General features: G+C 49.9%; 1 pseudogene and 2 gene segments (V, D, J or C); all 3 read left to right on the top strand.

The window, feature by feature from the left end:
* The window catches only part of LOC122436830, a 21,656-nt gene extending 14,661 nt beyond the window's left edge, over positions 1–6,995 (top strand). The window contains 3 exon segments of the V gene segment in view: positions 2,464–2,760; positions 3,231–3,236; positions 6,964–6,995. Coding sequence covers positions 2,464–2,760; positions 3,231–3,236; positions 6,964–6,995 — 335 coding nt within the window.
* Positions 6,996–19,784: 12,789 nt separating this feature from the next.
* LOC122432586 lies at positions 19,785–20,305 on the top strand (annotated as a pseudogene).
* Positions 20,306–29,765: 9,460 nt separating this feature from the next.
* On the top strand, positions 29,766–41,491 carry LOC122420469. The segment is given in 3 exon segments: positions 29,766–29,909; positions 30,018–30,311; positions 41,459–41,491. Coding segments are annotated over 3 exon segments (360 nt in total).
* The last annotated feature ends 30,245 nt before the right edge of the window (positions 41,492–71,736 follow it).

Below are 71,736 nucleotides of genomic sequence, written 5' to 3'. Positions count from 1 at the left end.
AAATACAAAAACTCTTGGGTCCAAAGGAAAAGGATATTAATGAATGGGGAAAAAAGGAATCATGAGAACAAGCTTGTCGGAATAACCTGACAATACAATGTGTGAAAATAAAAAAGTTCTCTGTATAGTATCAAAGACATGTAATATTTATAATTTAATTCATTTATTTCTTCATTGGTAACGTATTTGGTGACTGGAAAAAAGGCTGCCCCTCCTTCCTCACAAGGCTTCCTAGGTGTCACTAGTGGTAAGGAACCCGCCTACCAATGCAAAAGACATAACAGATGTGGGTTCTATCCCTGGGTTGGGAAGATCCTCTGGAGCAAGGAACGGTAACCCAATTCAGTGTTCTTGCCTGGAGAATCCCATGGACAGACGAGCCTGGTGGGAGACAGTCCATGGGGTCCCAAGAGTCAGACAGGATTGAGAACCAACAACTGAGCAGCACCTCGCTCACACTTTCAACACCATGAACGTTCCAGAGTTCGTCACCAGGGGGCGCTGTTTATCAGCTCAGAACTGGCAAAACCTCAACACACCCACGTGGTCCTTTGACCTGGCCCTGCACCGGGCTCAGTGGCCTGAGTTGGGGGTGACAGCAGGTGCTTCTTCTCAGGAGACAAACTCTGAGCCGCGGCCCCCAGCCCTCCTCCTGGGAGTGATGCTGCACATGGAGACGAGCACCCAGAATTGGAGGGTGAAGGGGTGAGGTGGTCATCAGCCCCCACCCTCTTCTCAGAAACAGAGGAGGGGAGGAGCCCCCAGAGCCCACCCCCTACACCCCTCCAGCTCTCCTCAGCCGGCTCCTGCTCCTCCCCATCTCTTTGCTAAGGGTTTCCCCTCCCGCTCCCCTCATTCATGACTTTCCTCCTGATCCTGGGCCTCTCTCTTTCTACAGACCTACAGTGTTGACCTCCATGGTGATGACCCAGTTCACTCTATCAGAAGATCATGGACATGTTTCCAGATCTTCCTGAACTTTACACTCACTTCCTCGGCCCCTCCTTGAACCTCTCTCACCCTTCCTTCCCGAGAAGCCTCAGGGCTCTGGCTCTCAGGTGTGACCCCAGCTTTCCCCTCCGTGCTCCTCCCCAGGTTCCCCTTGAGTCCCAGGGGATTTTGAATCCCTCGTGTGGCTGATTTATCCCCTGAAACCTCACACTCTGTCCTGTGTGCCATCGAGTGAGGAATCAGGTGGGGAGAGAAACCCTGGTCCTGAGACCTGGGAAATGATTCCTGGCTGAGGAGTGCCTGTGCTCAGCTGCTGTGGGATTGATTTTATGCACAGTGAGCAGAGACGCTGTTGGGGCCCTCGGCTGGGAAAGCAGAGGCTCTCCTGGGGCTCGCCCCCGGGGCGACCACTGCTGCTCCTACTGGACCATGTCTAAGTCAGCTTTGCTCTCTATGGTCACCTCTGAGTGTCCTCAGAACAACGACCTGCCGTGTCGTGTCCTGTCCCTCATCTCAGATCTGAGACCCACCCATGGCTCTGATAACTCAGTCTGCCCTGTTTTCACAGATAGAATGTCCTGCTGCGCCGTAAAAGTCCCTCGGTGGAGATGCCATACATGTCAGAAAGTCTTTACAATTATCTTGTTTAAAGAACACAGGCTACAAGGAAAATTATGTTTTAGAAATAGTACCATGGCAATGCAAAGTTAAAACAGAGCCAGAGTTGCAGACAACTTAGTGATTTAACAACAACATCTTCTTCAGTTAAATTTAGGCATCTATTTTAAGTGATGACCTTAGACTTTTATTAACCCATGAAGACATTTCGGTTCATTTGAAATCTCAAAGTCACACATCCACTGTGTAACACTCATGCACTACAGGGTAAAGTACAGTTGGCTGTTGTTTCCAATCCAGACACAGCCTGAAGGGTGCAATTTCAAAACCACTTTGGGAAAAGTTGCCTCTTAAGAGCTCTGATCCCCAGGTCAGGATCTGTGTTTGTGCCAGGACACCAGGGGGCGATCGGAGGCCGTTGCTGAGTGTCTGGACCTGTGAGAGCAGAGACCAGTCCCCTGGTCCTTCCTGGTGCTTTCTGCTCAGGGTTCCTCCTGTGACCTCCCACCCCCAAGCCCCACACAACCCCACGTCTGACCACAACTGGCCTCCCTCAGGCACAGGACGCTGACCCAGGTCCCAGAGGTCACCAGAGCCTTGTGGGAGTTGAGGGGGAGGACGGTCATTTGCATGAAAGGCCCCTCCCCCTCTCAGAGTATGAAGAGGGGAAGGAGCGGTGTGGGGACGCTCTGCTCAGCTGTGGGGCCACAGAAGGCAGGACGCCCTGACCGTGTCCACCATGGCCTGGTGCCCTCTTCTCCTCACCCTGGTCGCTCTCTGCACAGGTGACTGGATGGGGGGACAGGGCAAGGGTCTTGGGAAGACTCACGGGCCCTGCTCCCTGCTCTCGTGCCTGGACCCCCGAGTCACCATCTCTGTCTCTCTCCCTTCCAGGATCCTGGGCGCAGGCTGTGCTGACTCAGCCGTCCTCCGTGTCCGGGTCCCCGGGCCAGAGGGTCAGCATCTCCTGCACTGGAAGCAGCAGCAACATCGGTGGTGGTTATTATGTGGGCTGGTACCAACAATTCCCAGGATCGGCCCCCAAAACCCTCATCTATCGTACTAGCAGTCGAGCCTCGGGGGTCCCCGACAGATTCTCCGGCTCCAGTTCTGGGAACACAGCCACGCTGACCATCAGTTCGCTGCAGGCTGAGGACGAGGGCGATTATTACTGTTTATCTGCTGACAGTAGTAGTTATCATGGCACAGTGCTCCAGGCCAGGGGGGAAGTGAGACAAAAACCTGCTCTCCTCCAGACATGGTCCTCCCGGGGCTGAAACATCTCTGTCAAAGGAGACATTGTAGCAGCAGCTCTGAAATGGACATAAGTCGTGTTTCATTTCACACGGTGGGACCACGAATGTTTGGCCGTACTTGACAGCTTACTGCCAAGGTTTTCACCCCAGTGTCCTAGACTGCTCTTCGCAGTCCTTCTTTTTTTTTTTTAATTTTTTTATTAGTTGGAGGCTAATTGCTTCACAACATTTCAGTGGGTTTTGTCATACATTGATATGAATCAGCCATAGATTTACACTTATTCCCCATCCCGATCCCCCCTCCCACCTCCCTCTCCACCCGATTCCTCTGGGTCTTCCCAGTGCACCAGGCCCGAGCACTTGTCTCATGCATCCCACCTGGGCTGGTGATCTGTTTCACCATAGATAGTATACATGCTGTTCTTTTGAAACATCCCACCCTCACCTTCTCCCACAGAGTTCAAAAGTCTGTTCTGTATTTCTGTGTCTCTTTTTCTGTTTTGCATATAGGGTTATCGTTACCATCTTTCTAAATTCCATATATATGTGTTAGTATGCTGTAATGTTCTTTATCTTTCTGGCTTACTTCACTCTGTATAAGGGGCTCCAGTTTCATCCATCTCATTAGAACTGGTTCAAATGAATTCTTTTTAACGGCTGAGTAATATTCCATGGTGTATATGTACCACAGCTTCCTTATCCATTCATCTGCTGATGGGCATCTAGGTTGCTTCCATGTCCTGGCTATTATAAACAGTGCTGCGATGAACATTGGGGTGCACGTGTCTCTTTCAGATCTGGTTTCCTCAGTGTGTATGCCCAGAAGTGGGATTGCTGGGTCATATGGCAGTTCTATTTCCAGTTTTTTAAGGAATCTCCACACTGTTTTCCATAGTGGCTGTACTAGTTTGCATTCCCACCAACAGTGTAAGAGGGTTCCCTTTTCTCCACACCCTCTCCAGCATTTATTGCTTGTAGACTTTTGGATAGCAGCCATCCTGACTGGTGTGTAATGGTACCTCATTGTGGTTTTGATTTGCATTTCTCTAATAATGAGTGATGTTGAGCACCTTTTCATGTGTTTGTTAGCCATCTGTATGTCTTCTTTGGAGAAATGTCTGTTTAGTTCTTTGGCCCATTTTTTGATTGGGTCATTTATTTTTCTGGAATTGAGCTGCAGGAGTTGCTTGTATATTTTTGAGATTAATCCTTTGTCTGTTTCTTCATTTGCTATTATTTTCTCCCAATCTGAGGGCTGTCTTTTCACCTTACTTATAGTTTCCTTTGTAGTGCAAAAGCTTTTAAGTTTCATTAGGTCCCATTTGTTTAGTTTTGCTTTTATTTCCAATATTCTGGGAGGTGGGTCATAGAGGATCTTGCTGTGATTTATGTCGGAGAGTGTTTTCCTTATGTTCTCCTCTAGGAGTTTTATAGTTTCTGGTCTTACATTTAGATCTTTAATCCATTTTGAGTTTATTTTTGTGTATGGTGTTAGAAAGTGTTCTAGTTTCATTCTTTTACAAGTGGTTGACCAGTTTTCCCAGCACCACTTGTTAAAGAGGTTGTCTTTTTTCCATTGTATATCCTTGCCTCCTTTGTCAAAGATAAGGTGTCCATAGGTTCGTGGATTTATCTCTGGGCTTTCTATTCTGTTCCATTGATCTATATTTCTGTCTTTGTGCCAGTACCACACTGTCTTGATGACTGTGGCTTTGTAGTAGAGTCTGAAGTCAGGCAGGTTGATTCCTCCAGTTCCATTCTTCTTTCTCAAGATTGCTTTGGCTATTCGAGGTTTTTTGTATTTCCATACAAATTGTGAAATTCTTTGGTCTAGTTCTGTGAAAAATACCGTTGGTAGCTTGATAGGGATTGCATTGAATCTATAGATTGCTTTGGGTAGAATAGCCATTTTGACAATATTGATTCTTCCAATCCATGAACACGGTATGTTTCTCCATCTGTTTGTGTCCTCTTTGATTTCTTTCATCAGTGTTTTATAGTTTTCTATGTATAGGTCTTTTGTTTCTTTAGGTAGATATACTCCTAAGTATTTTATTCTTTTTGTTGCAATGGTGAATGGTATTGTTTCCTTAATTTCTCTTTCTGTTTCATTGTTAGTATATAGGAATGCAAGGGATTTCTGTGTGTTAATTTTATATCCTGCAACTTTACTATATTCATTGATTAGTTCTAGTAATTTTCTGGTAGAGTCTTTAGGGTTTTCTATATAGAGGATCATGTCATCTGCAAACAGTGAGAGTTTCACTTCTTCTTTTCCTATCTGGATTCCTTTTACTTCTTTTTCCTTCGCAGTCCTTCTAATCCACATAAGACCATTTAATGGAAAGCAAGTTTGTTCAAACCACCATGTTCAAACACTATCATTTTAATTTCTGATCTTGAGTAGTGTGTTTTCCTATTATTTTCAAATGATAATTTAGCAGAATCTCAACTTAATGGCTGTATTGTTAGCTGTCGTCTATAAGGTTGCAGGTATATGAATTCTATCCCTGGTTATCCTTGGTTTCTCTCACACAGGATAGCTAAGCCCCTAGAGCTGGTTGGTGTGGGTGTCCACACCACAGCCCTGATGCCCTGGACTGTTGAGACCGTCAGTGGTGTCACGGCCCATGTGTGGGGAGACCCCAGTCCCCCCCAGACCACAGGTGACGCTGTGGCTCCCTGCACCCTGAGCAGGGACATCCCTGTTGCTGCTGTGCTCTATACTGGGACCAGCAGAAGCCAGCGAGGCCTCCTCAGTCCTCCTGTCCTACCACTCAGACTCCAGGAAGAACCAGGCTCCGGGGTCCCCGCACGTTTTCGGGATCCAAAGGTTCCTCGGACAATGCAGGGCTCCTGCTCGTCTCTGTGCTAGAGCCTGAGGACGAGCCTGACTCTGACCGTGCAGGCTGGTACAACAGGGCTTCTCACAGAGACACAGGCAGATGGAAACCGGGACGAGAACCTCAGCCTGTCAGGGGCTTGTTCTCAGAGAACTGTCAAATTTTAAATAAATTCCCCAGAATCAATGAATTCCTGGGGCATGTTCTGGTTCATAATAAGTCTACTCCCAATTTCACAGTCAGTTTTGCTGAAGTCTCAGAAAATGTAAACAGATTCTGACACCACTGAAGTGCACCCCGATCATCCATGTGAACAAGAGAGCCGTGGAGCTGAGCTCCCTTCCCTGAGATCAGGAGCAGGAGGCTTTCCCAGATGTGCCTTCAGCAGAGTCTGTGGACCATCCCAGCAGGCGGATTGTACCCCAGGGCGTGACCTGTGCCCCTGAAAGGTCAGAGGAGTGACCCTGAGGAGTGAGGGGCACCAGTGATACATCGAAGGATGCAGGGAACCCCGGGAGTGGTTCTCCTGACCCACACCTGCTCACTGTGTCCTGCCCTCCCCTCCTCTCCTCTCCACCCCATCGGAGCATTTCCGACTTCAGAGTTGGGGTGGTCTGTGGACTGTCAGGAGCAATATATGCCACAATATATGCCCACGTCCCTCTGCTTATGATGACCTTGATGAGCCCAGATCTGAGAGCACCATCTCCTGCAGAGGCACCAGCAGGGGCACGGGGATCCCCATTGCAATGATGACCAGGGATTCCAGGCAAAGCCCTGCCTTTGTGACCCAGGACAGAGGTGAGGGACACTGAGAGGTTCAGCCCTGCTCTCTGGCTCCTGGTTGGTCCCCCGCCCTCCTGGATCACTTTGGACCCCATCCTGATGAGGAGACTGGTCATCAGTGTCACACAGCCCATCACTAAGCACAGCCACAAGGAATTCCCGTGTGATGGGGATGTCTGATGGAAGTTTGCCCTTTACTCCAGGGTGGGACCCATCCCTGCCCTGAGCCTGACAGTGACATCAGCAGGGCTGGGTTAGGTCTCTGCTGCCACTTGTGCTGTTAAATCCAGGCAGTCTCACCTACTCATCCTGGTCCATCTTTATGGGGTCCATGAAATTGTCTCCCTTTCTCTCTGGTCTCCAAATCCAAGCAGAATACCCATGTGCCCAGACACACAGGGTTCCTCACAGGTCCTGAGCAGGATGCTGAGGAAGCAGAAGTCCAGCATCTGCGCCCTGGAGCCCCAGGGGGCCTCTCCCATCCCCCCCCCATTCCTCTCCTGCTCCAGGCTTTGTGCTCTGCCTCAACCCTGACCCTTAGGGAAGCTGGGTCCTTCCTTTACCTGGGGATTGCTCCCCTCCTCTCCAGGTACTGGGAGACCCTCCCCAGTAGGACGCGCCTCTCACACTCCTCATTTGCCCATATCTCGTCTTTTGCCTCATGGTCTCTCCCAATTTTCCCTCCCTGGTCCCTTGTTTGAGATAATATTGGATAAATGTCACTATTTTGGACGCAGACCTTATAAACCCACCTCCATTAAATCTCCATGGATTCTAACAATTGAAGGTTAGAAGGTTAGACTTCACCATGTCCAGTGAAGATCAGGTAATGGTCATAAGGGTTTCTCAACCAGAGATGAAACAAGAGCCCAGACAAAGATGAGATTCCCATTTATAGGCATAATCTTTTATACCAAACATTTAATATAGAAAGATTACAAAATTAGACTAAAAACATCTTTAAATATCTGAGTCAAAAAGAAGTACTCTGAGGACCATGATCAAGGGTAAATGAGAACCCCTGGAAGGGATCAAGAAGAGATTTGTTGTACCTGAGAGCCTCCTATTCTCTTTGCAAAGAGAGAGATAAAAACACAGCCATTCAGTGTGGGCTGGGAAGGTCCCGGGAGGCCCTGCAAATTCAGCCTTGACTACATATCAACCTGGGAAGGAAACTCAGACAGAATCATGACCAGGCACAACCCACGGGCACGCCGGGTGTTTGAATCCTGGGACTTGGTTCAGGTGGTTGTGTTCTGGTAGTGAACCCACGAACTAGGCAGAGGAAACTCAGACATCAGGGAATCCTGAAATTCATTGGTTTATCAGCATACCATTCAGGGGTCTGAGGTCATTAGGACCTGGAGAAATCAATGACCAAGCCCAAACTCGATGAAGAAGATTCATTCTACTGCCCTGGGAGGTGACATCAGGAAGACCCTCCTGCAAGTGTGAGAAAGCCCTTCCAGGAGGCTGTGGTGTGAAGTGGGGGAGAAGGCGGTCTGAGTCCAGCAAGGGGCGCTGTGGGCCTGGTTCTGAGAGCTCAGGGTCTTGGCCAGGCAGGCTGGCACCTCCTCCCCTGGCTCTTGCCCACGTGGGCAGCAGGTTCCTCACTGGAGGGTGACGTTCCTGCACCTAGGACCCCAGAGGACACGACAGCTCTCAGCTCAGAGCCACAGGCTTGCCTCTCAGTTCCTGCTCGACTCTCATGGGATCAGTACCCAGACCTGACATCCAACCAAAGACAGAGGGACGGTCATACAACAAAAATGAACTCCCTGCAGTAACCTCGACCTCCAGGGATATATGGACAGGGGATGAGAGACCCCTGCAGAGGGGCTGCCCCATTGCCGACAGAACACCTGGTGTTCACAGTGGAAGAGGGATGCAGGCAAGGACCCTTTGTCACCATCTATGTCATTTGAAATTATCCTTCTTGTGTTATTTGGCAGATTCAACATTTTATAGTGAACGATGGAAACTGATATTGTTTCAGTTTTTGTGGCTCCCTTACTCGTTCCTTTCCGTTATGTTAATACTTTATATTCACACTTGTAACATGAAATATATGAAATCACAAGTTCCACCAAACTGTCATCAATATGTTCACATAATAAGAAAAAAATGAAGTAGGAATATATATGTTTCACCTCTATGAGTTGAGGTTCTCAAACACCTGTGACAAAAATCATGTGAATTTTAATAAACAGCTATTTTAGAAGCAAATCCAATACGAACACAAAATTTGAATAGTATTTACATTTTTATTTCAAAGAAACAAGAGATGAACAAGACTTTTCCCGTCTCTTCCACACATGTTAACACTTGAGATGTCTGAGCTCTTTCTCATCCCCATTTCCCCCACATCCCTCCTCCCTTCCAAGTCCAAGGGCTCCACAGCCGAACCACCTGGGAAGGGAGTTTTACTGTGTCCATGATGCTCACCCCACCTACCTGTTCACACAGGGTGTTCTTTTCTATTTCCGATAATGAGACATGTATGCCAGCTTTGTTGGAACTGAACTTGCCAGCTATCATAATTGCATGATGACATGGTGATCTTTACCCCTAAAATCCACAGTTCTATTGAAGTTACTCCCCATATTCGTGGCTTTTCACAGCACAGGAGGCTGTCACTGCAAGCCTGGCCGTGTGTCTCTACATGTCTCTCCCCACCTCCCGTCCTGGTCCCCCCACCGCTGGGACTAGAGACAGTTTAAAAGATTGCATTCTAGGGCCACCCATTACCCTTCACACCAGACACAGGTTCTGGATACTCTACTGGGCTCAGGGTCGGTGGAGGAGGACAGATGACATCACACAGGCGGGACACAGGGGTCCCTGAGAAAGACAGACAACATTCTAAAGATGGTCTCAGGTTTGGGAAAGGCTAGATTATTGGGGCAAGAGAGGAAGACTTAGGATAAAGGAATGGCAACCCACCCCAGTATTCTTGCCTAGAGAATCCCCTGGACAGAGGAGCCTGTCCGTGGGATCGCACAGAGTCGGGCACGACTGAAGCGACTGAGCATGCATGCGAGCACACATTGGAGAAGGAAATGGCAACCCACTCCAATGTTCTTGCCTGGAGAGCCCCAGGGACGGAGGAGCCTGCTGTCTGTGTGGTTGCACAGAGTCGGACACGACTGAAGCGACTTAGCAACAGCAGAGGTAGACTTGCAACTCCCCCTTCAGGCTGAGAATCTCCAGAGATGGGATAGAGGACCGAGGTCACCAAGGTCACGGGAGCACGTTTGCTGAAACACATCGCCCCATCATTCAGGGGCTCCTTCTGGTTGTGTCCCCGCTCTGTGTGAGGTCCAGCATCTGCCTCCTTCAAGTCCCCCGACCCAAGGGGACCTCAGGTGACCTGGGCAGGGAGAGGAGGAAGTGATTTGCGTAAGGCCCCTCCTCCTGACGAGCTGGAGTCATGGAAAGGCCCAGGACCCCACCTTAGCCTGCCGTGTCATGTCCTGTCCTTCATCTCAGATCTGAGACAGACCTGTGGCTCTATAACACAGTCTGCCCTGTTTTCACAGATAGAACGTCCCGCTGCGACGTAAAAATCCCTCAGTGGAGATGCCATACATGTCAGAAAGTCTTTACAATTATCTTGTTTAAAGAACACAGGCTACAAGGAAAATTATGTTTTAGAAATAGTACCATGGCAATGCAAAATTAAAACAAAGCCAGAGTTGGACACAACTTAGTGATTTAACAACAACATCTTCTTCAGTTAAATTTAGGCATCTATTTTAAGTGATGACCTTAGACTTTTACTAATCCATGAACACATTTTGGTTCATTTAAAATCTCCAAGTCACACATCCACTGTGTAACACTCACATGCACTACATGGTAAGGTACAGTTGGCTGTTGTTTCCCATCCAGACACAGCCTGAAGGGTGTAATTTCAAAACCACTTTGGGGAAAGTTGACTCTTGTTTTTCATTTATTTTTATTAGTTGGAGGCTAATTACTTTACAACATTGTAGTGGTTTTTGCCATACAGTGACACGAATCAGCCATGGATTTACATGTGTTCCCCATCCTGATCCACCCCTCCCACCTCCCTCCCTATCCCATCCCTCTGGGTCATCCCAGTGCACCAGCCCCAAGCACTTGTCTCATACATGCAATCTGGACTGGCAATCTGTTTCACAGTTGATAATATACATGATTCAATGCTGTTCTCTCAGATCATCCCACCCTCGCCTTCTCCCATAGAGTCCAAAAGTCTGTTCTATACATCTGTGTCTCTTTTTCTGTCTTGCATATAGGGTTACCGTTACCATCTTTCTAAATTCCATATATATGTGTTAGTATACTGTATTGGTCTTTATCTTTCTGGCTTACTTCACTCTGTATAATGGGCTCCAGTTTTATCCATCTCATTAGAACTGATTCAAATGTATTCTTTTTAATGGCCGAGTAATATTCCATTGTGTCTATGTACCATAGTTTCTTATTCATTCATCTGCTTGGGCATCTAGGTTGCTTCCATGTCTTGGCTATTATAAACAGTGCTGTGGTGAACATTGGGGTACACGTAACTCTTTCAGTTCTGGCTTCCTTGGTGTGTATGCCCAGGAGTGGGACTGCTGGGTCATATGGCAGTTCTCTTTCCAGTTTTTTAAGGAATCTCCATGCCGTTCTCCATAGTGGCTGTACTAGTTTGCATTCCCACCAACACTGTAAGAGGGTTCCCTTTTTTCCACATCGTCTCCAGCATTTATTGCTTGTAGACTTTTGGATAGCAGCCATTCTGACTGGCGTGTAATGGTGCCTAATTGTGGTTTTGATTTGCATTTCTCTGATAATGAGTGATGTTGAGCATCTTTTCATGTGTTTGTTAGCCATCTGTATGTCATCTTTGGAGAAATGTCTATTTAGATCTTTGGCCCATTTTTGATTGGGTCATTTATTTTTCTGGAATTGTGCTGCAGCAGTTGTTTGTATATTTTGAGATTAATCTTTTGTCTGTTTCTTCGTTTGCTATTATTTTCTCCCATTCTGAAGGCTGTCTTTTCACCTTGCTTATAGTTTCCTATGTTGTGCAAAAGCTTTTAAGTTTAATTAGGTCCAATTTATTTATTTTTGCTTTTATTTCCAATATTCTAGGAGGTGGGTCATAGATGATCTTGCCGTGATTTATGTCGGAGAGTGTTTTGCCTCTGTTCTCCTCTAGGAACTTTATAGTTTCTGGTCTTACATTTAGACCTTTAATCCATTTTGAGTTTGTTTTTGTTTATGGTGTTAGAAAGTGTTCTCATTTCATTCTTTTACAAGTGGTTGACCAGTTTTCCCAGCACCACTTGTTAAAGAGGTTGTGATTTTTCCATTGTATAGTCTTGCCTCCTTTGTCGAAGATAAAGTCTCCATAGGTACGTGGGTTTATCTCTGGGCTTTCTATTTTGTTCCACTGATCTATAGTTCTGTCTTTGTGCCAGTACCGTACTGTCTTGATGACTGTGGCTTTGTAGTAGAGCCTGAAGTGAGGCAGGATGATTCCTCCAGTTCCATTCTTCTTTCTCAAGATTGCTTTTGCTATTCGAGGTTTTTTGTATTTATACAAATTGTGAAATTATTTGTTCTAGTTCTGTGAAGAATACCGTTGGTAGCTTGATAGGGATTGCATTGAATCTATAGATTGTTTTGGGTAGTATACTCATTTTCACAATATTGACTCTTCCAATCCATGAACACGGTATATTTCTCCATCTATTTGTGTTCTCTTTGATTTCTTTCATCAGTGTTTTATAGTTTTCTATGTATAGGTGTTTTGTTTCTTTAGGTAGATATACTCCTAAGTATTTTATTCTTTTTGTTGCAATGGTGAATGGTATTGTTTCCTTCATTTCTCTTTCTGTTTTTTCATCGTTAGTGTATAGGGATGCAAGGGATTTCTGTGTGTTAATTTTATATCCTGCAACTTTACTATATTCATTGATTAGCTCTAGTAATTTTCTGGTAGAGTCTTTAGGGTTTTCTATGTAGAGGATCAGACTCTTAAGAACTCTGATCACCAGGTTAGGATGTGTGTTTGTGCCAGGACACCAGGGGGCGATCGGAGGCCTTTCTCGGGTGTCTGGATCTGTGAGAGCAGAGACCAGTCCCCTGGTACTTCTAGTGCTTTCTGCTCACGGTTCCCAGCTGTGACTTCCCACCCCCAACCCCACGCAACCCCACGTCTGACTACAACTGGCCTCTCTCAGGCACAGGACACTGACCCATGTCCCAGAGGTCATCAGAGCATTGTGGGAGTTGGGGGGGAGGATCATCATTTGCATGAAAGGACCCTCCCCCTCTCAGAGTATGAAGAGGGGAAGGAGCGGTGTGGGGACCTCTGCTCAGGTTTGGGGCCACAGAAGGGAGGATGCCCTGACCATATCCACCATGGCCTGGTCCCCTCTGCTCCTCACTGTGGTCTCTTTCTGCACAGGTGACTGGATGGGGGGACAGGGGAAGGGTCTTGGGAAGACTCACGGGCCCTGCTCCCTGAGCTCATTCTTGGACTCCAGAGTCACCATCTCTGTCTCTCTCCCTTCCAGGATCCTGGGCTCAGCCTATACTGACCCAGCCGTCCTCCGTGTCCAGGTCTCCAGGCCAGAGGGTCACCATCACCTGCTCTGGAAGCAGCAGCAAAGTTGGTTGCGGTAATAATGTGGACTGGTACCTACAGCTCCCAGGATCAGCCCCCAGAACCCTCATCTACCATGCTAGCAGTCGTGCCTCGGGGGTCCCCGTCCGATTCTCCGGCTCCAAGTCTGGGAACACAGCCACCCTGACCATCAGTTCGCTGCAGGCCGAGGACGAGGCTAATTATTACTGTGCATCTTATGACAGTAGTAGTTATGGTGGTACAGTGCTCCAGGCCAGGGGGGAAGTGAAACAAAAACCTGCTCTCCTCCAGACATGGGCCTCCTGGGGCTGAACCATCCTCTGCCAAAGCAGCCACTTCTGTTGTCTGTTTTATTTAAAACTGGGGTCTGAGCCCCACACCAGAAACTTTGTCCCAGAAATCCTTTCAGATCTTCTTCATTCTTCCTCATTCCCAAGCCTTTTCTTTGGCAACCACATATTATATGATTATCTAAAATTGAGTAGAAGGCCCTAAATGCCAGAGGCGGGTCCTGGCAGACAGAGTCCCTGAGAGTCAGGTCAGAACCAGAGAGATATAGTACAGGTGAGTGTGATTCAGGACACTTTGGCTTCTTGGCCATCCCTGGGCTGAGCTGAGACCCAGGCTGCTGCTCCTGCCTTTCCTGTGACCACCTCTCAGACTCCCCCAGAGCTCCAGGCCTGCGAAACTAGACCAGGTTCCTCTCCCACTGGGGGCGCTGGGGCTGCCCAGGGGCTTCCTGCTCAGCTTCTCCTGGACCTTGTGCTGCTGCTGCTCCACCCTGGGTCCAGGTCATCGGGGGCGCTGCCTGTGCATGGAGGCTCCTCCTCTCCCCTCTGTCCTCAGAGTCCCTCCAGCAGCCCATTCCCAGGAGAGGGTCTCAAAGGAAACAGAAAATCTGTGTCCCCATCACTGGGGACACAGGGTCTGTCCTAATCTCAGGGTCCGAGGTGGGAGATCCATCTGACATCATCTCAGGCCCGGGAGGCCCCCACTGCCCTCTGCCCTGTCTCTTGCACAGGGAGCAGGTCCTGCTCTTAGCCTCCTCTGTCCCTCGTGGTGTCCGGGGCTCAGGCAGGGTGGACTCAGCCAGGTTCGGTGACTCTGTGGACACTCAGCCACACTCACCTGCCTGGAATTAGCAACACTGTTGGCACCAAAGGGGAAAGTTGCCTGCCGTCTCACTCATACTGAGTCCCGAACTCCTGACCACAGGAGTCATAACCAGCCCTCAGGGGCTCAGTGAGTCTGTCTGGCTCTGGGTCGGGTGGGGTCCCCTGACCATCTCTGGGCTCCAGCCCAAGGACACGGCTGATTGTTTCTGCTCAGCTGGGACTCAGAGCTTCTGCTCACCGCAGGCCTCAGGCCAGGAGGAAGTGACCACGAACCCTGAGCTCCCGGGCTCACCCCCAGGTGGGGTCACAGAGCACAGGTCTTGACGCCTGTTCCTGCTCCCTGTCACTGTCCTTTCACACGTGCATGCAGGGTCTGCACAGTTGACTGGGCTGGGCTGTGGGCCACAGTTAACAGTGATGTATTTTGGAATGAGTGGGATCATTCCTTCTAATTCTCCCTTTTCCCTTAAGCCTTAAATTTGCCTTATCCTCAATTTTCAAACACACTAAATAACATATTATCTACTGTATCAGAGGATCTTTGCTTATTAGGCTCCAAATCGCACAATGTAGATCTTTGGCTGGTAGAATCGGGCCTCAGACACAGACACACAATTACCGCACATTGTGGGAAGCAGACACTACAGAAGCCGCTCAGAAGTGGACACATAATCGTATTTTGTTTCACACGGTGATAATAAGAATGTTGTGGCTGTATATCACAACTTACTGCCAAGGTTTTCCCCCTACAATGCCTCAGCTGCTCTTCTCAGTCCTTCTGCTCCTTGTAAGATCATTTAGAGAAAAGGGAATTTAGAATACTCCACGACAATCACCCCATCTTGTTCAGACACATGATCATTTTCCGATCCACTCGTGAGTCATGAGTCTTTCTGTTATTTTCATTTGGTATTGTTGGAGAATCTTAATTTCATAGTTGTATTGTTAACTTATGTTGTAAGTATATGGAGTCCACCCTCGTTTATTGATGCTTTCTCTCACCACAGAGTAGCTGATCCCCTGGTACTGGTGTGGGTGTCAACATTGGATCAGCAGCCCTGAACCATGGACTGTTGTGACCGGTAATGCTCTCATGGGCTGTGTGTGGGGAGACCCCTGACCCCCCAGACCACAGGTGTCACTGTGGCTCCCTGCACCCTGAGCAGGGACATCCCTGTCGCCTTTGTGCTCTATATTGGGACCGGCAGAAGCCAGCGAGCCATCCTCAGTCCTCCTGTCCTACCACTCAGACTCCAGGAAGAACCAGGCTCTGGGGTCCCCCGCGGGTTTTCTGGATCCAAATGTTCCTCAGAACACGCAGGGCTCCTGCTTGTCTCTATGCTGGAGCCTGAGGCTGAGGCTGACTCTGACCGTGCAGGCTGGTACAACAGGGCTTCTCACAGTTACACAGGTAGATGGGAAACGGGGACAAGAACCTCAGCCTGTCAGGGGCTTATTCTCAGAGAACTGTCAAATTTAAAATAAATCCCCCAGAATCAATGAATTCCTGAGATACGTTCTGGTTCATAATAAGTTTACTCCCAATTTCACAGTCAGTTTTGTTGAAGTCTCAGAAAATGTAAACAGATTCTGACACCACTGAAGTGCACCCCGATCATCCGTGTGATCAAGAGAGCCGTGGATCTGAGCTCCCTCAGCTGAGATCAGGAGCAGGAGGCTTTCCCAGATGCGTCTTCAGCAGAGTCTGTGGACCATCCCAGCAGGAACACCATCCCCCAGGGTGTGAATGTCGCTCCTGAAGGGTCAGAGCAGAGACCTTGAGGAGTGAGGGGCACCAGTGATACATCGCAGGATGCAGGGAACCCCGGGAGTGGTTCTACTACAGACAGGTGCTGGCTCTGTCCTCCCCTCCCCTCCTCTCGTTTCCACCCCATTGGTGCATTTCCTACTTCAGGATTAGGATGTTCTGTGGACTGTCAGGAGCAGGGACTCCCCAAGATGTGCCTGTGTCCCTCTGCTTGTGATGTGCCCGATGAGGCCAGATCCGAGGGCCCCATGTCCTGAAGAAGGAGGGAACCCGGGGATACCCATGGCAATGATGACAAGGGATTCAGGCAAAGCCCTGCCTTTTTGACCCAGGACAGAGGTGAGGGACACTGAGGGATTCAGCCCTGCTCTGTGGCTCCTGGTTGGTCCACATGCCCTCCTTGATCACTTTGGACCCGATCCTGATGAGGAGACTGGTCGTCAGTGTCACACAGCCCATCACTAAGCACAGCCACAAGGAATTCCCGTGTGATGGGGATGTCTGATGGAAGTTTGCCCTCTACTCCAGGGTGGGACCCATCCCTGCCCTGAGCCTGACAGTGACTTCAGCAGTGCTGGGTTAGGTCTCTGCTGTCACTTGTGCTGTTAAATCCAGGCCGTCTCACCTCCTCAACCAGGTCCATCTTTATGGGGTCCATGAAATTGTCTCCCTTTCTCTCTGGGCTCCAAATACAAGCAGAATGCCCATGTGCCCAGACACACAGGGTCCCTCACAGGTACTGAGCAGGATGATGAGGAAGGAGAAGTCCAGCATCTGTGCCCTGGAGCCCCAGGGGGCCTCTCCCGTCCCCCACACTTCCCTGTCCTGCTCCAGGCTTTGTGCTCTGCCTGAACCCTGACTCTTATGGAAGCTGGGTCCTCCCTTTCCCCAGGGATTGTTGCCTGAGGAGCCCTTCTCTCTGGGTACTTGGAGACCCTCCCCATTAGATCGCAGTTCTCAGACTCCTCACTTGCTTATTTCTTCCATTTGACTCATTATCTCTCCCCCTTTTCCCTCCCTGGTCCCTTGTTTGAGATGATATTGGATGAATGTTACTATTTTGGACACAGACCTTATGAACTCACCTTCATTAAATCTATGTATTCTAATAATTGAAGCTTAGAAGGTTAGACTTCACCATGTCCAGTGAAGATTAGGTACCTGGTCATAAGGATTTCTCAACCAGCAATGAAACAGGAGCCCAGACAAGGATGAGATTCCCATTTATAGGCATAATCTTTTATACCAAACATTTAATATAGAAAGATTACAAAATTAGACCAAAAACATCTTTAAATACCTGAGTCAAAAAGAAGTACTCTGAGGACCATGAACAAGGGTAAATGAGAACCCCTGGATGAGATCAAGAAGAGATTTGTTGTACCTGAGAGCCTCCTATTCTCTTTGCAAAGAGAGAAAGAAGAACACAGCCATGCAGTCTGGGCTGGGAAGGTCCCGGGAGGCCCTGCAAATTCAGCCTTGACTACATATCAACCTGGGAAGGAAACTCAGACAGAATCATGACCAGGCACAACCCACGGGCACGCCGGGTGTTTGAATCCTGAGACTTGGTTCAGGTGGTTGTTGTCTGGTAGTAAACCCACGAGCTAGGCAGAGCAAACTCAGACATCAGGGAATCCTGAAATTCATTAGTTCATCAGCATACCATTCAGGGGTCTGAGGTCATTAGGTACCTGGAGAAATCAATGACCAGGCCCAAACTCGACGAAGGCCCTGGGAGGTGACCTCAGAATGACCCTCCTGCAAGTGTGAGAAAGCCCTTCCAGGAGGCTGTGGTGTGAAGGGCGGGAGGAGGAGGTCTGAGTCCAGCAGGGGGCGCTGTGGGCCTGGTCCTGAGAGCTCAGGGTCCTGGCCAGGCAGGCTGGCACCTCCTCCCCTTGCTCTTGCCCACGTGGGCAGCAGGGTCCTCACTGGAGGGTGAAGTTCCTGCACCTGGACCCCCAGGAGATGTGGCAGCTCTCAGCTCAGAGCCACAGGCTTGCCTCTCAGTTCCTGCTCCTCTGTCATGAGATCAGTGCCCAGACCTGACATCCGACCAAAGAAAGAGGGACGGTCATACAACAAAAATGAACTTCCTTCAGTAACCTCGACCTCCAGGGATACCTGGACAGGGGATGAGAGACCCCTGCAGAGGGGCTGCCCCGTTGCCGACAGAACCCCCAGTGTTCACAGTGGGAGAGGGATGAAGGCAAGGACCCTTTGTCACCTTCTATGTCATTTAAAAATGTTCCCTGTTGTGTTATTTGGCAATTTCAACATTTTGTAGTGAACTATGGAAACTCATATTGTTTCAGTTTTAGTGGCTTCCTTACTTGTTCCTTCCCATTATATTAATACTTTATATTAATATTTGTAATATGAAATATATGAAATCACAAGTTCCACCAAACTGTCATCAATATGTTCATATAATAAGAAAAAAATGAAGTAGGAATATATATTTTTCACCTCTATGAGTTGTAGTTCTGAAACACCTCTGACAAATTTCATGGGAATTTTAATAAACTGCTACTTTAGCAGTAAATCCAACATGAATACAAAATAAGAATAGTATTTACATTTTTAGCTCAAAGAAACAAGAGATGAACAAGACTTTTCCCGTCTCTTGCACACATGTTAACGCTTGAGATGTCTGAGCTCCTTCTCATCCTCGTTGCCCCCACATCCCTCCTCCCTCCCGAGTCCATCGGCTCCACAGCAGAACCACAGGGAAGGGAGTTTTACAGTGTCCACGGTGCTCACCACACCTACCTGAGCACCACACGGTGCTTTTCTATTTCTATGATGAGACATGTATGCCAGCTTTGTTGGAACTGAACTTGCCAGCTATCATCATTGCATGATGACATGGTGACCTTTACCCCTAAAATCCACAGTTCTATTGACGTTACTCCACATGGTCGTGGCTTTTCACAGCACAGGAGGCTGTCACTGCAAGCCTGGCCGTGTGTCTCTACATGTCTCTCCCCACCTCCCGTCCTGGTCCCCCCACCGCTGGGACTAGAGACAGTTTTAAAGATTGCGTTCTAGGGCCACCCATTACCCTTCACACCAGGCACAGGGTCTGGATACTCTACTGGGCTCAGGGTCGGTGGAGGAGGACAGACGGCATCACACAGACCGGACACAGGGGTTCCCTGAGAAAGACAGACAACATTCTAAAGATGGTCTCAGGTTTGGGAAAAGCTAGATTATTGGGGAAGAGAGGGAGACTTAGGAGAAAGAAATGGCAACCCATCCCAGTATTCTTGCCTAGAGAATCCCCTGGACAGAGGAGGCTGTCCGTGGGATCGCACAGAGTCGGGCACGACTGAAGCGGCTTAGCACGCATGCGTGCACGCTTTGGAGAAGGAAATGGCAACCCACTCCAGTGTTCTTGCCTGGAGAGTCCCAGGGACGGAGGAGCCTGGTGGGCTGCTGTCTGTGGGGTTGCACAGAGTCGGACACGACTGAAGCGACTTAGCAGCAGCAGAGGAAGACTTGCAGACTCCCCCTTCAGGCTCAGACTCTCCAGGGAGGGGATAGAGGACCGAGGTCACCAAGGTCACGGGAGCACAATTGCTGAATAACGTCACCCCATCACTCAGGGGCTCCTTCTGGTTCTGTCCCTGCTCTGTGTGAGGTCCAGCATCTGCCTCCTTTAAGCACCCCCACCCCAGGGGACCTCAGGTGACCTGGGCAGGGAGAAGAGGAAGTGATTTGCATGAGGTCCCTCCTCCTGATGGGCTGGAGGCATGAAAAGGCCCAGGACCCCACCTCCAGCCCAGGAGGCTGAGGAGCCCACGTCCTGGGAGGGACCGCACCATGGCCTGGACGGTACTTCTATTCGGGCTCCTTGCTGGCTTACGGCTCAGGTCAGTGGCCGGGACTCTGCATCCTTGGGCCACCTCCACGCAGGGTCTAAGGGCCCTTGTCTCCACAACAACCCCTGTCTCTCTCCTATTCCTTTTAGGGGTGGATGCTCAGACTGTGGTCCAAGAGCCAGCACTGTCAGTGTCTCCAGGAGGGTCGGTCACCCTGACCTGTGGCCTCAGCTCTGGATCAGTCACTACCAGTAACTACCCCAGCTGGTTCCATCAGACCCCAACCCAGGCTCCCCGACTGCTTATCTACAGCCCAACAGCTGATATCCTGGGGTCCCTGCTCGCTTCTCTGGCTCCATCTCTGGGAACAAAGCCACCGTCACCATCACAGGGGCCCTGTCCGAACAGAAAGCCGACTATTACTGTGGTCTGGGAGCTAGTAGTTACAATGGCAGACTGATGGAAGCCCATGGGGAAGTGCTACCAAAACCCGCCCTTGTGCTCAGAGGGCTCAGCCCTTAGTGGCAGGAGAGGCAGAGAGAGTTGGGACGGGTCAGGATCCCCATGGGGAGGGAGGCGCTGGGCCCCGTCTCCTGTCCACTGCTTCATGGCCCCGTGTCTCCTCCCAGCTCTCCCCGGGTGTGTCCCTCTGTCCAGAGGACCCCTCTCTGCCCATGTTGTTGGGAAGGAGGCTTAGCTCCACAGCGAGACTCAGACCCCCATCACTTCCAATAGGACTCTTATCATTCAAATCTCACTAAGAGATGTCCAGCATCATGAACGTTAGCTTGCAGATAAATTAATATTCCATTTACCCGAAGGGGCACCACCAGTGAAATTTTCTAGAAATGCAGTTTCCAATTAGAGCTCCTGAATCACAACTTTTGTTGGTGGCAGAAATCTGTGGTTAACAAGAAACTGCCCCCTCTCCCCAAATATTTAGGAACATCAAAATTCCAGATGTATGTCTTTGTCTGTATTGTGAAATAACCCCTGAGAATTGTCTTACAATTCAGCCCAGTCATGTTAATTCCCCATGACACATTCACTCCCAGTTTTTGGATTTTGATAAATCCAAAACCCTAGAAATGCAATTCACATCTGAAGCCATGGGGAAAACTGTGTCTTTATTTAAACATAAGACTGGAAGTTGGGAGGGATTTTCCCAAACCTGTGCTGTCTAAGGACACACCTCGAGGCTCATGGGAGGACTTATGCTCCTGGAAAACCTTATTCAGAAATGGCTCCAAAAATCCCCACACCCTCCGCTGACTCCCTGGGTGCCGAATGCCAGGTCATGGCTGGGCTCCTCAGCAGGTGGAACGCCCCCCAGTCCCTGCTCCCATAAACAGTGCGCGGGGAGATGGAGCAGCAACAAGGGAAGACTGAGTTAGGAGGAAAGCAGGCTCGTGTCCACCGCTGTCCCCTCTGCTGGTGACTGTGGGGCCAGGAAAACCTGGGCCTTGACCCCACCTGGGTCATCAGTGCCGAATGTGAGATGGGGGCCAGTGGTTGGCACTGTGATCACCCCCTCCCTCCCTGGGGTCCCCAAGTCCTCGGAGTCCAGGGAGGTGAGCATCTCACTCTGCAGCACGGCAGCGCCCTCAGCCTGGCTCCCCTCCCTGAGGGCAGTGGCCCAACGAGGACTGGTCTCAAACCCTGGGTGGAAGGAGCTGCTGGCAGGAGTTGCCCCAGGTGCCCAGGTCAGCGTCAGACACGGAGTAATGGGTCAGGGCACAAAGTTGCTGAGTCAGTGGGCAGAGGATACACACCCCTCACTGATGGGCTATTAGTTGGGAGATAAAAGGGCAGCTGGAGGAAGCACAAGCTGGAATCAAGATTGCTGGGAGAAATATCAATAACCTCAGATATGCAGATGACACCACCCTTAAGGCAGAAAGTGAAGAAGAACTAAAGAGCCTCTTGCTGAAAGTGAAAGAGAAGAGTGAAAATGCTGGCTTAAAGCTCAATATTCAAAAAACTAAGATCATGGATTCTGGTCCCATCACTTCATGGTAAATAGATGGAGAAACAGTGGAAACAGTGGCTGATTTTATTTTTCTGGGCTCCAACATCACTGTAGATTGTGATTGCAGCCATGACATTAAAAGACGCTTAGTCCTTGGAAGGAATGTTATGACCAAACTAGACAGCATATTGAAAAGCAGAGTTATTATTTTGTCAACAAAGGTCTGTCTAGTCAAGGCTATGGTTTTTCCAGACGTCTTGTTTGGATGTAAATAAATAGTATTTTTAAAAGTGTTTTCAGAGTTTAAGCAAGATGATATCATTTTCCCTAACTTTTCCTCTCTGTTCTATCTGGAAGAGCTGGAGTCCTAAGCTCAGAGGGCCCACCTCTCTGACCTAGAATGGCCATTCACCAGGGTCCCCAGCCTCCCCTTCTCTGCACTGTGGCACGTGCCCTGACCTCCTGCCCCAGGACTCTTCCTGTCTCTGCAGGGAGAAAGCTGACTCCTCCCTCACATTCCAACCGAGCAAGCTTTCTTCAGACCCCTTTGACCCCAACCCTGACCACGTCACAAGCAGCATATAAGAGAGGTCACCAGGCGTGTGTCCTGCTGATCCCTGTCACTGCCCTTTTACACACACGTGCAGGGTCCACACAGCAGGCAGAGCTGGGCTGTGGGATCACAGTTACCAGAGATGCACATTGTGGAGTATGGTCGGTTTCCATGGAGACGAGAGCATGGAGAGAATGCTCTCCAGTGTGAGGGCATCCCTGTGCCCAGGGAGGACCTACAAAGGCCCCTCAGCCCTCTCTCCCGGGGGTGCCATCAGCAAAGCCTGCTGTACAAGGCGCCACTCTGCATGGGGGCTGGGACATACCAGGGGCTGGAGGAGGTGCCTGTGGCCAGCAGGGGGTGCAGTGCAGAGTCCCAGAGGGGGTTCTGGGTCAGACAACAGGGAAAACACTCAGGGCCCTGGGAAAACTGTCCTCTCTTATGGGGACCCTTGGAATTGTGAGGCCCATCCACTGGAGCTCCTGGTCCGTCCCCACGCAGTTCAGATACTGGTCCTTCATCCTGGTCCATGTGGGGTTTTGGTGGAGTCTGGGTCAGGGAGGGGCTGCTGCAAGGTGAGGAGTCGGAAGATGTCTCCAAGGAGGAGGCGGCTCCTGGGAGAGTGTGTACAGAGAAGATACAGCTGTGGGCAGAGGCCCCACAGGGTGACGTGTGTGGAGTGAGGTATGTGACAATTGTGTATTAGCACATTGCAGATGTGTCTGGTGGTTTTTTTTTTGGATGGTAAATTTATTGCTTAATATCCGAATAAAAACACAAGGTTTTTGCTTGAAAAAGGGCATTTAGTAATAGTATCAATTTACTTATCTGGTATAAAAATTTCTATATTGATTTTTTTAAGAATAATTAGATGACTAATCATTGATAGTTGTTTGTCAATTTTCACCTTAAGTTTAATTTATTAGGTGTATGTATAACTGGTTTAATTGTTTTACCAAGAACTAGGAAAATTTACATTTTCTCCATGTTTTGTAATACTACACAAAGCAGATCTATTGGAACCATGTGACCACTGTTGGTGTTTGTAGATATTCCCAAAAGTGTAGATACCATGTCTTTCTGAAAGAGCTTCAGTAAGAAATTTTTTATTGCTGCAAGCGGGCTGTCATAGTTGTGGCAAGAAGGGGCTTCTCTCCTGCGGGCACAGGCTCTGGGATGCAGGCTCAGTAGCTGTGGCTGCAGGGCTTCATTGCTCTGTGGCATGTGGAATCCTCCCTGTCCAGGGTTTGAACCTCTGTCCCCTACATTGGCAGGTGGATTCTTCACCACCAAACCAACAGAGAAGTACAAGAAGTTTGTTTACTTTGGAAAGTTTAGTCTATTTGCATATTTTCTCTAATATAGCCAGTATTGTAACCTGCCAAAAAGCATGAATTTTATCTGCTGTTTTTCCATTTATAATTTTCCACATGCCACCTACAGGGGGCGCTGCAGGACTGCCCTGGGGACCCTGCACGGGTGTTCCGGGAGAGTCGCTCAGGACAGCAGCTGGGCTGGGGGCGGGGGCTGTGCTCCTGGGGCGTCTCAGCAGTGTGTCCTCTCTGGCTGCAGAGTCCCCTGAGCAGGGAGCTGTGTGGTCTCAGCAGGTGCTTCCTTCCCCTGGGTCCCAAGGGGGAAACCCCTTCCACCTCTGAGTCTGGGCTGTGAGCTGAGCTCCAGCACCAGGGTCAAGGAGGGGCTGGGTGATTGCCGGGGTCCAGCCCCGGATCCAGGGGCTGGATCCAGGGGAACCCTCAGGATGAACGGCGTTGGCGAGAGAGAGAGACAGTGAGACAAAGCTCGGGGCTGAGTCAGGAGTTTATTTTTGCACGGCCCCTTTATACCCTTAACAACATCTTTTTGGGGGAAGTGCATATTGCTTACCCACAGGTCATCTCAAAACATTACAGCAACTTGACCTTCAACAGAAACAGGATGTCACCCACATACTTTTCGTTCACAAGAGTCTTTCTTATCATTTGGCCTTCAGGCCTGCTAACATTTTATGGCTTGCACCTGGTGTGACTTAAGCAACTTCAGTAGCCGACCGTGTTTTTCTTATGATTAATCTGTTTTCTTTCTAATAGGCATCATCTCTATGGGAACTAGATAGGATTACATTTTTTACAGAACAGAAATGCGAAGGACTGCAAAAACAGCAGATATAGCACAAAACAGGCTCTTAGTCTAAAAGTTAACCACCTGCAAGAAGTCACCAGCTAATCTCTATCTAAAGTATTTTCTATTAGGCACATTTGTAACTGTTATATTTGTGGAGCTTTTCTCACCACGCGGAGGGACCTATGCTTAATAGTTTCTTTTGTTAGCGCACTGTGCTTAGGATGTTTAGAACAATCATGAGCATTTTTTGCAGTGGGAGCACACATTTATCAAACAAGCCAGAATGCCAGCAAAAGGGTTTGAATTGAAGCATTTCCTTCATCCCTGCCCCTTCATAGGGTACCAGCGTCCAGGAGATTTATTAATTAGGGTTTTAAGTTGGTCTTTATTCAGTGAAAGAGGAGCAGGAGAGCTCTCGGCAGGCTACACAAGAATCCGCAGCAGGGCAAACAAAAACAACAGCAGAAAAGTGGGGAGGATACAGAGTGGGGTAGAGGCCGGGGCCAACCTGGAGGGTCCTTTATATCCTGGACGGCCTTGCCTGTCAGGTTTTTTCCTCATGACCTCGTCATGGATGGGGTCCTGGATGGCCTTGCCTGTCTGGTATCTTCTTCATGATCTCGTCATGGGTGGGATCTGCAATAATGGCTCCCGACAGGTGGGCCCTGGGTGGACCCCAACTGCATGGCAGCCCCTCCTCTCAGAGGCTGGGGGAGAACAGGAGGCCTGGGGCAGCCCAGCCCCACTGTGGGGACCAGGGTCCTGTGGGCACCGTGGCCTGGACTCCTCTCCTGCTCCTGCTCCTCTCTGTCTACACAGGTAGTGACGGGCCCCGGGCACCAGGGCTTGGTCCCCGGCCTGCACCAGCCCCCGGGGCGCAGACTCCGGGAACCTTTCCTGTAGCTCCTGTCCCGTCTCCCCATGTCTGTGTCTGCAGGCTCCGTCTCCCAGCTTGTGCTGACTCAGCCCGCCTCCCTCTCTGCGTCTCCGTGAGCCTCAGCCAGACTCTCCTGCACCCTGAGCAGTGGCTACAATGCTGGTGATTTCTCCATACGTTGGTTCCAGTTGAAGCCAGGGAGCACCTGCGATACCTCCTGAATTTCTACTCAGACTGCAATAAGCACCAGGGCTCCGGGGTTCCCTATCGCTTCTCTGGATGCAAAGATGCCTCAGCCAACGCAGGGTGCCTGCTCGTCTCTGGGCTGCAGCCCGAGGCCGAGGCCGACCATGCCTGTGCTGTGGGGCATGGCAGCAGTAATGCTTACACGGCGCTCCAGACCAGGGAGGAAGTGAGACGACACCTCCACTCACGCCTGCTTGAGGCTCGGATGAAGTCTAGTTCAGGGGTGACTTAAATCATCAGATGTTTGGCAAGCACCTGATTTTGCTAGATCCAGCAGATTTGATAACTTTGTATCTTTTACTTCAATTCACCTGTTAGATTGCTAAAATACTCTTGTCCAATGCAGGTTTTGTTTTTTTGCAAACATTGCTTGTTCAGAGATAAAAACCTTTCGATGGATACATTGATTGAGCCCAGAAGAGGTGGTTTCAGGCCAGACCCAGTTCAGGGTCGAGAGATCAATAAGACATGCTTCTGTGAGTGTTTCACTTGGGATTTTGTGATATAAAGGCCAACATGCAGAAGTTAATTGTATTCTGTAGTCGAGTAATGAATCTCCAGTTTCTAAAAATAGTAACATGTAATATATAATCAATATAAAACACTTTAAAAAATTCTGAGGAATATTAAAAGTTTGTGCACTGAAAACTAGAGACACGCAAGAGAATTTCATAAAATAATGAATAGATACTCCTGGTATATCATTCGAAACACTGACTGTCACTAAGATAACAGTCCCTGAAAATAGCACAACTTTGTAAAGCAACTGGTTCTTGTTCAGTCACTAAGTCATTTCTGACTCTTTGTGACCCCATGAACTGCAGCACATCAGGGTTCCCTGTCCTTCACCATCTCTTGGAGTTTGCCCAAGTTCAAGTGCATTGAATTGGTGATGCCATCCAACCATTTCATCCTCTGTTGTCCCCTTCTCCTCCTGCCCTCAATCTTTCCCAGCATCCAAGTCTTTTCCAATGAGTCAGCTGTTCACATTAGGGGGCCAAAGTATTGCAGGCTCAGCTTTAGCATCGTCCTCCATGAGTATTCAGGGTTGATTTTCTTAAAGATTGATGGGGTTGCTCTCCTTACTGTCCAAGGATGCTCAAGAGTCTTCTCCAGCACCACAGTGTCATCGTAAAGCAGCTATATTCCAATAATAAAATGATGACAACCGTTCCCAAATGGATCACAGTTCTCCATGCAAACATGGTCTTCACTTGCTATGAAGCATGAGGTAGGAAGTTCTAGCGAAGAAATGGAAATGGTGAGAAAAGAAATAGAGGAAAAAACAGCCCTGAAACCATTCTCCTCTAGTCCCAGTAGACCTGATATGTCTGAGGAAGGGAAGGCGCATGAAGGGGTGCTTGAACTCCAGGAACACGTGTTCTGTTCTGGGAAATCCCAGTGAGGTAGAAAGATCAGCTTTAGTCCTGGACGTGGCCTAGAACAGGTGAGGGGAGGGTGGCGGGCAGAGTGTGGGTGTAGTGGTTGGGTGGGGGGGATGCTGGGTTCCTGAGCTTCACCTGCCTCCCTTCCTGGGGTCCCTGAGAGCACGGAACCCAGCAGACTGAGTGTCCCCTGACTCAGCACAGCTGCCCCCTCAGCTCGACTCCCCTCCCCAGGGCAGCATCTCACAAGGGGTGGTCACACACCCCTGGATGAAGGAGCTGCTGGCAGCAGTTGCCCCCGGTTCCCAGGTCGGAGTCAGCAGCACAGAGCAGGGGGGTCAGTGCCGCCCTTGCTGGGTCAGTGGGCAGTGAACACACATCCCTGTCCTTCCGCCACAGAAGGATCTCCTGTTAAAGGAAAAGGAAATGGAATTCAGAGTTTCTTCAAGTAATTTCCACATAGTCCAGGATCCAGTAAAAATTGTCACTTCTATCAAGAACCAGGAAACTAAATGTTGAAGGGAAGTGAGACAGCATAGACATCAATGCTGAGAAGCATCAGATGATGAAATCAGGTGACAGATATATTTAGGGATAAAACATCAAATCTATCTGGTGAGCAAATACAAAAATTCTTGGGCCCAAAGGAAAAGGATATAAATGGAAGGAAAAAAAAAAGTATCATGAGAACAAGGTAGTGAGAATAACCTGAAAATACAATGGGTGAAAATAAAACAGTTCTCTGTATACTCTCAAAGACATGTAATATTTATTATTTAATTCATTTATTTGTTCATTGGTAAGGTATTTCGTTACCTGAAAAAAGGCAGCCCCACCTTCCTCACAAGGCTTCCCAGGTGTCACTCGTGGTAAGGAACCCGCCTACCAATGCAAAAGACATAAGAGATGTGGGTTCTATCCCTGGATTGGGGAGATCCTCTGGAGCAAGAAACGGCAACCCAATTCAGTGTTCTTGCCTGGAGAATCCCATGGACAGACGAGCCTGGTGGGAGACAGTCCATGGGGTCCCGAGAGTCAGACAGGATTGAGAACCAAGCAACTGAGCAGCACCTCGCTCACACTTTCAACACCATGAACGTTGCAGAGTTCGTCACCAGGGGGCGCGGTTTATCAGCTCAGAACTGGCAACAGGGCAACACGCCCACGTGGTCCCCTGACCTGGCCCTGCACCAGGCTCAGTGGCCCGAGTTGGACGTGACAGCAGGTGCTTCCTCTCAGGGGACAAACCGTGAGCTACAGCCGCCAGGCCTCCTCCTGGGAGTGAGGCTGCACATGGAGACGAGCACCCAGAATGGAGGGTGAAGGGGTGAGGTGGTCATCAGTCCCGACCCTCTTCTCAGAAACAGAGGAGGGGAGGAGCCCCAGGAGCCCACCCCCTGCACCCCTCCAGCTCTCCTCAGCCTGCTCCTGCTCCTCCCCATCTCTTTGCTAAGGGTTTCCCCTCCCGTTCCCCTCATTCATGACTTTCCTCCCGATCCTGGGCCTCTCTCTTTCTACAGACCTACAGTGTTGACCTCCATGGTGATGACCCAGTTCACTCTATCAGAAGATCATGGACATGTTTCCAAATCTTCCTGAACTTTACACTCACTTCCTCGGCCCCTCCTTGAACCTCTCTCACCCTTCCTTCCCGAGAAGCCTCAGGGCTCTGGCTCTCAGGTGTGACCCCAGCTTTCCCCTCCGTGCTCCTCCCCAGCTTCCCCTTGTGGCCCAGGGGATTTTGAATCCCTCGTGTGGCTGATTTATCCCCTGAAACCTCACACTCTGTCCTGTGTGCCATCGAGTGAGCAATCAGGTGGGGAGAGAAACCCTGGTCCTGAGACCTGGGAAATGATTCCTGGCTGAGGAGTGCCTGTGCTCAGCTGCTGTGGGATTGATTTTATGCACAGTGAGCAGAGACGCTGTTGGGGCCCTCGGCTGGGAAAGCAGACGCCCTCCTGGGGCTCTGACCCCAGGGCGATCACTGCTGCTCCTACTGGACCATGTCTAAGTCAGCTTTGCTCCCTATGGTCACGTCTCAGTGTCCTGACAACAACGACCTGCCGTGTCGTGTCCTGTCCCTCATCTCAGATCTGAGACCCACCCATGGCTCTGATAACTCAGTCTGCCCTGTTTTCACAGATAGAACATCCTGCTGCGAGGTAAAAGTTTCTCAGTCGAGATGCCATACGTGTCAGAAAGTCTTTACAATTATCTTGTTTAAAGAACACAGGCTACAAGGAAAATTATGTTTTAGAAACAGTACCATGGCAATGCAAAATTAAAAGAGAGCCAGAGTTGGACACAACTTAATGATTTAACAACAACATCTTCTTCAGTTAAATTTAGGCATCTATTTTAAGTGATGACCTTAGACTTTTACTAACCCATGAACACATTTTGGTTCATTTAAAATCTCCAAGTCACACATCCACTGTGTAACACTCATGCACTACAGGGTGAGGTACAGTTGGCTGTTGTTTCCCATCCAGTGACAGCCTGAAGGGTGCAATTTCAAAACCACTTTGGGAAAAGTTGCCTCTTAAGAGCTCTGATCCCCAGGTCAGGATGTGTTTGTGCCAGGACACCAGGGGGCGATCGGAGGCCTTTCCTGAGTGTCTGGACCTGTGAGAGCAGAGACCAGTCCCCTGGTCCTTCCTGGTTTTTTCTGCTCAGGGTTCCCGCTGTGACCTCCCACGCCCAAGCCCCACACAACCCCACGTCTGACCACAACTGGCTTCCCTCAGGCACAGGAAGCTGACCCAGGTCCCGGAGGTCATCAGAGCATTGTGGGAGTTGGGGGGGAGGACGGTCATTTGCATGAAAGGCCCCTCCCCCTCTCAGAGTATGAAGAGGGGAAGGAGCGGTGTGGGGACGCTCTGCTCAGCTGTGGGGCCACAGAAGGCAGGACGCCCTGACCATGTCCACCATGGCCTGGTGCCCTCTGCTCCTCACCCTGGTCGCTCTCTGCACAGGTGACTGGATGGGGGGACAGGGGAAGGGTCTTGGGAAGACTCACGGGCCCTGCTCCCTGCTCTCGTGATGGACCCCCGAGTCACCATCTCTCTCTCTCTCCCTTCCAGGATCCTGGGCCCAGACTGTACTGACTCAGCCGTCCTCCGTGTCCGGGTCCCCGGGCCAGAGGGTCAGCATCACCTGCTCTGGAAGCAGCAACATTGGTTATGGTTATGTGGACTGGTACCAACAGCTCCCAGGATCAGCCCCCAGAATGCTCATCTATGGTGCAACCAGTCGAGCCTCGGGGGTCCCCGACCGATTCTCCGGCTCCAAGTCTGGGAACACAGCCACCCTGACCATCAGTTCGCTGCAGGCTGAGGACGAGGGCGATTACTACTGTTTATCTGCTGACAGTAGTAGTTACAATGGCACAGTGCTCCAGGTCAGGGGGGAAGTGAGACAAAAACCTGCTCCCCTCCAGACATGGGCCTCCCGGGGCTAAAATATCTCTGTCAAAGCAGACACTGTAGCAGCAGCTCTGAAATGGACATAAATCGTATTTCATTTCACACGGTGGGAACACGAATGTTTGGCCGAACTTCACAACTTACTGCCAAGGTTTTCACCCCAACGCCCTAGGCTGCTCTTCCTAGTCCTTCTGTCCATGTAAGACCATTTAGTGGAAAGCAAGTTTGTTCAAACCACCATGTTCAAACACTATCATTTTAATTTCTGATCTTGAGTAGTGTGTTTTCCTATTTTTTCAACTGATAATTTAGAAGAATCTCAACTTAATGGCTGTATTGTTAGCTGTCGTCTCTAAGGTTGCAGGTATATGAATTCCACCCCTGGTTATTGTTGGTTTCTCTCACACAGGATAGCTAAGCCCCTAGAGCTGGTTGGTGTGGATATACACACCGCAGCCCCGATGCCCTGGACTGTTGAACCATCAGTGGTGTGTCATGGTACGTGTGCGGGGAGACCCCTGTCCCCCCCAGACCACAGGTGACGCTGTGTCTCCCTGCACCCTGAGCAGGGACATCACTGTCGCCGCTGTGCTCTATACTGGGACCAGCAGAAGCCAGCGAGGCCTCCTCAGTCCTCCTTGTCCTACCACTCAGACTCCAGGAAGAACCAGGCTCAGGGGTCCCCTGCAGGTTTTCCGGATCCAAAGGTGCCTCGGACGACGCAGGGCTCCTGCTCGTCTCTATGCTGGAGCCTGAGGCCGAGGCTGACTCTGACCGTGCAGGTTGGTACAACAGGGCTTCTCACAGAGACACAGGCAGGTGGAAACTGGGACGAGACCTCAGCCTGTCAGGGGCTTGTTCTCAGAGAACTGTCAAATTTCCAATGAATTCCTCAGAATCAATGAATTCCTGAGGTACGTTCTGGTTCATAATAAGTCTACCTCCAATTTCACAGTCAGTTTTGCTGAAGTCTCAGAAAATGTAAACAGATTCTGACAGCACTGAAGTGCACCCCGATCATCCGTGTGATCAAGAGAGCCGTGGATCTGAGCTCCCTCAGCTGAGATCAGGAGCAGGAGGCTTTCCCAGATGCGACTTCAGCAGAGTCTGTGGACCATCCCAGCAGGAGCACCATCCCCCAGGGTGTGAATGTCGCTCCTGAAGGGTCAGAGCAGAGACCTTGAGGAGTGAGGGGCACCGGTGATACATCGCAGGATGCAGGGAACCCCGGGAGTGGTTCTACTACAGACAGGTGCTGGCTCTGTCCTCCCCTCCCCTCCTCTCGTTTCCACCCCATTGGAGCATTTCCTACTTCAGGATTAGGATGTTCTGTGGACTGTCAGGAGCAGGGTCTCCCCAAGATGTGTCCGTGTCCCTCCGCTTGTGATGTGCCCGATGAGTCCAGATCCGAGGGCCCCATGTCCTGTAGAAGGAGGGAACCCGGGGATACCCATGGCAATGATGACAAGGGATTAAGGCAAAGCCCTGCCTTTTTGACCCAAGACAGAGGTGAGGGACACTGAGGGATTCAACCCTGCTCTGTGGCTCCAGGTTGGTCCACACGCCCTCCTTGATCACTTTGGACCCCATCCTGATGATGAGACTGGTTGTCAGTCTCACACAGCTCACCACTAACCACAGCCACAAGGAATTCCCGTGTGATGGGGATGTCTGATGGAAGTTTGCCCTCTACTCCAGGGTGGGACCCATCCCTGCCCTGAGCCTGACGGTGACATCAGCAGGGCTGGGTTAGGTCTCTGCTGTCACTTCTGCTGTTAAATCCAGGCAGTCTCACCTCCTATCCAGGTGCATCTTTATGGGGTCCATGAGCTTGTCTCCCTTTCTCTCTGGTCTCCAAATCCAAGCACAATGCCCATGTGCCCAGATACACAGGGTCCCTCACAGGTACTGAGCAGGATGATGAGGAAGCAGAAGTCCAGCATCTGTGCCCTGGAGCCCCGGGGGGCCTCTCCCATCCCCCTGCACATCCCTCTCCTGCTCCAGGCTTTGTGCTCTGCATGAACCCTGACCCTTATGGAAGCTGGGTCCTCCCTTTACCCATGGATTGCTGCCTGTGGAGCCCTTCTCTCCGGGTACTGGGAGACCCTCCCCATTAGATCGCAGTTCTCAGACTCCTCACTTGCTTATTTCCTCCATTTGACTCATTATGTCTCCCCCTTTTCCCTCCCTGGTCCCTTGTTTGAGATGATATTGGATGAATGTCACTATTTTGGACACAGACCTTATGAACCCACCTTCATTAAATTTATGTATTCTAATAATTGAAGCTTAGAAGGTTAGACTTCACCATGTCCAGTGAAGATTAGGTACCTGGTCATAAGGATTTCTCAACCAACAATGAAACAGGAGCCCAGACAAGGATGAGATTCCCATTTATAGGCATAATCTTTTATACCAAACATTTAATATAGAAAGATTACAAAATTAGACTAAAAACATCTTTAAACACCTGAGTCAAAAAGAAGTACTCTGAGGACCATGAACAAGGGTAAATGAGAACCCCTGGAAGTGATCAAGAAGAGATATATTTTTACCTGAGAGCCTCCTATTCTCTTTGCAAAGAGAGAAAGAAGAACACAGTCATGCAGTCTGGCTGGGAAGGTCCTGGGAGGCCCTGCAAATTCAGCCTTGACTACATATCAACCTGGGAAGGAAACTGAGACAGAATCATGACCAGGAACAACCCACGGGCACGCTGGGTGTTTGAATCCTGGAAATTCAGGTTCAGGTGGTTGTGTTCTGGTAGTGAACCCACGAGCTAGGCAGAGCAAACTCAGACCTCAGGGAATCCTGAAATTCATTAGTTCATCAGCATACCATTCAGGGGTCTGAGGTCATTAGGTACCTGGAAAAATCAATGACCAGGCCCAAACTCGACAAAGGCCCTGGGAGGTGACATCAGAATGCTCCTCCTCCAAGTGTGAGAAAGCCCTTCCAGGAGTCTGTGGTGTGAAGTGGGGGAGGAGGAGGTCTGAGTCCAGCAGGGGGCGCTGTGGGTCTGATCCTGAGAGCTCAGTGTCCTGGCCAGGCAGGCTGGCACCTCCTCCCCTGGCTCTTACCCACGCGGGCAGCAGGGTCCTCACTGGAGGGTGACGTTCCTGCACCTGGGCCCCCAGGAGATGTGGCAGCTCTCAGTTCCTGGTGCTCTGTCATGGGATCAGTGCCCAGACCTGACATCCAACCAAAGAAAGAGGGACGGTCATACAACAAAAATGAACTTCCTTCAGTAACCTCGACCTCCAGGGATACCTGGGCAGGGGATGAGAGACCCCTGCAGAGGGGCTGCCCCGTTGCCGACAGAACGCCTGGTGTTCACAGTGGAAGAGGGTTGCAGGCAAGGACGCTTTGTCACCATCTATGTAATTTTAAAATGTTCCCTGTTGTGTTATTTGGCAATTTCAACATTTTGTAGTGAACTATGGAAACTCATATTGTTTCAGTTTTTGTGGCTTCCTTACTTGTTCCTTCCCGTTATATTAATACTTTATATTAATATTTGTAATATGAAATATATGAAATCACAAGTTCCACCAAACTGTCATCAATATGTTTCTATAATAAGAAAAAAATTAAGTAGGAATATATATTTTTCATCTCTATGAGTTGTAGTTCTGAAACACCTCTGACAAATTTCATGGGAATTTTAATAAACAGCTACTTTAGCAGTAAATCCAACATGAATACTGTTATGCCTGATGTCCGAATCCCCGAGCGGGAATAGAGAAGGCCTCTAAGACAATGCAACTCACAGAAAAGGAAGTTTATTACTGACTCGAGCCAGGACTGTCTGCCGCAACCAACGCAGTAGTGTGGGTCAAAGAGCCCCGAGCCCAAGCTGTTACACAAATTTATAGGGTGAGAAGCAGATTGGTTACACGTTTGCAAAGCAATTTCATTGGTCAATACTTTCATGCGCACGGGCTTTCCTGGGGGTTTCCGCCCCGTTCCTAATTTCCTAATTGGCAAACAGCGGTCAGTATTAAGTGAAAGCTAATTGGTCCTAATTGGCAAACAGTGGTCAGTGTTAAGCGAAAGCTAATTGGTTGTATCCAGGTGGCCTGATAATCTTACTAAGTAGGAAGGCCTACTCCTAATCTAAGCTGCGTTATTTCTGCTTGCCTCACAATACAAAATAAGAATAGTATTTACATTTTTATGTCAAAGAAACAAGAGATGAACAAGACATTTCCCATCTCTTCCACACATGTTAACGCTTGAGATGTCTGAGCTCTTTCTCATACTCGTTGTTCACATATCCCTCCTCCTCCCAAGTCCAAGGGCTCCACAGCAGAACCGCAGGGAAGGGAGTTTTACAGTGTCCACGGTGCTCACCACACCTACCTGAGCACCACACGGTGCTTTTCTATTTCTATGATGAGACATGTATGCCAGCTTTGTTGGAACTGAACTTGCCAGCTATCATCATTGCATGATGACATGGTGACCTTTACCCCTAAAATCCACAGTTCTATTGATGTTACTCCACATGGTCGTGGCTTTTCACAGCACAGGAGGCTGTCACTGCAAGCCTGGCCGTGTGTCTCTACATGTCTCTCCCCACCTCCCGTCCTGGTCCCCCCACCGCTGGGACTAGAGACAGTTTAAAAGATTGCGTTCTAGGGCCACCCCTTACCCTTCACAACAGACACAGATTCTGGATACTCTACTGGGCTCAGGGTCGGTGGAGGAGGGCAGACAGCATCACACAGACGGGACACAGGGGTCCCTGAGAAAGACAGACAACATTCTAAAGATGGTCTCAGGTTTGGGAAAAGCTAGATTATTGGGGCAAGAGAGGGAGACTTAGGAGCAAGAAATGGCAACCCACCCCAGTATTCCTGCCTAGAGAATCCCCTGGACAGAGGAGCCTCTCCGTGGGATCGCACAGAGTCGGGCATGACTGAAACGACTTAGCATGCATGCGTGCATGTATTGGAGAAGGAAATGGCAACCCACTCCAATGTTCTTGCCTGGAGAGTCCCAGGGACGGAGGAGCCTGGTGGGCTGCCGTCTGTGGGATTGCACAGGGTCAGACACTACTGAAGCAACTTAGCAGCAGCAGAGGAAGACTTGTAAACTCCCCCTTCAGGCTCAGACTCTCCAGGGATGGGATAGAGGACCGAGGTCACCAAGGTCACGGGAGCACGTTTGCTGAAAGACATCGCCCCATCACTCAGGGGCTGCTTCTGGTTCTGTCCCCGCTCTGTGTGAGGTCCAGCATCTGCCTCCTATAAGTCCCCCCACCCCAGGGGACCTCAGGTGACCTGGGCAGGAAGAGGCAGGAAGTGATTTGCATGAGGCCCCTCCTCCTGATGGGCTGGAGGCATGAAAAGGCCCAGGACCCCACCTCCAGCCCAGGAGGCTGAGAAGGCCGCGTCCTGGCAGGTACCGCACCATGGCCTGGACAGTGCTTCTGCTTGGGCTCCTTGCTGGCTTACGGCTCAGGTCAGGGGCCGGGACTCTGCATCCTTGGGCCACCTCCACGCAGGGTCTGAGGGCTCTTGTCTCCATAACAACCCCTGTCTCTCTCCTGTTCCTTTTAGGGGTGGATGCTCAGACTGTGGTCCAAGAGCCAGCACTGTCAGTGTCTCCAGGAGGGACGGACACACTGACCTGTGGCCTCAGCTCTGGGTCAGTCACTACCAGTAACTACACCAGCTGGTTCCAGCAGACCCCAGTCCAGGCTCCCCGACTGCTTATCTACAGCCCAACAGCTGATATCCTGGGGTCCCTGCTCGCTTCTCTGGCTCCATCTCTGGGAACAAAGCCACCCTCACCATCACAGGGGCCCTGTCCGAACACGAAGCCGACTATTACTGTGGTCTGGGAGCTAGTACTTACAATGGCAGACTGATGGAAGCCCATGGGGAAGTGCTACCAAAACCTGCCCTTGTGCTCAGAGGGCTCAGCCCTTAGGGGCAGAAGAGGCAGAGAGAGTTGGCACAGATAAGGATCCCCGTGGGGAGGGAGGCGCTGGGCCCCGTCTCCTGTCCACTGCTTCATGGCCCCGTGTCTCCTCCCAGCTCTCCCCGGGTGTGTCCCTCTGTCCAGAGGACCCTCTCTGCCCATGTTGTTGGGAAGGAGGCTTAGCTCCACAGGGAGACTCAGACCCCCACCACTTCCAATAGGACTCTTATCATTCAAATCTCACTAAGAGATATCCAGCATCATGAACTTTATCTTGCAGATAAATTAATATTCCATTTACCCGAAGGGGCACCACCAGTGAAATTTTCTAGAAATGCAGTTTCCAACTAGAGCTCCTGAATCACAACTTTTGTTGGTGGCAGAAATCTGTGGTTAACAAGAAACTGCCCCTCTCCCAAATATTTAGGAACATCAAAGTTCCAGATGTATGTCTTTGTCTGTATTGTGAAATAACCCCTGAGAATTGTCTTACAATTCAGCCCAGTCATGTTAATTCCCCATGACACATTTACTCCCAGTTTTTGGATTTTGATAAATCCAAAACCCCAGAAACGCAATTCACATATGAAGCCATGGGGAAAACTATGTCTTTATTAAACATAAGACTGGAAGTTGGGAGGAATTTTCCCAAACCTGTGCTGTCTAAGGACACACCTCGAGGCTCATGGGAGGACTTATGCTCCTGGAAAACCTTATTCAGAAATGGCTCCAAAAATCCCCACACCCTCCGCTGACTCCCTGGGTGCCCGGATGCCAGGTCATGGCTGGGCTCCTCAGCAGGTGGAACGCCCCCCACGCCCTGCCCCCATAAACCATGCACGGGGAGATGGAGCAGCAACAAGGGAAGACTGAGTGAGGGGGAAAGCAGGCTCGTGTCCACCCCTGTCCCCTCTGCTGGTGACTGTGGGGCCAGGAAAACCTGGGCCTTGACCCCACCTGGGTCATCAGTGCCGAATGTGAGATGGGGGCCGGTGGTTGGCACTGCAATCACCCCCTCCCTCCCTGGTGTCCCCAAGTCCTCGGAGTCCAGGGAGGTGAGCATCACGCTGTACAGCATGGCAGCGCCCTCAGCCCGGCTCCCCTCCCTGAGGGCAGCAGCCCAACGAGGACTAGTCTCAAAACCCTGGGTGGAAGGAGCTGCTGGCAGGAGTTGCCCCAGGTCAGCGTCAGACACAGAGTAATGGGGTCAGGGCACCCGGTTGCTGAGTCAGTGGGCAGGGGATACACACCCTTACTGATGGGCTATTAGTTGGGAGATAAAAGGCCAGCTCCTTCCTTCCTCTCCTTTTCCCACCGTGGACATTCCCCGAGTGCGTCACCAGGGGGCGCTGTGCATGCTCTCAGAACTGGCGGAACCGGAACACACCGGATGGTCCCCTGACCTGGGCTTGTCCCCGGGCTCACTGGACTGAGTTGGGGGTCTCAGCAGGTGCTTCCTCTCAGGAGACAGACTTAGAGCTCGGACCCCTCAAGCTCTGGCAATGAAGCTTCAAACAGGACTGAGGACCCAGAATTAGAGGGCGTCGTGTTCATCAGACTCTACCCCCTTTCCCAGGAGCAGAGAGGGGAGGAGCCCCCAGAGCCGAGCCCCCCGCATCCCTCAGCTCCCCCTGCCTCCTCTGGCTCCTCAACTCTTTCCTCAGGGCTCCTCCCCTCCCTTACGATTCAAGACTTTGCTACCCAATCCCGGGCTCCCCTTTATTATACAACCCGCCCATGAGATGTCCTCCAGACGCCTTCTCAGTCCTGACCCCTTAAGCAGCCAGGACGCCACGGACAGACTCGTGCTGAAGGGTCTGAGGGGAGGCCACAGATAGCCCTGAGGTCATGGGGGACACAGTGGTGATTTTGGCCCTAAGGAAGGGACAGTGCACAGAGCAGGGAGCAGGATCTGTCCCTGAGGGGCTCTGATCAGCAGGTCATAGGATGTGTATCTGGGCTGGACACCAGGGCGCTCGGGGGCCATTCTTGAGGGTTGGTGGGTGAGAGCTGGGTCCAGTGTCCTGGCACTGCATGGTGGCTTCAGCTCAGGGTTCCCAGCTGTGACCTCCCACCCCTGAGGCCCCCACAGCCACACTCCTGCCCACCCCCTAGGCACCCTCAGACACAGGGACCTGATCCAGAGCCCAGGGAGGGGTCAGAGAGCTGCAGGGTGGAATGGGTGAGGGCAGTGGTTCGGTTATTTGCATGAAAGGCCCCTCCCCCTCTCAGAGTATGAAGAGGGGAAGGAGCGGTGTGGGGATGCTCTGCTCAGCTGTGGGGCCACAGAAAGCAGGACGCCCTGACCATGTCCACCATGGCCTGGTCCCCTCTGCTCCTCACCCTGGTCGCTCTCTGCACAGGTGACTGGATGGGGGGACAGTGGAACGGCCCTGAGAAGATGCATGTCCATTCTCCCTCTTCTCCTTCCTGAAGCCCACAGTCACCATCTCTGTCTCTCCCCCTTCCAGGATCCTGGGCCCAGGCGGCTGACTCAGCCGCCCTCTGTGTACGGGATTTTGGCTAGAGGATCACCATCTCTTGTGCTAGAAACAGGAGAAACACTGGGATCATTACGTGAGCTGGAACCAACAGCTCCCAGGGTCTGCACCCACACTTCTGATGTAATGAAAAGGCAAACGACCCTCAGGGGTCCCAGCTCCAAGTCTGGCAAGTCGGCCTCTCTGAGCACTTCAGTTCAGGCTGAGGACGACACTGATTATTACTGTTTCTCATGGGCTGACGGCTTGAAAGTTTCCACAGTGCTTCAGGCCAGAGTGGAAAGAGACAAAATTCTGCTTCCCCCACAGCCATGGGGCTCCCAGGGCAAGACGTTTGCCCCTCCCTTCCTGGAGTCCCTGAGAGCACGGAACCCAGGGGACTGAGTGTCCCCTGACTGCAGCACAGCTGCCCCCTCAGCTCGACTCCCGTCCCCAGGGCAGCATCTCACAAGGGGTGGTCACACACCCCTGGATGAAGGAGCTGCCGGCAGCAGTTGCCCCCGGTTCCCAGGTCGGAGTCAGCAGCACAGAGGAGGGTGATCAGTGACGCCCTTGCTGGATCAGTGGGCAGTGAACACACATCCCTGTCCTTCCGCCACAGAAGGATCTCCTGTTAAAGGAAAAGGAAAGGGAACTCAGAGTTTCTTCAAGTAATTTCCACACAGTCCAGGATCCAGTAAAAATTGTTACTTCTATCAAGAACCAGGAAACTAAATATTGAAGGGAAGTGAGACAGCATAGACATCAATGCTGAGATTCCTCAGATGATGAAATCAGGTGACAGATATTTTTAGGGACAAATCATCAAATATATCTGGTGAGCAAATACAAATACTCTTGGGCCCAAAGGAAAAGGATATAAATGGAAGGGAAAAAGAATCATGAAAACAAGATAGTCAGAATAACCTGAAAATCCAATGGGTGAAAATGAAAAAGTTCTCTGTATACTATCAAAGACATGTAATATTTATTATTTAACTCATTTATTTGTTCATTGGTAAGGTATTTGGTGACTGGAAAAAAGGCAGCCCCACCTTCCTCACAAGGTTTCCCAGGTGTCACAAGGGGTAAAGAACCCTCCTACCAATGCAAAAGACATAAGAGATGTGGGTTCTATCCGGGGTTGGGAAGATGCTCTGGAGCAAGAAACGGGAATCCATTGTATTGTTCTTGCCTGCAGAATCCCATGGACAGAGGAGCCTGGTGGGCTCCAGTCCATGGGGTCCCAAGAGTAGACAGGATTGAGAACCAAGCAACTGAGCAGCACCTCGCTCACACTTTCAACACCATGAACGTTCCAGAGTTCGTCACCAGGGGGCGCTGTTTATCAGCTCAGAACTGGCAACACCTCAACACACCCGCATGGTCCCCTGACCTGACCCTGCACCGGGCTCAGTGGCCCGAGTTGGACGTGACAGCAGGTGCTTCCTCTCAGGGGTCAAACTCTGAGCCGCGGCCCCCAGGCCTCCTCCTGGGAGTGACGCTGCAAAGGGGGCCCATGAGTGAGACCTGGAGGGTTTTGCACTCAGGCGGTAATCAGGCCCCACCCTCTTCCCCAGAAGCAGAGGAGGGGAGGAGCTCCCAATCCTGGCCCTGCGCACCCCTCAGCTCCCCTCAGTCTCCTCCGGCTCCTCCTCAGCGCTTCCCTAAGAGCCTCCGTTCCCTCCCCTCCCGCTCTGATTCCTGGCTTTCCTCCCCAGTCCTGGGCTCCCTTCTTTCTACAGCCCACCACCCCGTGACCTCCTCCGGCATGATCAAGTTCACTTTGTCAAAGGTCATGGACGTGTTTCCAGATCTTCCTGAATGGGACACTCACTTCCTCCTCCTCCCCTTGAACCTCTCCGACATCTCCCTTCTCCAGAAGCCTCAGGTCTCAGACTCTCAGGTGTGACCCCAGCTCACCCCCTTCCCCTCCTCCCCAGGTTCTACCTCATTTCCCAGGGGACTCATGAGTCCCTCCAGCAGCTGATTCATCCTTGCAAACGCTCACACTCTGTCCTCTGAGCCCACTGAGTGAGGAACGAGGTGGGGAGAGAAACCCTGCGTCCTGAGGACCTGGGAGTGATTCCTGGCTGGGGTGCCTCCGTCCTCAGCTCCTGTGGGATTGATTTTATGCACTGTGAGCCCAGAGAGGTCCTGGGGGATCTTAGCTGGGAAACCAAACCCTCTTCTGGGTCTCTGCTCAGTGGTCACTGGGCCCAACAGCAGATCCTCTCTGTGTCCCTGGGGAACCTCAGGACAGACCCAGCTCAGGCCACCCTCCCAGATATGATACTGAACCCTGGGCGACACACAGAACCCAGGGAGGTGATTGGTAGGTCAGAGGACAGGGGCACATTTGTCTGAGGGGCTCTTTCTCCTGGGGGTGGGGGGCTAACAGACCGGCAGTCGCAGCCTCAGCACAGCTCTGGGGCGGCCGGCCTCCCCTGCACTCCTGACCCCCCTCCTTCACTGCAGAGGTCAGGACAGCCCTCAGCACCCTGACGCCCCCTCCTTCACCACTCCCACCACATGCAGGAAGCGTACCTCCCTGTCCTTCCTCAGGACATGAAGGGTGTCTGGGATTTCAGGGTCCCTCTTCCAGCCTGTGCTGACACAGCCGCCCTCTGCATCTGCCTCCCTGGGAGCCTCGGCCAAGCTCACCTGCACCCTGAGCTGCGGCTACAGCAGCTACTATGTGAACTGGCACCAGCAGGTCCCAGGGAGGGGCCCCCGTTTCCTGATGCGAGTGGGCACCAGTGGTGTTGCTGGATCCAAGGGGGATGGGATCTCTGACCGCTTCTCAGGCTTGGGCTCTGGCCTGGAGGGTCCCTGACCTTCCAGAACATCCAGGACGAAGACGAGGCTGACTACATCTGTGGGGCAGCCCATGGCAGTGGGAGCAGCTTCGTGTAACCCACAGTGACACGGGCAGAGAAGTGAGACCAAAACCCCAGTGATGGCGCCTCCCCACTGCCCTCCCTTTCCTGGAGCCACAGTTCGGTGGGCAACTACAGACGGACCTTGAGAGTTTCCACCTTTCCGAGTACATTCATAACTCAGCACCTATCACTGAGGGTCGTCTCTCTTTGCACGACCTTCCGGGCCTTATCTCACAGAAAATATTCCCTGGGTTGTAAAGTATAATCCAATCTAGACATCATTTCAATGAAATAAGTCATGCCATGAGATTCAAAGCTTTAAAATAGGATCCCTATATGCTTTGCTCTTTCAACGAGTACAGCATTCGGTTAGCTCAGCACTGTGGAAGTGAAAACACAAATCAACTCCCGTGACACTAGTCGGAATCAATTTCTCGAATGCACATGAGATTTGGAACATGAAACGTGTGTATGTACTAAAGAGTGTCCTCTGGAAGTGCTGATGTTAGGAAGTGTCTGGCGGGCTACAGTGTGTCGGGTCCCAGAGAATTGGAGACGACTTAGCGACTAAACAAGAAGAAGAATGCTACCCTTGTCAATGCAAAATTAAAATAGAACATATGATTTCCTTGAAAAACTTCATGCAGCTATTTTAAGTGCTGACCTTAGATTTTCGGTAATCCATGTACACGTTCTGATACATTTAAAATCTCAAAGTCACACATCTGCAGTGTAACACGCACACGCCGTGCAGGGCAAAGTACAGCCAGCTGGTCTTTCCCAATAGAACAGTCCCTGACTGTACTTTCTCAAGCCCACTATTTGGGACGGTTGATCCTAACAGCCATCACGTACCATCTCATCCTCTGTCATCCCTTTCTCCTCCTGCCCTCAGTCTTTCCCAGCACCAAGGTCTTTTCAAATGAGTAGGCTGTTCGCATAGGTGGCCAAAGTATTGCAGCCTCAGCTTTAGCATTGTCCTTTCAGGAGTATTTAAGGTTGATTTCCGTAAAGATTGACTGCTCTGTTCTCCTTGCTGTCCAAGGGGCTCTCAAGAGTCTTCTCCAACACCACAGTATCGTTGTAAAGCAGCTATACTCCAATAATCAAAAGATAACAATCATTCCCAAATGGATCACAATTCTCCCTGCAAACACGGTCATCACCTGCCATGAAGCACAAGGGAGGAAGTTCTACCAAAGAAATAGAAACTATGAGAAAAGACATAGAGGAAAAAAGAGCCCTGGAACCATCCTCTTCTAGTCCCAGATAAGCTGATATGTCTGAGAAGGGGAGGTGCAACAAGAGGTTCTTGAACTCCAGGAGCGTGGGAGTTCTGAGATTCCCCTGCAGTGGGCACCTGGGGTCACCTCTCCACCAAGAGTGCCTTTGTGACCTGCAACCTGTTGGTGAGAATTATGACTTGGGTGCTGCTCTAACGGAAGAGGGTGTCAGCGTGATTTCAGGGATCCTGAAATTGAAGGTGGCATTTCCAAAGCTTAAAATGGAACCTACACCCGTAAACTCTGAATAGAGAAAACAAGGACCACCCCCACCAAACCCCCCACCAATCACACACACACTCATAGATTTTCTCCACAGCTGCTTGGCTGGTCCCAGAAAGTGAAAATGCCCTGAAACATAGAGGGTGCTGACAGCCTGGTCTAGTGGGGTTACGTGGAGTCATGCACGCACCGGGTGGGGAATGTTTTTCCCAGACCTTCACTTCCATGTAAGTTTGGCAAATCAATAATAGAATTTAAAAAATATGTGAAAATAGTTTGAAATGAAGAATTAATATGAGAATTAATTATGCTGAAAATCAATGAGAATGAATACAAAAATCTTCAAGTTCACAATTATTAAAAGTACTATAGAATTTTAAAATTATATAAACGAAACTCATTACAGATGGTGCTTGCAGCCATGAAATTAAAAGACGCTTACTCCTTGGAAGGAAAGTTATGACCAACCTAGATAGCATATTAAAAAACAAAGACATTACTTTGCTAACAAAGGTCCATCTAGTCAAGGCTATGGTTTTTCCAGTGGTCATGTATGGATGTGAGAGTTGGACTGTGAAGAAAGCTGAGCACAGACGAATTGATGGTTCTTAACTGTGGTATTGGAGAAGACTCCTGAGAGTTCCTTGGACAGCAAGGAGATCCAACCAGTCCATCCTAAAGGAGATCAGTCCTGGGTGTTCATTGGAAGGACTGATGCTGAAGCTGGAATTCCAATCCATTGGCCACCTGATGTGAAGACCTGACTCACTGAAAGAGACCGTGGTGCTTGGAAGGATTGAGGGCAGGAGGAGAAGGGGATGACAGAGGATGAAATGGATGGATGGCATCACCAACTGGATGGACATGAGTTTGGGTAAACTCTGGGAGATGGTTGATGGACAGGGAGCCCTGGAGTGCTGTGATTCAAGGGGTCACAAAGAGTCGGACACGACTGAGGGACTGAACTGAACTGAACAGTAGTTCACAGTGTGTGTTACGGATGTACAGAACAGAATTTTGGACTCTGTGGGAGAAGGCGAGGATGGGATGTTTTGGGAGAACAGCATCGAAACATGTATATTATCAAGCGTGAAACAGATCACCAGCCCAGGTTGGATGCATGAGACAAGTGCTCAGGGCTGGTGCACTGGGAAGACCCAGAGGGAAGGGGTGGGGAGGGAGGATGGAGGGGGAATCAGGATGGGGAATGCATGTAAATCCATGGCTGATTCATGTCAATGTATGACAAAAACCACTACAATATTGTAAAGTAATTAGCCTCCAACTAATAAAAACAATTAAAAAAAAAGTGTGTGTTAATCTGTTTCCAGCTGTAAAATTAAAAGCATAACCTTTGACCATGTTTGTATGGCAACGATAAACTTTCAGTAGAAACACAAAAGAAAATTTGAACAGGAGTGAAATATTTTCTTCCAGGAAGGCACTGAGTAGCCAGGTAGGGCATGCCCTTCATTATTTATAGTGCTGCTTCCTTATACCTGCTTTCCCTTGAGAAGCGGGAGGGGGTATGAGCAAAGGGGACGGGGCAGAGCCCTTAGATGGCAGAAGGAAGGATGCTGGTTCCTGACACCACAGAAGGGTCACTCTGCCTGCTCAGAGTCAGGCTCTGCAGCAGAGACGTGCCACCTGTCCCCTCCCCACTGAGCACAGAGTCCTGAGCACAGTCTGCGCTGCGTCAGCCGGGCCCATTGTCCAGTTCAGTGCTCAGGTCCTCCAGTCCTGGAAAGAGCAGCAGAGCTGGCAGTGTGAGGTGTCCGGGAACCAACAGGTCCCAGCCAGAGACCCCAAACCATGATGCCTGCTGGTCCCCAACCCTCAGGATCCGGGATCGGTCTTTTGGCTCCAGATATGGTCACTCAGGTTCCTTGACGACTGTGGGCTCCTATCCTTGGATGAAAGATGAGGATGGGGGTGATCATGATCCGGGCACCTGGACACAGGTGGTGCCCCCACAATCAGCTTCTCTTCTGCATCCTGGGAGCTGGGAGCAGAGTTAGCCTCATCAGAAAGGCAGCTTCTGATTCCCAAGACAACAGGGAGTGAACACATGGCAAATGTTTTATTTAACTTACATAGGAAAGAGGAGACCAGGAACTAATACAGTGGAATCACAGAGTATAAAAACAAAATGCTTACAGTTCACTGGGAAAGCACCTCAAAGCAATCTGCGTGTGCCTGTGTGCGTGTGTAAGGCACTGCTTCATTTCTAACGAAGGAGAAAGCAGCCGCGTCTGCACAGTCAGGAGGCTGCATCCACGGGGTCATCACTGTCCTGACCTGACCCTGATTTAAAGGAATACGTGTGCCCGATGTCCCCTCAGTCCTGACCCCTGAGCTGTGAGGGCACCAGGTACAGACTCACCCTGAGAGTCTGAGGGGAGCCCACAGACGGCCCTGAGGTCACAGGGGACACAGAACGGAAGCCCGGCCAGAAGGCAAGAATGGGACAGAGCACAGAGCAGGGCCAGGGTCTGCCCCGAGGGCTCTGGTCACAGGGTCGCAGGATGTGTGTCTGGGCCTGGACACCAGGGGGCGCGCGGGGGCCGATCCTGAGGGTGGTTGTGGGATGGGCGCTGGGACCCTGGCGCTGCCTGGTGGCCCCTGCTCCTGGCTCCCAGTGTGACCTCCCACCCCGGGACCCCCACAGCCCTGCCCCAGTGAACCCACTGGCCACTCTCAGGCACAGGGGTCTACCCAGGGCCCAGGGAGGGGTCAGAAAATTGTTTGGGGAAGGGGGTTCATTTGCATGAAGGGATCCTCCCCTTTCAGAACATGAAGAGGGGAAGGAGAGGTATGTTGACTCTCTGCTCAGCTGTGGGGTCACAGAAGGCAGGACGCCCTGACCATGTCCACCATGGCCTGGTCCCCTCTGCTCCTCACCCTGGTCGCTCTCTGCACAGGTGACTGGATGGGGGGACAGGGGAAGGGCCCTGAGAAGACGCATGTCCCTTCTCCCTCCTCTCCTTCCTGAAGCCCACAGTCACCATCTCTGTCTCTCCCCCTTCCAGGATCCTGAGCCCAGACTGTGCTGACTCATTCACCTTCCGTGTCCGGGACTTTGGGACAGAGGGTCCCCATCTCTTGCACTGGAAACAGGAGCAACACTGGGGGTAATTATGTCAGCTGGAACCAACAGCTCCCAGGATCGTCCTCCACACCTCTAATCTATGAAAACAGCAAACGACCCTCAGGGGTCCCAAATAGATTCTCTGGCTCCAAGTCTGGCAAGTCGGCCTCTCTGACCGCTTCAGTTCAGGTTGAGGACGACACTGATTATTACTGTTTCTCATGGGCTGATGGCTTGAATGTTTCCTCAGTGCTTCAGGCCAGAGTGGAAAGAGACAAAATTCTGCTTCCCCCACAGCCATGGGGCTCCCCGGGCAAGGCGTTTGCCCCTCCCTTCCTGGAGTCCCTGAGACCACGGAACCCGGGGGACTGAGTGTCCCCTGACTCAGCACAGCTGCCCCCTCAGCTCGACTCCCCTCCCCAGGGCAGCATCTCACAAGGGGTGGTCACACACCCCCTGGATGAAGGAGCTGCTGACAGCAGTTGCCCCCGGTTCCCAGGTCGGAGTCAGCAGCACAGAGCAGGGGGGTCAGTGCCGCTCTTGCTGGGTCAGTGGGCAGTGAACACACATCCCTGACCTTCCGCCACAGAAGGATCTCCTGTTAAAGGAAAAGGAAATGGAATTCAGAGTTTCTTCAAGTAATTTCCACACAGTCCAGGATCCAGTAAAAATTGTCACTTCGATCAAGAACCAGGAAACTAAATATTGAAGGGAAGTGAGACAGCATGAACAGCAATGCTGAGATGCCTCAGATGATGAAATCAGCTGACAGATATTTTTAGGGACAAATCATCAAATCTATCTGTGAGCAAATACAAAAACTCTTGGGTCCAAAGGAAAAGGATATAATTGGAAGGGAAAAAAAAAAAGGAATCATGAGAACAAGCTTGTTAGAATAACCTGAAAATACAATGGTTGAAAATAAAACAGTTCCCTGTATAGTATCAAAGACATATAATATTTATTATTTAACTCATTTATTTGTTCATTGGTAACGTATTTGGTGAGGGGAAAAAAGCCTGCCCCTCCTTCCTCACAAGGCTTCCTAGGTGTCACTAGTGGTAAGGAACCAACCTACCAATGCAAAAGACATAAGAGATGTGGGTTCTATCCCTGGGTTGGGAAGATAATCTGGAGCAAGAAACGGCAACCCAATTCAGTGTTCTTGCCTGGAGAATCCCATGGACAGACGAGCCTGGTGGGCTACAGTCCATGGGGTCCCAAGAGTCAGACAGGATTGAGAACCAACAACTGAGCAGCACCTCACTCACACTTTCAACACCATGAACGTTCCAGAGTTCGTCACCAGGGGGCGCTGTTTATCAGCTCAGAACTGGCAAAACCTCAACACACCCACGTGGTCCCTTGACTTGACCCTGCACCGGGCTCAGTGGCCTGAGTTGGGCTTGACAGCAGGTGCTTCCTCTCAGGGGACAAACTCTGAGCTGCGGCCCCCAGGCCTCCTCCTGGGAGTGAGGCTGCACATGGAGACAAGCACCCAGAATTGGAGGGTGAAGGGGTGAGGTGGTCATCAGTCCGCACCCTCTTCTCAGAAACAGAGGAGGGGAGGAGCCCCCAGAGCCCACCCCCTACACCCCTCCAGCTCTCCTCAGCCTGCTCCTGCTCCTCCTCATCTCTTTGCTAAGAGCCTGCCCTCCCGCTCCCCTCATTCATGACTTTCCTCCCCATCCTGGGCCTCTCTCTTTCTACAGACCTACAGTGTTGACCTCCATGGTGATGACCCAGTTCACTCTATCAGATGATCATGGACACGTTTCCAAATCTTCCTGAAATTTACACTCTCTTCCTCGGCCCCTCCTTGAACCTCTCTAACCCTTCGTCCCCGAGAAGCCTCAGGGCTCTGGCTCTCAGGTGTGACCCCAGCTTTCCCCTCCGTGCTCCTCCCCAGGTTCCCCTTGTGGCCCAGGGGATTTTGAATCCCTCGTGTGGCTGATTTATCCCCTGAAACCTCACACACTGTCCTGTGTGCCATCGAGTGAGGAATCAGGTGGGGAGAGGAACCCTGGTCCTGAGACCTGAGAAATGATTCCTGGCTGAGGAGTGCCTGTGCTCAGCTGCTGTGGGATTGATTTTATGCACAGTGAGCAGAGACACTGTTGGGGCCCTCGGCTGGGAAAGCAGAGGCTCTCCTGGGGCTCTGCCCCCGGGGCGATCACTGCTGCTCCCACTGGACCATGTCTAAGTCAGCTTTGCTCCCTATGGTCACGTCTGAGTGTCCTGAGAACATGGACCTGCCATGTTGTGTCCTGACCCTCATCTCAGATCTGAGACCACCCATGGCTCTGATAAGTCAGTCTGCCCTGTTGTCACAGATAGAACGTCTGGCTGCGACGTAAAAATCCCTCAGTGGAGATGCCATAGTGTCAGAAAGTCTTTAAAATTATCTTGTTTAAAGAACACAGGGTACAAGGAAAATTATGTTTTAGAAATAGTACCATGGCAATGCAAAATTAAAACAGAGCCAGAGTTGGACACAACTTAATGATTTAACAACAACATCTTCTTCAGTTAAATTTAGGCATCTATTTTAAGTGATGACCTTAGACTTTTACTAATCCATGAACACATTTTGGTTCACTTAAAATCTCAAAGTCACACATCCACTGTGTAACACTCATGCACTACAGGGTGAGGTACAGTTGGCTGTTGTTTCCCATCCAGACACAGCCTGAAGGGTGCAATTTCAAAACCACTTTGGGGAAAGTTGCCTCTTAAGAGCTCTGATCCCCAGGTCAGGATGTGTTTGTGCCAGGACACCAGGGGGCGATCGGAGGCCTTTCCTGAGTGTCTGGACCTGTGAGAGCAGAGACCAGTCCCCTGGTCCTTCCTGGTTTTTTCTGCTCAGGGTTCCCGCTGTGACCTCCCACGCCCAAGCCCCACGCAACCCCACGTCTGACTGCAAGTGGCCTCCCTCAGGCACAGGAAGCTGACCCAGGTCCCTGAGGTCATCAGAGCATTGTGGGAGTTGGGGGGAGGGCGGTCATTTGCATGAAAGGCCCCTCCCCCTCTCAGAGTATGAAGAGGGGAAGGAGCAGTGTGGGGACGCTCTGCTCAGCTGTGGGGCCACAGAAGGCAGGACGCCCTGACCATGTCCACCATGGCCTGGTGCCCTCTTCTCCTCACCCTGGTTGCTCTCTGCACAGGTGACTGGATGGGGGGACAGGGGAAGGGTCTTGGGAAGACTCACGGGCCCTGCTCCCTGCTCTCGTGCCTGGACTCCCGAGTCAGCATCTCTGTCTCTCTCCCTTCCAGGATCCTGGGCCCAGGCTGTGCTGACTCAGCCGTCCTCTGTGTCCGGGTCCCCGGGCCAGAGGGTCAGCATCACCTGCTCTGGAAGCAGCAGCAATGTTGGTCGTGGTAATTATGTGAACTGGTACCAACAGCTCCCAGGATCGGCCCCCAGACTGCTCATCTATGGTGCAACCAGTCGAGCCTCGGGGGTCCCCGACCGATTCTCCAGCTCCAGGTCTGGGAACACAGCCACCCTGACCATCAGTTCGCTCCAGGCTGAGGACGAGGGGGATTATTACTGCGGGGCTTATGAAAGTAGTGGCAATAATGACACAGTGCTCCAGGCCAGGGGGGAAGTGAGACAAAAACCTGCTCTCCCCCAAGTCATGGGCTTCCCGGGGCTGAACCATCCTCTGCCAAAGTAGCAAAATGTTTGGTTTGTTTGGGCTAAAAGTGGGATCTGAGCCCCACGCCGGGAACTTGCTCCAGGAAATCTTTTCAGATCTCCTTCATTTGGCAGCTCCCCCACCCCACTCCCCGCCCAGAGCTTTTCCTTGGAAGCCAGATACTATCTGATTTTTCAAACTGAGCAGAAATCCCTAGATCCCAGGGGCAGATGCCCTGGGGACAGAGTTCCGGCAAGTCAGGTCAGAACCAGAGAAATGGAGTCCAGCGGTGTCTGAGTCGGGACACATCTGAGTGTCCAGTTTACGTCCTGGTCCCAAAGACTCTCCTCCTGTCTAATGCTAGGAGTGGACGCTCAGGAGTCCCTGCTCGGTTCCTTGGTCTCAAGGCTGGAGTTCAGGCTCCTTGGCCATCACTGGGCTCAGCTGAGGCCCAAGCTGCTGCTACCTCTCCTGGGACAGCCTCTCAGGCTCACAGGTGACTTCAGACCCCTGGGGAGGGGGCCGCCCACCCTGAAATCGCAGCCTCAGCGGGCACATGGGATCTGCGAGTGCTGCATGTCCCCACGCCGGTGTCCTGCTCCTGTCACTGCCCTTTCACACGCACGTGCAGGGTCTGCACAGCAGGCAGGCTGGGCTGTGGGCCCAAAGTTCACTGAGGTGCACAGTTTACAGTATGTGGGATTATTCCTTCCAATCCTCCCTTTTCCTTTAAGCCTTAAATCCTCCTTATCTTCAACTTCCATGCACACGAAATTACATGTTTTCCATTGTACCAGAGGACTTTTGCTTAATAGGCTCCAGATCAAGCAGTGCGGATCTTTGGCTGACGGAATCGGACCTCAGTCACAGATACTGAGAAAGGAACACAATTATCAGCATGTTGTTTGCAGCAGACACTGTACCAGCAGCTCTGAAATGGACTTCAAATCCTGTTTCATTTCACACGCTGAGAACGAGTATGTTGTGGCTGTACATCACAACTTACTGAACAAGCTTTCACCCTAAAGCCCCTTAGCTGCTCTTCCTAGTCCTTCTGCTCCACGTAAGACCATGTAGGGGAAAGGGAATTTAGAACACTCCATGATGTTCACACCAACAGCATTTTAAGTTCTGATCACGAGTCATGTGTTTTTCTATTATTTTCATCTAATATTTTGAAAGAATCTCGATATAATTTTCTTCTAAAAAGTGCAGATATATTGAAGCTACCCCAATTTATTAGTGGTTCTCAGAGCCCAGGATAGCTAAGCCCCTACACCTGGTGATGGTGTGGGTGTCAACCATGCAGCCCTGATGCCCTGGACGGTCGTGACCAGCAGTGGTTTCACAGCCTGTGTGTGGGGAGACCCTGTCCCCTCACACATCACATGTGACTCTCTTGTTCCTTGTTGAGTTTCCTGCTGGAGGAAGAGCCACCCACGGATCCTCACAAGGAGCAGGAAGTGATTCCACGGGAAGGGAGGAGAGGTTCACAGTCACGGGGGAGTATGGTGTTGGGGTGAACAGGATTGCTGGGGCAGGAAGGGGAGCACATCCATTATCCTCAGCCTCACATCTGCAGGGAAGGATTCAGGTTTGAGAAATGAAGGACGTGGGGGCTGATTAGGGGAAAGTTGTCACCCCATCACTCAGGGTCTCCTCCCGATCCTGTCCCTGATATGTGCGAGGTCCAGCATCTGCCTCCTTCAAGAACCGCCCCGCCAAGGGGACGTCAAGTGACTTGGGCAGGGAGAGGCAGGAAATGATTTGCATGAGGGTCCTCCTCCTCCTGATGGGATGGGAGGCAGGAAAAGATCCAGGACCCCACCTCCAGCCCAGGAGGCTGAGGAGGCCATGTCCTGGGAGGGTCCCCACCATGGCCTGGATGATGCTTCTGCTCGGGCTCCTCACTTAATGCTCAGGTCAGGGGCTGGGACTCTGCATCCTTGGGACACTCCCAGGCAGGGTCTTAGAGCCCTTGTCTCCAAACAACCCCTGTCTCTCTCTTGTTGCTCTTAGGGGAGGATGCTCAGACTGTGGTCCAGGAGCCAGCGCTGTCAGTGTCTCCAGGAGGGACGGTCACCCTGACCTGTGGCCTCAGCTCTGGGTCAGACACCACCAGTAATGACCCCAACTAGCAAGAGCAGAACCCAGGCCAGGCTTCCCGACTGCATATCTACAGCACAAACAGCCACCCATCTGGGGTCCCTGCTCGCTACTCCGGCTCCATCTCTGGGAACAAAGCCGCCCTCACCACCACGAGGGCTCAGTCTGAAGACGAGATTGTTACTGTGCTGCATGTCAAGGCAGTGGGAGCAGCTATCATTCCCACTGTGGATCAGATGACGGGGACGTGAGACAAAATCCCTGGGCCCACAGACCTTGGCTCTGAGTCTTTTTTTCAGCGAGCAGCTTCTGTGAAGGGATCTGCCAGGGAGGCTTCTCTGCACAGAGATCTCTGTGGATACAGGGAGGACACACACAGGGTTGTGACCTGAGACAGCGCAGGCCCTCACAGGTGTGGACGGAATTCAGCTGCCCCTGCCTCAGCGCTGGGAGCCAGTTCCCCAGAGGAAGTGCTGTGTCTGCCCCGGAAGTGCTCCAGCACAGCCGTGTTCCCCTTCGTCTCCATCCTCTCGTCCCCCAGAGTGTGGGTCCCAGGCTGTAGGGCCATGTCCACAGCTCAGACACTGACACGACCCTGGCTCCGGCTCCCTCTTCATTTCCATGGTGCTGCTATCAGGACTGAATTTTCCCAAACTCATGGTCACTCAGTCTCTGAGTAACTGCCTGGGGAAGATACGGGTTTTTTTCCCTTTAGAGACCCTGCAGCAGGTGAGTCCTGAGGAGTCAGCAGAGAAAGCCCTGGCTCCATCTCTCAGGACAGGCCAGGCTTTCTTCTCTGCCAGGTTCCCTGTCTGTGAATTTTCCAAAAACTCCTCAACCACAGAAGCATCTTTCTCAGGTCCCCAAGGCCCATTCCTGATTTCTTTTCCAAATTCAGAGTGGACACTCTCTGCTGGTCCCCCAGCTGCAGACACCTGGACTGAGCAGGGCCGGGAGCCATTGTGGGAGATCCCACCCGCAACGAGGTCATGAGGAAAAAACCTGACACGCAAGGCCAGGACACAAGGGACCCTCCAGGTTGGCCCCAGCCTCTACCCCACCCTGTATCCTCCCCCCTTTCTGCTGTTGTCTCTGTTTGCCCTGCTACAGATTCTTGTGTTGCCTGCCGAAAGTTCTCCTGCTCCTCTTTCACTGAATAAAGACTAACTTAAAACCCTAATTAATAAATCTCCTGGATGCTGGTACCCTATGAAGGGGCCAGGGATGAAGGAAATACTTCAATTCAAACCCTTTTGCTGGCATTCTGGCTTGTTTGATAAATGTGTGCTCTCATTGCAAAAATGCTCATGATTGTTCTAAACATCCTAAGCACAGTATGCTGACAAAAGAAACTATTAAGTATAGATCCTTCCGCGGGGTGAGAAAGGCTCCACAAATAAAATAGCCACAAATGTACCTAATAGAAAATAGTTTAGATAGAGATGAGCTGGTGACTTCTTGCAGGTAGTTAACTTTTAGACTAAGAGCCTGTTTTGTGCTATATCTGCTGTTTTTGCAATCCTTTGCATTTCTGTTCTGTAAAAATGCAATCCTATCTAGTTCCCATGGAGATGACACCTAATAGAAAGAAAATAGATTAACCACAAAAAAGACAGGGTCGGCTACTGAAGTTGCTTAACGTTGCATCAGGTGCAAGCCATAAAATGTCAACAGGCCTGAAGGCCAAAAGATATTATACATAGAGATTAACCATCAAAAGGCCCTAATATGCATAGAGCCCTTCAGGGGCTGAGGAAGCCCTATTAGAGAACACAAAAATTATTATTCTAAAAGTGGTTATTGGACCAATGTTTGATTGCTGTTATTGCGCTGAGGTTGTGCAGTAGAAACTATCGATAATATAGTTAAGGATTTAGAAAAATAAGAGTTTAGCCCTAGTGTAAAAACAATAAGATAATTGTTAATTTTGAGTAAGACTGCTAAAACAGAGGCTGATTCACCGGAGCCGCAGGGTCTTTGTGTGCTAAACTTTTTAGATAAATTTAGCTGAGAACTTCTGCAAAAAGACTGATGTTTGTGTTTAATAGGATAGTATTTCTACTATGTTACAACCTGCTGTACCATGAGACTGCACTTTTCTGTTTTCTGCTAAGCTCAAGGCCAAAAGATAATGTACAAAAAATCTATGGAAAAGACTCTCATAAACAAAAATATACAGAACACACCTGATTTCGTGAAGGACAAGCTGATGTAATGTTAAAGTAAGTCTGTATGCTTATCTCCCCCTTAGAAATGTACCAACTTAGGGTATAAAGGCTACGGGGAAAAATAAAGTAACTGCCAGACTCTGCTGCACACTCCGGTCTGGTCTGTTTCTATCTCTCTCTCTCTCATTCGCGAACGCCGTTCATTCTGAGGGTACCCCTGGATCCTGCTGCGGCAAGGACCCCAACAGAGCAGGGCCCGTGGCCTCGGCTCTGCTGTGGGTGCAGGAAGATGGGGCTGTGGCCCGCCTGCCCTGGGCTTCGTGGGCCTGCAGACCCTCAGATGTGGGGCTGGGCTCCATCCTTCCAGATCCTGCCGGGAAGGCAGGGGACAGCCGTGTCCACTCAACACAACCTGTCTCTGCTCCATGGAGTTGCCGAGAGAGTTTTCTGCCCCAATCCTCCTTTCGTCTGAAGGAAATCCTGCTCCAAGGACGTGGATTCCTACCCTGGGCTTCGTGGGCCTGCAGACCCTCAGATGTGGGGCTGGGTTCCATCCTTCCAGATCCTGCAGGGAAGACAGGCGACAGCTCTCTCCACTCAACATGACCCAGCTTCCACTCCACGGAGTTGCCGACAGAGGTGTCTGCCCCAATCCTCCTTCTGTCTGAAGGAAATCCGGCTCCACGGACATGGCTTCCTGTGGATTCCTCAGCTCCAGGCCCAGAGCCTGGAGACCTTACAGAGAAGTGCCCAGGGTTGGTTTGCCTGCAGATTCAGCCTCAGATGTGAAGGAGTCACAAGATGACAGGGTGAGGCAGGGGAAGAGTGGGATGGGCACGAGGACTCAAGGTAGACTTTGAAGGAAGGTGTCCTGAGGACACCTGTGGCACAGTTTCTCTCTGACACACACACTCACACACACAGCCATTGAGAAATGGAACACTTCCTTTCATATCAGTAACAAAAGATGTCACAGTCTTCAGCAATTGCACCCACCATGGAAGGTGGCTGGTGAGCCTTGGGGGAACTCAGGAAAGAAAGTCTGCCATCTAGCAGCCATCATGCTGCAGCCACTCCCTAGGGTGAGCCCTGAGGAATCTCAGAATGTAAAAATCACAGGATGCTGACTCCGGATAGCTGACGTGTATATCAAAGCAAAAGACTCTTGCATCTTCCCATACATAGAAAAGTGCTGAATTCCTTGACTTGACATGTATGGTTTTCATTAATTAAAAAAAACAAACAACCTTTCTAGTTCAGACTACCTGCTGTTCGTTATAAATCTTCTATATAACTTGAATTTTCCACCATCCCCACCCCCTGCCTCCTCAGGGCAATTTTTTAGGGGTTACGTGAGATGCTGCCTCCAGGGCTTAAGTCCTAAAAATTTCACCACACAAAACATGAATCTCTACTTTTAGGATTTTACTCTGATATCTGAGGGAGGAGCCTGAGAAAGTAACTGATCATACTCACAGGTCATTTACTAAGAGATGGGTCTAGATGATTGTGCAGAATTTGCACAACTGAAGTGAATATACATACATGATATGCTGAGGAAATGATGGTTTCTCCATTTACAATCCAAGACAAGGCCATTATTCTACTCAACTAGAACATTCAGCAAGAGAATGCTCATGCAGAAAGTTTTGCTCATAAAAGCAACAAATTGGATGATCTCTAAGACAAGGTTCTGAAAATATATATGACACAATCAAGAGAAAGCTCCACTATGGGAAGATTACTCTCACTCATGACTAAAGAAATGTAAACATTATACCAGCCAAACTAATAGATATTCACAAGTCAGTCTAAAACCATCAGAATTCTGAAAGCATGGCTTGACTTTTGAAGTGTTTGCAGATTTTCCATGTTTAAAATATGTCATTGTGCTTATTGCTGGAGAATTCTATCTAAAGCATTGCCACAAACACCCCTAACTGTCCTTCAAACCGCCTTCCTGCCCTCTTGTCACTGACATCTGCACTGATGTACACCTGGGTCAGTTAGCTTTTTTAGAATGCACTCTGGGGTGTGGGGGGCGGCAGGGAGGGTACTGTAACCTTCAGTGGTTACATATACTGAGCTTTCCAAGACTTGCTTTTGGAAATGACGACATTATAGGATCAGGCTCAGGATAAAAGAATACGTATGTGGGAAGCAGATACATCCACGGATGTGTGAAAGGAGACAGGGACCAGGTGAGCTGAGGACCACCAGGGATCCCAAAACTTTGATCCACACCGAAGCTGTGCACTGTGGCCTGCAGGGGGCACTGTGGGACTGCCCTGGGGTCCCTGCCCAGCTGCTCGGGGAGCACCCCTCACCCCGGGACCTGGGCTGGGGGCGGGGCCTGTGCTCCTGGGGGGGACTCGGCAGTGTGTCCTCTCTGACTGCAGAGACCCCTGAGTAGGGACCTGTGTAGTCTCAGCAGGTGCTTCCTCTCAGGGGCTCCCTGGAGGGAAGCCCCCTCCCTCCTGCTCAGTCTGGGCTGTGAGCTGAGCTCCAACATCAGGGCTCAGGGCGGGGCTGGGCTAGCCGTGGGTGGACCCCTATTTGCATGGCAGCCCCTCCTCGGGCATGGGCTGGGGGGAAATGAAGGCCTGGGGCAGCCCAGCACACTTTGGGGACCCCGCCAAGGACTCCCTGCCCTTCACTGTCTCCTGGATGGATCTTGCTCAAACTCATGTGGATTTAGTCAGTGATGCCATCCAGCCATCTCATTCTCTCTCCTCCCCTTTTCCTTCTGTCTTCAATCATTCCCACCATCAGGGTCTTTTCTAGTGAGTCATCTCTTCGCATCAGGTGGCAAAGGACTGGAGCTTCAGGTTCAGCATCAGTTCTTACAATGAATATACAGGATTGATTTTCTTTAGGACTGACTGGTTTGATCTCTTTGCAGTCCAGAGGACTCTCAAGAGTCTTCTCCAACACCACAGTTCAAAAGCATCAATTCTTTGGCACTCAGCCTTCTTGACGGTCCAACTCTCTCACATCTGTACATGACTAGTGGAAGAACCATAGCTTTTACTACATGGACCTTTGTTGGCAAACTAACGTCTGTGCTTTTTAATATGCTGCCTAGGTTTGTCATAGCTTTTCTTCCAAGGAGCAAGCCTCTCCTAATTTCATGACTGGAGTCACCATCTGCAGTGATTTTGGAGCCCAAGAAAATAAAGTCACTGTTTCCCTTGTTTCCCCATCTATTTGCCTTGAGGTGATGGGACTGAATGGCATGTTCTTCGTTTCTTTAATGTTAAGTTTTAAGCCAGCTTTTTCATTCTCCTCTTTCATTTTCATTAAGAGGGTCTTTAGTTCCTCTTCACTTTCTGCCATAAGGGTGGTGTCATCTGCACATCTCAGGTTATTGATATTTCTCCTGCAATCCTGATTCCAGCTTGTGCTACATCCAGCCCGGCATTTTGCATGATGGACTCTGCACATAAGTCAAATAAGCAAGGGGACAATATACAGCCTTGACATAGTCATTTCCCAGTTTGGTACCATGTCCCATTTTGTCCATGTCCCATTCTAACTTTTGCTTCCCGACCTGCATATAGGTTTCTCAGCAGGCAGGTAAGGTGGTCTGGTATTCACATATCTTTCAGAATTTTCCACAGTTTGTTGTGATCCACACAGTCAAAGGGTTTAGAGAAGTCAGTGAAGCAGAAAGAGTTTTTCTGGAACTCTCTTGCTTTTTCTATGATCCAGCGGATGTCTGCCATTTGATTTCTGCTTCCTCTGCCTTTTCTATATCCAGCTTGAGCATCTGGAAGTTCTCAGCTTTTGTACTGTTGAAGCCTATCTTGGAGACTTTTGAGCATTGCTTTGCTGGCATGTGAAATGAGTGCAGTTGTGCAGTTATTTGAACATTCGTTGGCTTTGTCAAAACTTTTCTTAATCAGAGATAAAAACCTCTCAGCGGAGAGGGTGGAAGGGCATGGAAGAGGTGGATTCATGCCAGGTTCAGCTCAGGGTCAAGTGGTCACTAAGACGTGCTTCTGTGTGTTTCACTTGGGGTTTTGCGATATAAAAGCAAACATGCAGAAATTCATTATATTCTGTAGACGAGTATTGGACCTAGGTTTCTAAAAATAAAAGTAACACCATCTGTAATATGATAAATTTAAAACACTTAAGGATAAATCTGAGTAAAAGTGGAACTCTTTGCACTAAAAATTACAATATATTGTAAGAGATATCTAAAAAAAATTTCTGAGGAGAAAAATTATTTATTGCCCAGTTATTATTGTCCACACTTTCTCCATATCTGGGATGTAAGCCAGAAAAAAAAGCAAACTTAAGAAACACCTACCAAGTAGCTTTAAATTATGTTTTATTTTTTTATGTGGAAGTGTAGTATTTAACTCAATATGTCCAAAATGTTTAGAAAAATCAGGATGTTACTACTCTCTAACACAATGTTTTTCTATAAATACTTTTTTTATCATGATACATGCTTAAAATACATTTTGATCAATACTTTGGTATTGCAGAAGGAAAAATCAATTTAAATTATTTTCCAAATCAGTTACTTTCTAGTTCTTTGCTATTGCCAATTCAAAATGGGATGTCATTTAAAATGGTGAAAATACATGTTTGTGTTATATCATTGGGATTTTGGCCTTCAAACATGTATCATTCAGACTATAATTAAAAGTAATCTTTGATGAGAGAACACTGTGATTTCTGGTGTTCAAGGAATTGAGTGAACAAGAAATAAAATTTCATTCTCCCACCAAAATAATAAATACTCCTCCTTTTAGCTCCAAGCCCTGAATGCCACTAAGACAACAAACATTGAAAAGAGCACAACATAGTGAAGCTATTATTTGCTAGTAAAAGTATTTAAAAATACAACAATTATTCCCAAATTGATCAAAATTCTCCCAGCAAACAGTCTTCACTTGCCACGAAGCATGAGGTAGGAAGTTGGGGCAAAAAGAATGGAAACTGTGAGAAAAGACATAGAGGATGAAACAGCCCTGGAACCCTCCTCCTCTAGGCCCCGGTGCCCTGATGTGTCTGAGGAAGGGGAGGTTCAGGACTTAGCCCTTGAACTCCAGGAAAAGTGTTTTCTTCTGAGAAATCCCTGTGAGGCTGGGAGAACAGCGTAAGTCCTGGACGTGGCCCAGACCAGGTGGGTGAGGGCAGTGGGGTGTGGGTGCAGAGGCCACGTGGGTGCTGTTGGGGGTTCCCTGAGCTTCACCTGCAGTGGGCACCTGGGGTCACCTCACCCCCAGGAACGCCTGTGTGACCTGCAACCTGTTGATGAGAATTCGGACTCAGCGTTTCTAAACAGAAGAGGGCGCCAGTGTGATTTCTGGGCTCCTGGCAGCATTTCCGAAGCTTAGAAATGTAACTTACACCTATGAACACTGAATAGAAAATCTAAAGACCACCCATCACGTCCCCCCAACCACACAGAAACAGAGATTTTCTCCACAGCTGCCTTGGCCATCCCAGAAAGAGCGAGAAGATGCCCTGCCACAAGCGGGATGCTGCCAGCTTGTTCCTGTGTGTTTCGTGGAGTGGCATGCATGTTAGGGAGAGAATCTTCTGATGGACCTTCGCTTCCTCACGACTCGATCAAATCAATGTTAGAAACAACACTAAAAATGAAAATAGGTTGAAATGAAGAATCAATACCTTTAGGACTACAGATTCTACTGACAATTCATTAGAATGACTACAAAAACATTCAGGATCACTATTATTACAAATAATATGTAACTTTATAATTATATAATTTTATCAGTAGTTCAAAGTGTGAGATATTCTGGTCCCAGCCGAATAAAAGATAATATGCACTTTGACCATATCAGTAGGAAAACAATAAACATTTACCGAGAAACATTAAGAAAATTCAAACCAGTGGTGAAATGTTGTCTTCAAGACACGCTGAGTAGAAATGTCAGCAGTGAGCAGCCAGATTGCACTGAGCACTTCATCACTGACAGCGCTGCCTCCTGCGTGTTATCTCTTGAGAAGGTGGCGGGTCAGAGCAGGGGTGACAGGCGGGGCCTCCAGACGTCACCAGGAGGGACGCCAGTTCCCACACCGCGCAGGGTTCCCGTCGTCCCCTCGTGTCAGGCTCCGCGGCAGTGACGTGCCCCCCGGCCCCCGCCAGGGTCCTGAGCGCAGTCTGTGCTGCCTCAGCCGGGCCAGCGGCAGGTTTAGTCCTCAGGTCCACTTGTCCTGAAAGGGCAGCAGAGCTGGGGATGTGATGCGTCTGTGCACCAACAGGTCCCATGGAAAACCCACCCCCTGAGGTCTGCTGGTCCCCGGCCCTCAGACCATCCATTGTTCCTCTGGCTCCAGATGCAGCCACTCAACTTCCTTGATGATTGTGAGCTCCTGTCCTAGGATGGGAGGGGAAGACCAGGAGAGTAAGCCTGACTCATGAAGACAGCTTCTGACTCCAAGCAGATACAGAGGGAAAGCTAGGATATATTTTATACAACTCGTATGGGAAAGAGGAGGCCAGCAAAATAGTATAGTTGGGTTAGGGAGTATATTTATGAACAAAATGCCTACAACCCCTGGAAAAGGGCCTTGAATATTGTGTGTGTGTGTGTGTGTGTGTGTGTGTGTGTGTGTGTGTAAGACACACTGATTCATTACTAATAAAAGAGGAAAGAATCCGACGGCCTGCCCAGCCAGGTAGCTACATCCATGGGGTGGTCACGGACGACCTGACTTGATCATGAGTTAAAGGAGTTTGTGTCACAGACACTCCCTGTATCCTGACCTCTGAGCAGCCAAGGGTGCTGTGGACAGACTGCCCTGAGGGTTTGAGGGGAGTCTTGAGGTGAGCCCCAGACGGCCGTGAGGTCATGGAGCACACAGAAGGGGCGCCTGACGTGGCCTTAAGGAGTGGACCGTGCCCGGAGCAAGGGCAGGAGCTGTTCTGAGGTTCTCATCTCTAGGTCATGGGATGTGTGTCCGGGCCTGGACACCAGGGGGAGCCTGGCGGCCATTCCTGTGAGTCTGTGGGGGTGAGAGGTGGGATCAGCCCTGGCTCATGACCCTGTGCTGGAGGAGGCCAGGGGCTTGGAGGTCACAGCTCCGAGCCCTGAGTGGTTGGGCTGCCAGCTGGAATCTCCGACCCCTGGGCCCCCCGCAGCCCCGCCCCTGCCTACACCCTTGCCACTCTCCAGCAGATGGACCTGAACCAGGGCCCAGGGAGGGATCAGAGAGCTGGGGTTGGGGGGTCATTTGCATGAAAGGACCCTCCCCCTCTCAGACTATGAAGAGGGGAAGGAGCGGTGTGGGGACGCTCTGCTCAGCTGTGGGGCCACAGAAGGCAGGACGCCCTGACCGTGTCCACCATGGCCTGGTCCCCTCTGCTCCTCACCCTGGTCGCTCTCTGCACAGGTGACTGGATGGGGGGACAGGGGAAGGGCCCTGGGAAGACTCACGGGCCCTGCTCCCTGCTCTTGTGTCTGGACCCCAGAGTCACCATCTCTGTCTCTCCCCTTCCAGGATCCTGGGCCCACGCTGTGCTGACTCAGCCACCCTCCGGGTCCAGGTCCCCGGGCCAGAGGGTCAGCATCACCTGCACCGGAAGCAGCAGCAGCACTGGGGATAATGATGTGAGCTGGTACCAACAGCTCCCAGGAAAGGCCCCCAGACTCCTGATCTATGGTGACGATATTAGAGCCTCAGGGGTCCCAGACAGATTCTCCAGCTCCAAGTCTGGCAACACAGGCACCCTGACCATTACTTGGCTCCAGGCTGAGGACGAGGCTGATTATTACTGTGCATCTTATGACACTAGCAGCAATGATGGCACAGTGCTCCGAGCCAGGCAGGAAGTGATAACAAAAACCTCCTGTCCTCGCAGAGTCTGGGCTCTGGGGGCAGAAACATCCTCTGCAAAGGCAGCTGCTTCATTTGTCTCTTTGGCCTGAGACTGGATTCAGAATCACACCAGGGAACTTAGTCCAGAAAAATCTGTTCACATCTTTCTTAATTCACCCCTTCTTCCGATCTCCTTTGCAACAATTCATTGTCTGATTTTCTCAACTTGAGCAGAAATCCCTGGTGCCAGGGGCAGGTGCCCTGGGGTCAGAGTCCATGATGGGTCAGGTCAGAACCAGAGAGACACAGTACAGTTCTGTCTGATTCTGGACTCATCAGAGTGTCCAGTATGGGTCCTGGTCCCAACAGCTCTCCACTCTGATGCTAGTAGTGGACACACGGGGTCCCTGCTCCATTTCAGATCTCGGGGTCTCTGCTCATTTCCCAGTTCTCTAATCTGGAGTTCTGGCTCCTTGGCCATCACTGGGCTGAGCTGCTACCAGGCTGCTGCTCCTGCCTTTCCTGTGACAGCCTCTCAGGCTCACCCAGAGCTCCAGGCCTGCGGGAACTAGACAGAAATGGTACGGACTCCCTTCCATCTGGGGGAGGTGAGGTGCCCAGCGGCTTCCTGCTCGGCATCTGGCTGGACCTGCTGCTGCTACTGTCTCCCCAACTCCAGCTCATCCAGGGGTCTGCCTGGGCATGGAGCCTCCTCCTGTCCCCTCTGTCCTTGAAGGCCCTCCAGCAGCCCATTCCCAGGAGAAGGTCTCAAAGGAAACAGAAAGTTCATGTCCCCATCACTAGGGACAGAGCGTCTCTTAGCCCTGAATTCAGGGGCTGAGGTTGGGGTCTGGCTGAGGTCATCTCGGATCTGAACTCTGAGTCGGGAGCCTTTAATCTCCATCACTGGGGCATCTGCCCATTCCCAGGAGTTTCTAGAGCTCTGACCCCTCTCATCGGCCCTCAACATGAACGCCTGTGCTTTTTCTCCACTGGAGAGATTCCTTCAGTTACTGCTACACCAACACGGGAGCATCTAAGGTGCATCTTACATCTGGGTCCTTTTGGAACAACTGCCTCTTCATGGCCCTCACTGCTGAGACCCACCATTGATTCTTCCTGTTCAATTTCTTTGTCTAACTCTTGCCACATGATGTTGAATTATTGTTATGGAGATTAAGTTCACTTTGCTCCTCGTTTGTGGAGTTTCCACAAATTATTGTCACCAGACACCAATATGAGAATAGTTGGTGCTTTTACAATATCATATATTAAGGTCTTGATACATTGATGACTTTTTTCTTAAAATGAAAAAAAAAAAAGACGTGTTCCATGCCTTTCCTTCCCCCATAAGTCAGATGGAACCTGGGGCCATTTCAGTTCCTTAGATGGTCACGTGTCCCAGGTCACCCTTTGTGTGGTCATCTTACTGCCCATGGGCTGCAGACGCCACCTCACAGTCCCACCTGCCCACTGCCTGTCACCTGCCCCACAAACAGGAAAACCAGCACTCTTCCTGACACTATACCTGTTCTATGTAGGATCTCCCGCAGGGTTACAAGAAGTAATGCTAGAAAACCTATTATTTTACAGTTACTAAAAATGAAGAAGCAAGAAGGGTACCTTAAAAAATTCAATTCTGATACTATCAAAAAAATAAATACTTAGGAATATGATTAACCCAGTAGGTGCGAGGCTTATGAAGTGAAAACAAGAAAACATTGTTGAGAAATTAACACAGATGGAAATAAGTGAAAGGAGCCCTGAGATTATGGAGTGGGGGGGGGGACAACCTCATACTGTTAAGGTGACCCCAGTCCTGCTAGATTGATCTACATGTTCGCAGCTGTTACCAAGTCCAAGCTCACTCTGCTCATCTCATGAGAGGCCAACGAATCTGAGAGGAGAGAAATACAACTTTATTCAGAAAGTCAGCTGACACAGAAGTTGGCAGACTGACACCTCAAAATAACCATCTTCTTGGGGCCTGGATCCTAGGTTCTTGTATGGAAGAGAGAAGGGGGAAAGTAAGGAAACAAAGTGAAAAAGACCATTTCATTCTTGCAATTATTCCCTAGAATGGCAAGCCTCAGGCAGGGGCATATGGTATTTCCTTTCTTACAGGCATTCACAGGTGGGCAGGCTCAGACTATCTCCCTGTGAGCTACACAAAGGCACTTTAGTTTAAGGCTCAGGCAGAGGGAGTAGGGTTCTCTGAAGCAGGCCACTGTGTATGACGATGATAACAAAAATGACAAAAACAAGGGTAAAATGCATAGAAACAGATCCAGCGTGGAGTCAGAATGAAGCCTTCCTGGTTACACAGCCACTCCTCACTTGCTCACTTTTCCCAGTTTAATCCCCAAAGGTCCACAGATCTCCTCTCCCTGGTTCTCTGGAAAGAAGTTGGATAAATATCTGTTCTCTTGGACCTAGAGTGTAGATTCCCACCCCCTGGAATGTATTCCATAGCAAAGACAGGCATCAAAAGGCTCTGCCATGTGGGCTGAGGGGATCTGATGGGAAAAGCTGAAACAACAGCCACCCCCACAGAAGTCAAACTGAAAGAGAACCAGGGAGAATGGGTATGAGGTCTGAGGCATGTTATACTCTGAGAGCCTTACACCTTTTTATGTGGGTCAAGGTAAAGGTGGAAGGTAATGACCCCAGACCCTGGAAAACACAAACTCACATTTCAGGTGACCCCGAAATACATGAGACGAGTCACTCTGCAATCAATCCTTCTAATTCTCCCTTTTCTCTTAAGCCTTAAATCTTCCTTATCTTCAAATTTAATGCACACAACATTGCACATCTTCCACTGTATCAGAGTAACTTTGCTTCAGTTCAGTTCAGTTCAGTCGCTCAGTCGTGTCCGACTCTTTGCCACCCCATGAATCGCAGCACGCCAGGCCTCCCTGTCCATCACCAACTCCCAGAGTTTACTCAAACTCATGTCCATCGAGTTGGAGATGCCATCCAGCCATCTCATCCTCTGTCATCCCCTTCTCCTCCTTTCCCCAATCCCTCCCAGCATCAGGGTCTTTTCCAATGAGTCAACTCTTCACATGAGGTGGCCAAAGTACTGCAGTTTCAGCTTCAGCATCAGTCCTTCCAATGAACACTCAGGACTGATCTCCTTTAGGAAGGACTGGTTGGATCTCCTTGCAGTCCGAGGGATTCTCAAGAGTCTTCTCCAACACCACGCTTCAAAAGCATCAGTTCTTCGTCACTCAGCTTTCTTCACAGACCAAATCTCACATCCATACATGACCACTGGAAAAGCCATAGCCTTGACTAGACGGACCTTTGTTGGCAAAGTAATGTCTCTGCTTTTTAATATGCTATCTAGGTTGGTCATAACTTTCCTTCCAAGGAGTCAGTGTCTTTTAATTTCATGGCTGCAATCACCATCAGCAGTGATTTTGGAGCTCCAAAAATAAAGTCTGACACAGTTTCCACTGTTTCCCCATCTATTTGCCATGATTGATGGGACCAGATGCCATGATCTTAGTTTTCTGAATGTTGAGCTCTAAGCCAACTTTTTCACTCACCTCTTTCACTCATCAAGAGGCTTTTTAGTTCTTCTTCACTTTCTGCCATCAGGGTGGTGTCATCTGCATATCTGACGTTATTCAGATTTCTCCTGGCAATCTTGATTCCAGCTTGTGCTCCCTCCAGCCCAGCGTTTCTCATGATGTACTCTGCACATAAGTTAAATAAGCAGGCTGACAATATACAGCCTTGACACACTCCTTTTCCTATTTGACCCAGTCTGTTGTTCCATGTCCAGTTCTAACTTGCTTCCTGACCTGCATACAGGTTTCTCAAGAGGCAGGTCAGGTGGTCTGGTATGCCCATCTCTTTCAGAATTTTCCACAGTTTATTGTAATCCACACAGTCAAAGGCTTTGGCCTAGTCAATAAAGCAGAAATAGATGTTTTTCTGGAACTCTCTTGCTTTTTCAATGATCCAGTGGATGTTGGAAATTTGATCTCTGGTTCCTCTGACTGTTCTAAAACCAGCTTGAACATCTGGAAGTTCATGGTTCATGAATTGCTGAGGCCTGGCTTGGAGAATTTGAGCATTACTTTACTAGCATGTGAGATGAGTACAATTGTGTGGTAGTTTGAGCATTCTTTGGCACTGCCTTTCTTTGGGATTGAAATGAAAATTGACCTTTTCCAATCCTGTGGACACTGCTGAGTTTTCCAAATTTGCTGGCATATTGAGTGCAGCGCTTTCACAGCATCATCTTTCAGGATTTGAAATAGCTCAAGTCGAATTCCACCACCTCCACTAGCTTTGTTCATAGTGATGCTTTCTAAGGCCCACTTGACTTCACATTCCAGGATGTCTGCCTCTAGGTGAGTGATCACACGGTCGTGATTAGCTGGGTTGTGAAGATCTTTTTTGTACAGTTCTTCTGTGTATTCTTGCCACCTCTTCTTAATATCTTCTGCTTCTGTTAGGTCCATACCATTTCTGTCCTTTATCGAACCCATCTTTGCATGAAATGTTCCCCTTGGTATGTCTAATTTTCTTGAAGAGGTCTCTAATCTTTCCCATTCTGTTGTTTTCCTCTTTCTTTGCATTGATCACTGAGGAAGTCTTTCTTATCTCTCCTTGCTATTGTTTGGAACTCTGCATTCAAACGGGAATATTTCTCCTTTTCTCCTTTGCTTTTCGCTTCTCTTCTTTTCACAGCTATTTGTAAAGCCTCCTCAGACAACCATTTTGCCTCTTTGCATTTCTTTTCTTAGGGATGGTCTTGATCTCTGTCTCCTGTACAATGGCATGAACTTCCAGTATTCTTGCCTTGAGAACCCCATGAAGAGTATGAAAACGCAAAATGATAGGATACTGAAAGATGAACTCCCCAGGTCGGTAGGTGCCCAATATGCTACTGGAGATCAGTGGAGAAAAAACTCCAGAAAGAATGAAGGGATGGAGCCAAAGCAAAAACAATACCCAGTTGTGGATGTGACTGGTGATAGAAGCAAGGTCCGATGCTGTAAAGAGCAATATTGCATAGGAACCTGGAATGTTAGGTCCATGAATCAAGGCAAATTCAAAGTGGTCAAACAGGAGATGGCAAGAGTGACTGTCGACATTCTAGGCATTAGTGAACTAAAATGGATAGGAGTGGGTGACTTTAAGTCAGATGACCATTATACCTTCTACTGTGGGCAGGAATCCCTTAGAAGAAATGGAGTAGCCATCATGGTCAACAAAAGAGTCTGAAATGCAGTACTTGACTGCAATCTCAAAAATGACAAAACGATCTCTGTTCATTTCCAAGGCAAACCATTCAATATCATGGTAATCCAAGCTTATGCCTCAACCAGTAATGCTGAAGAAGCTGAAGTTGAACGGTTCTTTGAAGACCTACAAGATCTTTTAGAACTAACACCCAAAAAGATGTCGTTTTCACTATAGGGGGAGGGCATGCAAAAGTAGGAAGTCAAGAAACACCTGGAATAACAGGCAAATTCGGCCTTGGAGTATGGAATGAAGCAGGGCAAAGGCTAATAGCATTTTGCCAAGAGAACGCACTGGTCATAGCAAACACCCTCTTCCAACAACACAAGAGAAGACTCTACACATGGACATCACCAGATGGTCAACACGGAAATCAGATTGATTATATTCCTTGAGGCCAAAGATGGAGATGCTCTATACAGTCAGCTAAAACAAGACCGGGAGCTGACTATGGCTCAGATCATGAACTCCTTACTGCCAAATTCAGACTAAAATTGAAGAAAGTAGGGAAAACCACTAGACCATTCAGGTATGACCTAATCAAATCTCTTATGACTATACAGTGGAAGTGAGAAATAGATTTAAGGGACTAGATCTGATAGACAGAGTGCCTGATGAAGTTTGCTTAATAGGCTCCAAATCAACTCACGCGGATCTTTGTCTGATGTGAGTCAGACAAAGAGGAAGGCCTCAGACACAGACGAAGAGAAAAGAACACAATTACCAGCACACTGTGTGAAGCAGACACCGTAGCAGCAGCTCTGAAATGGACATGAAATTATATGTCATTTCACACGGAGGTAACAAGAATGTTGTGGCCATCTTCACAACTTACTGCACAAGTGTTCATCCTAAACCCCCTCACCTGCCCGTCACTGTCCCTCTGCTCCATGTAAGACCATTTAGAAGAAAGGGAATTTGGAACACTCCATGATGTACACACCAACTTGTTTAGACACGGTGTCATTTTAATTTCTGATTTTGAGTCAAGTGTTTTTCTATTATTTTTATCTGACATTTTGGAAGAATCTCAATGTAATGATTGCATTATTAACTTTCTTCTAAAAATCTGCAGGTATATTGATGGTTGGTTTGTTGATGGTTTCTCTGAGCACAGGATAGCTATCTCCCCACGCCTGGGGCGGGTGTGAGTGTCGACTCCCCCAGCCCTGATGCACTGGGTGGCGCCTGGCAGGGGTTTCACAGACCGTGTGGTGGGGAGACCCCTGTCCCTTCACAGAGCAAATATGACTCTCTGGTTTCCTGTTGGGTTTCCTGCTGGAGGAAGCAGGACCCTCCTCACAAGGAGCAGGAAGTGATTCCACTGGGGAGGGAAGAGAGGTTTACAGTCATGGGGGGAGCGTGGTGTTGGGTGAACAGGATCGCTGGGGCAGGAGGGGGAGCACCTCCAATTATCACTCAGCTTCACATCTGCAGGGAAGGATTCAGGTTTGAGAAACGAAGGATGTCGGGGTAGGGGCCTGATTAGGGGAAGGCTGTCACCCCATCACTCAGGGTCTCCTCCTCATGCTGTCCCCACTCTGGGTGAGGTCCAGCATCTGCCTCCTTCAAAATGCACCCCTCAGGGGACATCAGGTGATCTGGGCAGGGAGAGGAGGAAGTGATTTGCAAGGGATGAGAGGCATGAAAAGGCCCAGGACCCCACCTTCACCTCAGGGGGCTGAGGGGCCGCGACCTGGGAGGGACCCCATCATGGCCTGGATGGTGCTTCTGCTCAGGCTCCTCACTCATGGCTCAGGTCAGGGGCCGGGACTCTGCATCCTTGGGGCACCTCCACGCAGGGTCTCAGAGTCCTTGTCTCCATAACAACCCCTGTCTCTCTCCTGTCACTTTTAGGGGTGGATGCTCAGATTGCGCTAGGTCTAGGAGCCGTCACTCTCAGTGTCTCCAGGAGGGACGGTCATCCTCACCTGCGGCCTCAGCTCTGGTTCAGCCTACTCTCCCACCCAGCTGGAACCAGTAGCCCCCAGGCCAGGCACCCCAAATGCTTATCCACAGCCCAAGCGGCCCCCCTCTGGGGTCCCCAGTTGCTTCTGGCTCCATCTCTGGGAACAAAACTCTCCTCACCATCACGGGAGCCCCCTCTGAGGATGAGGCCAATTATCACTGTGGTCTGTGTATGGGTGGAGGTACTTACAAATGCCCAGTGATGTAAGCCCATGGAGAAGTGCCAAGAAAACCTTCTCATGTGCTCAGAGGACTCAGCACGTAGAGACAGGAGAGTTACTGATTAGAAAAATAGAACAAACTAAATCCAAAGCTAACAGAAGGAAGAAAATAATAAATATTAACATAGAGAAAAAAACTACCAGGGAAGCCCAGAGACAGGCAAAATAGAAAATGCTAAAGCAGTAGAGAATCAAACAAAACTGAGCAGGTTCCTTGAAATGATATATTTAGTTAGGCAAGCTAGTGTTAGTCGCTCAGTTGTGTCTGACTCTTTGTGACCCTATGGACTGTAGCCTGCCAGACTTCTCTGTCCATGGGATTTCTCAGGCAAGAATACTGGAGTGGATTGCCATTTCCTTCTCCAGGCAAAGGGTGAGGTCCTGAACTTCAAGTTAATGCTCTAGTGGATAAAGTCTTTGAAAGCATTGGCAGGAAAATGCATTTTGGACAGAGAGGTATGTAAACAACTTGTGGTCATGTGTGTACCACGTGGTTTGAAATTATGTCCACAAATCCTTTCCTTCAAGGGTGGACCTTATGCTCCCCTTCACATGTGGGCTGGACTCAGCGGCTCACTTCCAATGGTAGAATGTTGTAGAAATGAACATGAAGGGTCTGAGACTAGGTCATCAGAGGCACTGCAGCCTCCTGGCTCATCCCCTTGGATCACTCACGCTAGAAGCCAGCTCAGTCGCATCTTAACACTCAGGCAGCCCAGTAGAGAGGCCCGCGTGAAAGAACGGAGGCTTTCTCCCAACAGCCAGCAAGGACACTGGTTTCAACAGCTATGTGAGTAAGCCGTCTTGGAAGGAAATCCACCAGCCCATGTCAAGGCTTCAGATGACGGCAATCTCATGAAACCCTGAGCCAGAACACTCAGCTCAATTACTCCTAGATTCCCAACTTTCAGCAGCAGTATGAGATAATATCGTTTTAAGCTGTTCAGTTCGGTTCAGTCGCTCAGTCGTGTCCAACTCTTTGAGACCCCATGAACCGCAGCACGCCAGGCCTCTCTGTCCATCACTAACTCCCGGAGTTCACCCAGACCCATGTCCATTGAGTCGGTGATGCCATCCAACCATCTCATCCTCTGTCATCCCCTTCTCCTCCTGCCCTCCATCTTTCCCAGCATCAAGGTCTTTTAAAATGAGTCAGCTGTTCGCATCAGGTGGCCAAAATATTCGAGTTTCAGCTTCAGCATCAGTCCTTCCAATGAATATTCAGGACTGATTTCCTTTAGGATGGACTGGTTGGATCTCCTTGCAGTCCAAAGGACTCTCAAGAGTCTTCCCCAACACCACAGTTCAAAAGCATCTATTTTTCAGTGCTCAGCTTTATTTATAGTCCAACTCTCACATCCATACATGACTACTGGAAAAACCATAGCCTTGACTAGGTGGACCTTTGTTGGCCAAGTAAAGTGTCTGCTTTTCAATATGCTGTCTATGTTGGTCATAACTTTCCTTCCAAGGAGTCAGTGTCTTTTAATTTCATGGCTGCAATCACCATCTGCAGTGATTTTGGAGCCCCCCAAAATAAAGTCAGCCACTCTTTCCACTGTTTCCCCATCTATTTGCCATGACGTGATGGGACCAAATGCCATGATCTTAGTTTTCTGAATGTTGAGCTTTAATCCAACTTTTTCATTCTCCTCTTTCAATTTCATCAAGATGCTCTTTTGTTCTTCTTCACTCTCTGCCATAAGGGTGGTGTCATCTGCATATCTGACGTTATTGAGATTTCTCCCGGCAATCTTGATTCCAGCTTGTGTTTCCTCCAGCCCAGTGTTTCTCATGAGGTACTCTGCACATAAGTTAAATAAGCAGGCTGACAATATACAGCCATGACACACTCCTTTTCCTATTTAGAACCAGTCTGTTGTTCCATGTCCTGTTCTAACTGTTGCTTCCTGACCTGCATACAGGTTTCTCAAGAGGCAGGTCAGGTGGTCTGGTATGCCTATCTCTTTCAGAATTTTCCACAGTTTATTGTGATCCACACAGTCAAAGGCTTTGGCATAGTCAATAAAGCAGAAATAGATGTTTTTCTGGAACTCTCTTGCTTTTTCAATGACCCAGTGGATGTTGGAAATTTGATCTCTGGTTCCTCTGCCTTTTCTAAAACCACCTTGAACGTATGGAAGTTCACAGTTCATGTATTGCTGAAGCCTGGCTTGGAGAATTTAAAGCATTACTTTACTAGTGTGTGAGATGAGTACAATTGTGCGGTAGTTTGAGCATTCTTTGGCACTGCCTTTCTTTGGGATTGAAATGAAAACCGACATTTTCCAGTCCTGTGGCCACTGCTAAGTTTTCCAAATTTGCTGG

Source organism: Cervus canadensis, chromosome 1 (assembly GCF_019320065.1).
Source record: "Cervus canadensis isolate Bull #8, Minnesota chromosome 1, ASM1932006v1, whole genome shotgun sequence".
Lineage (NCBI taxonomy): Eukaryota > Metazoa > Chordata > Mammalia > Artiodactyla > Cervidae > Cervus > Cervus canadensis.
This window is presented reverse-complemented; position numbering and strand designations above follow the sequence as displayed.